At 46.6% G+C, this 72089-nt stretch overlaps 1 long non-coding RNA gene across 1 annotated transcript; it reads right to left on the minus strand.

The window, feature by feature from the left end:
* Window positions 1-27223: 27223 nt before the first annotated feature.
* Window positions 27224-56994, minus strand: LOC134927836 (uncharacterized). Its single transcript, XR_010177749.1, has 2 exons — window positions 56732-56994; window positions 27224-29822 (listed from the first exon to the last, which is right to left on the minus strand). It is a non-coding gene; the product is annotated as an uncharacterized LOC134927836 (long non-coding RNA).
* Between the last annotated feature and the right edge of the window lie 15095 nt (window positions 56995-72089).

Below are 72089 nucleotides of genomic sequence, written 5' to 3' on the forward strand. Positions count from 1 at the left end.
GGTGGGTAATGTGTATTTATGTGGTTGAGGTATGGTGGCAGGTAATGGTGGTGAGTAATGTGTTATTATGTGGGTGAGGTATGGTGGAAGGGAGTGGTGGTGAGTAATGTGTATTTTTGTGTGGTGATGTATGGTGACAGGGAGTGGTGGTGTGTTATGTGTATTTATGTGGTTGAGGTATGGTGGCAAGAAGTGGTGGTGAGTAATGTATTATTTTGTGGGTGAGGTATGATGGAAGGGAGTGGTGATGAGTAATGTGTATGTATGTGGGTAATATGTAGTGGCATGGAGAGGTGGTGAGTAATGTGTATTTATGTGGGGTGATGTATGGTGTCAGGGAGATGTGGTGAGTAATGTGTATTTATTGGGGGTGAGGTATGGTGGCAGGGTGTGGTGGTGAGTAATGTGTATTTATGTGGAGTGAAGTGTGGTGGCAGGGAGTGGTGGTGAGTAATGTGTATTTATGTGGTTGAGGTATGGTGTCAGGGAGTGGTCGTGAGTAATGTGTATTTATGTGGGTCAGGTATGGTGGCAGGAAGTGGAGGTGAGTAATGTGTATTTATATGGGTGAGGTATGGTGGAAAGTAGTGGTTGTGAGTAATGTGTATTTATGTGGGGTGATGTATGGTGACAGGGAGTGTGGTGAGTAATGTGTATTTATGTGGGTGAGGTATAGTGGCAGGCAGTGGAGGTGAGTAATGTGTATTTATGTGATTGAGGTATGGTGGCAGGGAGTAGTGGTGAGTAATGTATTATGTGGGTGAGGTATGGTGGAAGGGAGTTGTTGTGAGTAATGTGTATGTATGTGGGGTGATGTATGGTGGCAGGGAGAGGTGGTGAGTAATGTGTATTTATGTGGGGTGATGTATGGTGTCAGGGAGAGGTGGTGAGTAATGTGTATTTATGTGGGTGAGGTATGGCGGCAGGGAGTAGTGGTGGGCAGTGCCGTAACTAGGCATTTTAGCGCTGTGTGCAAGAAACGACATTGGCGGCCCCCCTCATGCAAGACAGGGGCAGTGTGCGCCGTAGGCGCGCGAATAATATATAGGGGCGTGGCTTCATGGGGAAGGGGCGTGACCACAAAATAATAGCAATTCATACTACGGTGCACAGTAGTCTCCATTATTCAAATTACGCTGCACAGTAGCGCCACTACACCAGGTAGAGCCCCTTTTATACATTACAGCAGACAGCCTCCCCCTTTTTACACATTACAGCAGACAGTCCCCCTTCTTACACATTGCGGCAGCCAGTCCCCTTTTTACACATTACAGCAGACAGGACCCCTTTTTACACATTGCGGCAGCCAGTCCCCCTTTTTACACATTGCGGCAGCCAGGCCCCCTTTTTACACATTGCGGCAGCCAGGCCCCCTTTTTACACATTGCGGCAGCCAGTCCCCCTTTTTACACATTGCGGCAGCCAGACCCCCTTTTTACACATTGCGGCAGCCAGTACCCCTTTTTACACATTATGGCAGACGGTGTACCCCAGTGAGAGATAGAGAGAGAGAGAGAGAGAGAGAGAGAGGGATATACTTACCTTCTCCCCGCTGACAGGCTCCTCGTGCTGGCATCTCCCTCGGTGCAGGCAGCTGAGAAGGAGGAGGAGGGAGTGGGACTGGAGCCGCAGCAGCGCTATGTCATTGGTAGTAAGCGCCGCTGCAGCATCCCCCTCTCCTTCCGTATAGGCTGCCTGGCGCTGCTGTGGATGCTGGGATGGAGGAACCGCATCCCAGCATCCACAGCAGCGCCGGGCAGCCTATACGGAAGGAGAGGGGGATGCTGCAGCGGCGCTTACTACCAATGAAATAGCGCTGCTGCGGCTCCAGTCCCCCTCCCTCCTCCTCCTTCTCAGCTGCCTCCGGCGCTTCTCTCTCCTCCAGCGCGGCTGCGGCGCACGGCGCAGACTTCAGAGGCGGCATGTAATGAGTCAATTTGACTCATTACATGCCGCTGGCCGTGCGCCCTCAGGGCAACTGCGCTGTGTGCCAAGCCCACTTGGCACACACGTAGTTACGGCCCTGGTGGTGGGTAATGTGTTATTATGTGGGTAATGTATGGTGGAAAGGAGTGGTGGTGAGTAATGTGTATTTATGTGGGGTGATGTATGGTGGCAGGGAGAAGTGGTGAGTAATGTGTATTTATCTGGGTGAGGCATGGTGGCAGGGAGTGGTGGTGAGTAATATGTATATAAGTGGGTGAGTTACCGTGGACGGGAGTGTTGGTGAGTAATGTGTGTTTATGTGGGGTGATGTATAGTGGCAGGGAGAGGTGGAGAGTAATGTGTATTTATCTGGGTGAGGTATGGTGGCAGAGAGTGGTGGTGGGTAATTTGTTATTATTTGGTTGAGGTATGGTGGAGGGGAGTGGTGGTGAGTAATGTGTATTTATGTGGGGTGATATGTGGTGGCAGGGAGTGGTTGTGAGTAATGTGTGTTTATGTGGGGTGATGTATGGTGGCATGGAGAGGTGATGAGTAATGTGTATTTATGTGGGTGAGGCATGTTGGAAGGGAGTGGTGGTGGGTAATGTGTATTTATGTGGTTGAGGTATGGTGGCAGGGAGTGGTGGTGAGTAATGTGTTATTATGTGGGTGAGATATGGTGGAAGGGAGTGGTGGTGAGTAATGTGTATTTATGTGGGGTGATGTATGGTGACAGGGAGTGGTGGTGTGTAATGTGTATTTATGTGGGTGAGGTATAGTGGTAGGGAGTGGTGGTGAGTAATGTGTATATAAGTGGGTGAGGTATGGTGGATAGGATTTGTGGTGAGTAATGTGTATTATTTATGTGGGTGACGTATGGTGGCAGGGAGTGGTGGTGGGTAATGTGTTATTATGTGGGTAAGGTATGGTGGAAGGGAGTGGTGGTGAGTAATGTGTATTTATGTGGGGTGATGTATGGTGGCAGAAAGTGGTGGTGAGTAATGTGTTTTTATGTTGGATGATATATGGTGGCAGGGAGTGGTTGTGAGTAATGTTTATTTATGTGGGTGAGGTATGGTGGAAGGGAGTTGTGGTAAGTAATGTGTGTTTATGTGGGGTAATGTATGCTGGCATGGAGAGGTGGTGAGTAATGTATATTTATTTGGGTGAGGCATGGTGGCAGGGAGTGGTGGTGGGTAATGTGTATTTATGTGGGTGAGGTATGGTGGAAGGGAGTGGTGGTGAGTAATGTGTATTTATGTTGGTTGATGTATGGTGACAGGGAGTGGTGGTGTGTAATGTGTATTTATGTGGGTGAGGTATAGTGGCAGGGAGTGGTGGTGAGTAATGTGTATTTATGTGGTTGAGGTATGGTTGCAGGAAGTGGTGGTGAGTAATGTATTATTATGTGGGTGAGGTATGATGGAAGGGAGTGGTGATGAGTAATGTGTATGTATGTAGGTAATATATAGTGGCATGGAGAGGTGGTGAGTAATGTGTATTTATGTGGTGTGATGTATGGTGTCAGGGAGATGTGGTGAGTAATGTGTATTTATTGGGGGTGAGGTATGGTGGCAGGGAGTGGTGGTGAGTAATGTGTATTTATGTGGAGTGAGGTATTGTATCAGGGAGTGGTGGTGAGTAATGTGTTATTATGTGGGTGAGGTATGGTGGCAGGGAGTGGTCGTGAGTAATGTGTATTTATGTGGGTCAGGTATGGTGGCAGGAAGTGGTAGTGAGTAATGTGTATTTATATGGATGAGGTATGGTGGAAAGTAGTGGTTGTGAGTAATGTGTATTTATGTGGGGTGATGTATGGTGACAGGGAGTGTGGTGAGTAATGTGTATTTATGTGGGTGAGGTATAGTGGCAGGCAGTGGAGGTGAGTAATGTGTATTTATGTGATTGAGGTATGGTGGCAGGGAGTAGTGGTGAGTAATGTATTATGTGGTTGAGGTATGGTGGAAGGGAGTTGTTGTGAGTAATGTGTATGTATGTGGGGTGATGTATGGTGGCAGGGAGAGGTGGTGAGTAATGTGTATTTATGTGGGGTGCTGTATGGTGGCAGGGAGAGGTGGTGAGTAATGTGTATTTATGTGGGTGAGGTATGGCGGCAGGGAGTGGTGGTGGGTAATGTGTTATTATGTGGGTAATGTATGGTGGAAAGGAGTGGTGGTGAGTAATGTGTATTTATGTGGGGTGATGTATGGTGGCAGGGAGAAGTGGTGAGTAATGTGTATTTATCTGGGTGAGGCATGGTGGCAGGGAGTGGTGGTGAGTAATATGTATATAAGTGGGTGAGTTATGGTGGACGGGAGTGTTGGTGAGTAATGTGTGTTTATGTGGGGTGATGTATAGTGGCAGGGAGAGGTGGAGAGTAATGTGTATTTATCTGGGTGAGGTATGGTGGCAGAGAGTGGTGGTGGGTAATTTGTTATTTGGTTGAGGTATGGTGGAGGGGAGTGGTGGTGAGTAATGTGTATTTATGTGGGATGATATATGGTGGCAGGGAGTGGTTGTGAGTAATGTGTATGTATGTGGGGTGATGTATGGTGGCATGGAGAGGTGGTGAGTAATGTGTATTTATGTGGGTGAGGCATGTTGGAAGGGAGTGGTGGTGGGTAATGTGTATGTATGTGGGTGAGATATGGTGGCAGGGAGTGGTGGTGAGTAATGTGTATATAAGTGGGTGACGTATGGTGGATAGGATTTGTGGTGAGTAATGTGTATTTATGTGGGGTGATGTATGGTGGCAGGGAGTGGTGGTGAGTAATGTGTATTTATGTTGGATGATATATGGTGGCAGGGAGTGGTTGTGAGTAATGTTTATTTATGTGGGTGAGGTATGGTGGCAGGGAGTGGTCGTGAGTAATGTGTATTTATGTGGGTCAGGTATGGTGGCAGGAAGTGGTAGTGAGTAATGTGTATTTATATGGATGAGGTATGGTGGAAAGTAGTGGTTGTGAGTAATGTGTATTTATGTGGGGTGATGTATGGTGACAGGGAGTGTGGTGAGTAATGTGTATTTATGTGGGTGAGGTATAGTGGCAGGCAGTGGAGGTGAGTAATGTGTATTTATGTGATTGAGGTATGGTGGCAGGGAGTGGTGGTGAGTAATGTGTATGTATGTGGGGTAATATATGGTGGCAGGGAGAAGTGCTGAGTAATGTGTATTTATGTGGGGTGAGGTATAGTGGCAGGGAGTGGTGGTGAGAAATGTGTATTTATGTGGGTGAGGTATGGTGGAAGGGAGTGGTGGTGAGTAATGTGTATGTATGTGGGGTAATATATGGTGGCAGGGAGAAGTGGTGAGTAATGTGTATTTATGTGGGGTGAGGTATAGTGGCAGGGAGTGGTGGTGAGTAATGTGTATTTATGTGGGTGAGGTATGGTGGCAGGGAGTGGTGGTGAGTAATGTGTATTTATGTGGAGTGAGGTATTGTAGCAGGGAGTGGTGGTGAGTAATGTGTTATTATGTGGGTGAGGTATGGTGGCAGGGAGTGGTGGTGAGTAATGTATTTATGTGGTTGAGGTATGGTGGCAGGGAGTGGTCGTGAGTAATGTGTATTTATGTGGGTCAGGTATGGTGGCAGGAAGTGGTAGTGAGTAATGTGTATTTATATGGATGAGGTATGGTGGAAAGTAGTGGTTGTGAGTAATGTGTATTTATGTGGGGTGATGTATGGTGACAGGGAGTGTGGTGAGTAATGTGTATTTATGTGGGTGAGGTATAGTGGCAGGCAGTGGAGGTGAGTAATGTGTATTTATGTGATTGAGGTATGGTGGCAGGGAGTAGTGGTGAGTAATGTATTATGTGGTTGAGGTATGGTGGAAGGGAGTTGTTGTGAGTAATGTGTATGTATGTGGGGTGATGTATGGTGGCAGGGAGAGGTGGTGAGTAATGTGTATTTATGTGGAGTGCTGTATGGTGGCAGGGAGAGGTGGTGAGTAATGTGTATTTATGTGGGTGAGGTATGGCGGAAGGAGTGGTGGTGGGTAATGTGTTATTATGTGGGTAATGTATGGTGGAAAGGAGTGGTGGTGAGTAATGTGTATTTATGTGGGGTGATGTATGGTGGCAGGGAGAAGTGGTGAGTAATGTGTATTTATCTGGGTGAGGCATGGTGGCAGGGAGTGGTGGTGAGTAATATGTATATAAGTGGGTGAGTTATGGTGGACGGGAGTGTTGGTGAGTAATGTGTGTTTATGTGGGGTGATGTATAGTGGCAGGGAGAGGTGGAGAGTAATGTGTATTTATCTGGGTGAGGTATGGTGGCAGAGAGTGGTGGTGGGTAATTTGTTATTTGGTTGAGGTATGGTGGAGGGGAGTGGTGGTGAGTAATGTGTATGTATGTGGGGTGATGTATGGTGGCATGGAGAGGTGGTGAGTAATGTGTATTTATGTGGGTGAGGCATGTTGGAAGGGAGTGGTGGTGGGTAATGTGTATTTATGTGGTTGAGGTATGGTGGCAGGGAGTGGTGGTGAGTAATGTGTATTTATGTGGGTGAGGTATAGTGGCAGGGAGTGGTGGTGAGTAATGTGTATATAAGTGGGTGAGGTATGGTGGATAGGATTTGTGGTGAGTAATGTGTATTTATGTGGGGTGATGTATGGTGGCAGGGAGTGGTGGTGAGTAATGTGTATTTATGTTGGATGATATATGGTGGCAGGGAGTGGTTGTGAGTAATGTTTATTTATGTGGGTGAGGTATGGTGGAAGGGAGTTGTGGTGAGTAATGTGTGTTTATGTGGGGTAATGTATGCTGGCATGGAGAGGTGGTGAGTAACGTGTATTTATTTGGGTGAGGCATGGTGGTAGGGAGTGGTGGTGGGTAATGTGTATTTATGTGGTTGAGGTATGGTGGCAGGGAGTGGTAGTGAGTAATGTGTATTTATGTGGGGTGATGTATGGTGACAGGGAGTGGTGGTGTGTAATGTGTATTTATGTGGGTGAGGTATAGTGGCAGGGAGTGGTGGTGAGTAATGTGTATTTATGTGGTTGAGGTATGGTGGCAGGGAGTGGTGGTGAGTAATGTATTATTATGTGGGTGAGGTATGATGGAAGGGAGTGGTGATGAGTAATGTGTATGTATGTGGGTAATATATAGTGGCATGGAGAGGTGGTGAGTAATGTGTATTTATGTGGGGTGATGTATGGTGTCAGGGAGATGTGGTGAGTAATGTGTATTTATGTGGGGTGAGGTATGGTGGCAGGGAGTGGTGGTGAGTAATGTGTATTTATGTTGAGTGAGGTATGGTGGCAGGGAGTGGTGGTGAGTAATGTAGTATTATGTGGGTGAGGTATAGTGGCAGGGAGTGGTGGTGAGTAATGTGTATTTATGTGGGTGAGGTATGGTGGAAGGGAGTGGTGGTGAGTAATGTGTATGTATGTGGGGTAATATATGGTGGCAGGGAGAAGTGGTGAATATTGTGTATTTATGTGGGGTAAGGTATAGTGGAAGGGAGTTGTGGTGAGTAATGTGTATGTATGTGGGGTGATGTATGGTGTCAGGAAGATGTGGTGAGTAATGTGTAGTTATGTGGGTGAGGTATAGTGGCAGGGAGTGGTGGTGAGGAATGTGTATTAATGTGGGTGAGGTATGGTGGAAGGGAGTGGTGGTGAGTAATGTGTATGTATGTGGGGTAATATATGGTGGCAGGGAGAAGTGCTGAGTAATGTGTATTTATGTGGGGTGAGGTATAGTGGCAGGGAGTGGTGGTGAGAAATGTGTATTTATGTGGGTAAGGTATGGTGGAAGGGAGTGGTGGTGAGTAATGTGTATTTATGTGGGTGAGGTATAGTGGCAGTGAGTCGTGGTGAGTAATGTGTATTTATGCGGGTGAGGTATGGTGGAAGGGAGTGGTGGTGAGTAATGTGTATGTATGTGGGGTAATATATGGTGGCAGGGAGAAGTGGTGAGTAATATGTATTTATGTGGGGTGAGGTATAGTGGCAGGGAGTGGTGGTGAGTAATGTGTATTTATGTGGGTGAGGTATGGTGGCAGGGAGTGGTGGTGAGTAATGTGTATTTATGTGGAGTGAGGTATTGTAGCAGGGAGTGGTGGTGAGTAATGTGTTATTATGTGGGTGAGGTATGGTGGCAGGGAGTGGTGGTGAGTAATGTATTTATGTGGTTGAGGTATGGTGGCAGGGAGTGGTCGTGAGTAATGTGTATTTATGTGGGTCAGGTATGGTGGCAGGAAGTGGTAGTGAGTAATGTGTATTTATATGGATGAGGTATGGTGGAAAGTAGTGGTTGTGAGTAATGTGTATTTATGTGGGGTGATGTATGGTGACAGGGAGTGTGGTGAGTAATGTGTATTTATGTGGGTGAGGTATAGTGGCAGGCAGTGGAGGTGAGTAATGTGTATTTATGTGATTGAGGTATGGTGGCAGGGAGTAGTGGTGAGTAATGTATTATGTGGGTGAGGTATGGTGGAAGGGAGTTGTTGTGAGTAATGTGTATGTATGTGGGGTGATGTATGGTGGCAGGGAGAGGTGGTGAGTAATGTGTATTTATGTGGGGTGCTGTATGGTGGCAGGGAGAGGTGGTGAGTAATGTGTATTTATGTGGGTGAGGTATGGCGGCAGGGAGTGGTGGTGGGTAATGTGTATTTATGTGGGATGATGTATGGTGGCAGGGAGAGGTGGTGAGTAATGTGTATTTATGTGTGTGAGGTAAGGTGGCAGGGATTGGTGGTGAATAATGTGTAATTATGTGTATTTAAGGTGGCAGGGAGTGGTGGTGAGTAATGTGTATATAAGTGGGTGAGGTATGGTGAAAGGGAGTTGTGGTGAGTAATGTGTATTTATGTGGGATGATGTATGGTGGCAGGGAGAGGTGGTGAGTAATATGTATTTATGTGGGTGAGGTATGGTGGCAGGTAGTGGTGGTGGGTATGGTGGTGGGTAATGTGTTATTATGTGGGTAAGGTATGCTGGAAGGGAGTGGTGGTGAGTAATGTGTATTTATGTGGGGTGATGTATGGTGGCAGGGAGTGGTGGTGAGTATATGTGTATTTATGTTGGATGATATATGGTGGCAGGGAGTGGTTGTGAGTAATGTTTATTTATGTGGGTGAGGTATGGTGGAAGGGAGTTGTGGTGAGTAATGTGTGTTCATGTGGGGTAATGTATGCTGGCATGGAGAGGTTGTGAGTAATGTGTATTTATTTGGGTGAGGCATGGTGGCAGGGAGAGGTGGTGAGTAATGTGTATTTATGTGGGTGAGGTATGGCGGCAGGGAGTGGTGGTGGGTAATGTGTTATTATGTGGGTAATGTATGGTGGAAAGGAGTGGTGGTGAGTAATGTGTATTTATGTGGGGTGATGTATGGTGGCAGGGAGAAGTGGTGAGTAATGTGTATTTAACTGGGTGAGGCATGGTGGCAGGGAGTGGTGGTGAGTAATATGTATATAAGTGGGTGAGTTATGGTGGACGGGAGTGTTGGTGAGTAATGTGTGTTTATGTGGGGTGATGTATAGTGGCAGGGAGAGGTGGAGAGTAATGTGTATTTATCTGGGTGAGGTATGGTGGCAGAGAGTGGTGGTGGGTAATTTGTTATTTGGTTGAGGTATGGTGGAGGGGAGTGGTGGTGAGTAATGTGTATTTATGTGGGATGATATATGGTGGCAGGGAGTGGTTGTGAGTAATGTGTATGTATGTGGGGTGATGTATGGTGGCATGGAGAGGTGGTGAGTAATGTGTATTTATGTGGGTGAGGCATGTTGGAAGGGAGTGGTGGTGGGTAATGTGTATTTATGTGGTTGAGGTATGGTGGCAGGGAGTGGTGGTGAGTAATGTGTATGTATGTGGGTGAGATATGGTGGCAGGGAGTGGTGGTGAGTAATGTGTATATAAGTGGGTGACGTATGGTGGATAGGATTTGTGGTGAGTAATGTGTATTTATGTGGGGTGATGTATGGTGGCAGGGAGTGGTGGTGAGTAATGTGTATTTATGTTGGATGATATATGGTGGCAGGGAGTGGTTGTGAGTAATGTTTATTTATGTGGGTGAGGTATGGTGGAAGGGAGTTGTGGTGAGTAATGTGTGTTTATGTGGGGTAATGTATGCTGGCATAGAGAGGTGGTGAGTAACGTGTATTTATTTGGGTGAGGCATGGTGGTAGGGAGTGGTGGTGGGTAATGTGTATTTATGTGGTTGAGGTATGGTGGCAGGGAGTGGTAGTGAGTAATGTGTATTTATGTGGGGTGATGTATGGTGACAGGGAGTGGTGGTGTGTAATGTGTATTTATGTGGGTGAGGTATAGTGGCAGGGAGTGGTGGTGAGTAATGTGTATTTATGTGGTTGAGGTATGGTGGCAGGGAGTGGTGGTGAGTAATGTATTATTATGTGGGTGAGGTATGATGGAAGGGAGTGGTGATGAGTAATGTGTATGTATGTAGGTAATATATAGTGGCATGGAGAGGTGGTGAGTAATGTGTATTTATGTGGTGTGATGTATGGTGTCAGGGAGATGTGGTGAGTAATGTGTATTTATTGGGGGTGAGGTATGGTGGCAGGGAGTGGTGGTGAGTAATGTGTATTTATGTGGAGTGAGGTATTGTAGCAGGGAGTGGTGGTGAGTAATGTGTTATTATTTGGGTGAGGTATGGTGGCAGGGAGTGGTGGTGAGTTATGTATTATTATGTGGGTGAGGTATGATGGAAGGGAGTGGTGATGAGTAATGTGTATGTATGTAGGTAATATATAGTGGCATGGAGAGGTGGTGAGTAATGTGTATTTATGTGGTGTGATGTATGGTGTCAGGGAGATGTGGTGAGTAATGTGTATTTATTGGGGGTGAGGTATGGTGGCAGGGAGTGGTGGTGAGTAATGTGTATTTATGTGGAGTGAGGTATTGTAGCAGGGAGTGGTGGTGAGTAATGTGTTATTATTTGGGTGAGGTATGGTGGCAGGGAGTGGTGGTGAGTAATGTATTTATGTGGTTGAGGTATGGTGGCAAGGAGTGGTCGTGAGTAATGTGTATTTATGTGGGTCAGGTATGGTGGCAGGAAGTGGTAGTGAGTAATGTGTATTTATATGGATGAGGTATGGTGGAAAGTAGTGGTTGTGAGTAATGTGTATTTATGTGGGGTGATGTATGGTGACAGGGAGTGTGGTGAGTAATGTGTATTTATGTGGGTGAGGTATAGTGGCAGGCAGTGGAGGTGAGTAATGTGTATTTATGTGATTGAGGTATGGTGGCAGGGAGTAGTGGTGAGTAATGTATTATGTGGTTGAGGTATGGTGGAAGGGAGTTGTTGTGAGTAATGTGTATGTATGTGGAGTGATGTATGGTGGCAGGGAGAGGTGGTGAGTAATGTGTATTTATGTGGGGTGCTGTATGGTGGCAGGGAGAGGTGGTGAGTAATGTGTATTTATGTGGGTGAGGTATGGCGGCAGGGAGTGGTGGTGGGTAATGTGTTATTATGTGGGTAATGTATGGTGGAAAGGAGTGGTGGTGAGTAATGTGTATTTATGTGGGGTGATGTATGGTGGCAGGGAGAAGTGGTGAGTAATGTGTATTTATCTGGGTGAGGCATGGTGGCAGGGAGTGGTGGTGAGTAATATGTATATAAGTGGGTGAGTTATGGTGGACGGGAGTGTTGGTGAGTAATGTGTGTTTATGTGGGGTGATGTATAGTGGCAGGGAGAGGTGGAGAGTAATGTGTATTTATCTGGGTGAGGTATGGTGGCAGAGAGTGGTGGTGGGTAATTTGTTATTTGGTTGAGGTATGGTGGAGGGGAGTGGTGGTGAGTAATGTGTATTTATGTGGGATGATATATGGTGGCAGGGAGTGGTTGTGAGTAATGTGTATGTATGTGGGGTGATGTATGGTGGCATGGAGAGGTGGTGAGTAATGTGTATTTATGTGGGTGAGGCATGTTGGAAGGGAGTGGTGGTGGGTAATGTGTATTTATGTGGTTGAGGTATGGTGGCAGGGAGTGGTGGTGAGTAATGTGTATGTATGTGGGTGAGATATGGTGGCAGGGAGTGGTGGTGAGCAATGTGTATATAAGTGGGTGACGTATGGTGGATAGGATTTGTGGTGAGTAATGTGTATTTATGTGGGGTGATGTATGGTGGCAGGGAGTGGTGGTGAGTAATGTGTATTTATGTTGGATGATATATGGTGGCAGGGAGTGGTTGTGAGTAATGTTTATTTATGTGGGTGAGGTATGGTGGAAGGGAGTTGTGGTGAGTAATGTGTGTTTATGTGGGGTAATGTATGCTGGCATGGAGAGGTGGTGAGTAACGTGTATTTATTTGGGTGAGGCATGGTGGTAGGGAGTGGTGGTGGGTAATGTGTATTTATGTGGTTGAGGTATGGTGGCAGGGAGTGGTAGTGAGTAATGTGTATTTATGTGGGGTGATGTATGGTGACAGGGAGTGGTGGTGTGTAATGTGTATTTATGTGGGTGAGGTATAGTGGCAGGGAGTGGTGGTGAGTAATGTGTATTTATGTGGTTGAGGTATGGTGGCAGGGAGTGGTGGTGAGTAATGTATTATTATGTGGGTGAGGTATGATGGAAGGGAGTGGTGATGAGTAATGTGTATGTATGTGGGTAATATATAGTGGCATGGAGAGGTGGTGAGTAATGTGTATTTATGTGGGGTGATGTATGGTGTCAGGGAGATGTGGTGAGTAATGTGTATTTATGTGGGGTGAGGTATGGTGGCAGGGAGTGGTGGTGAGTAATGTGTATTTATGTGGAGTGAGGTATGGTGGCAGGGAGTGGTGGTGAGTAATGTAGTATTATGTGGGTGAGGAATAGTGGCAGGGAGTGGTGGTGAGTAATGTGTATTTATGTGGGTGAGGTATGGTGGAAGGGAGTGGTGGTGAGTAATGTGTATGTATGTGGGGTAATATATGGTGGCAGGGAGAAGTGGTGAGTAATGTGTATTTATGTGGGGTAAGGTATAGTGGAAGGGAGTTGTGGTGAGTAATGTGTATGTATGTGGGGTGATGTATGGTGTCAGGGAGATGTGGTGAGTAATGTGTAGTTATGTGGGTGAGGTATAGTGGCAGGGAGTGGTGGTGAGGAATGTGTATTAATGTGGGTGAGGTATGGTGGAAGGGAGTGGTGGTGAGTAATGTGTATGTATGTGGGGTAATATATGGTGGCAGGGAGAAGTGCTGAGTAATGTGTATTTATGTGGGGTGAGGTATAGTGGCAGGGAGTGGTGGTGAGTAATGTGTATTTATGTGGGTGAGGTATGGTGGAAGGGAGTGGTGGTGAGTAATGTGTATTTATGTGGGTGAGGTATAGTGGCAGAGAGTCGTGGTGAGTAATGTGTATTTATGTGGGTGAGGTATGGTGGAAGGGAGTGGTGGTGAGTAATGTGTATGTATGTGGGGTAATATATGGTGGCAGGGAGAAGTGGTGAGTAATGTGTATTTATGTGGGGTGAGGTATAGTGGCAGGGAGTGGTGGTGAGTAATGTGTATTTATGTGGGTGAGGTATGGTGGCAGGGAGTGGTGGTGAGTAATGTGTATTTATGTGGAGTGAGGTATTGTAGCAGGGAGTGGTGGTGAGTAATGTGTTATTATGTGGGTGAGGTATGGTGGCAGGGAGTGGTGGTGAGTAATGTATTTATGTGGTTGAGGTATGGTGGCAGGGAGTGGTCGTGAGTAATGTGTATTTATGTGGGTCAGGTATGGTGGCAGGAAGTGGTAGTGAGTAATGTGTATTTATATGGATGAGGTATGGTGGAAAGTAGTGGTTGTGAGTAATGTGTATTTATGTGGGGTGATGTATGGTGACAGGGAGTGTGGTGAGTAATGTGTATTTATCTGGGTGAGGTATGGTGGCAGAGAGTGGTGGTGGGTAATTTGTTATTTGGTTGAGGTATGGTGGAGGGGAGTGGTGGTGAGTAATGTGTATTTATGTGGGATGATATATGGTGGCAGGGAGTGGTTGTGAGTAATGTGTATGTATGTGGGGTGATGTATGGTGGCATGGAGAGGTGGTGAGTAATGTGTATTTATGTGGGTGAGGCATGTTGGAAGGGAGTGGTGGTGGGTAATGTGTATTTATGTGGTTGAGGTATGGTGGCAGGGAGTGGTGGTGAGTAATGTGTATGTATGTGGGTGAGATATGGTGGCAGGGAGTGGTGGTGAGTAATGTGTATATAAGTGGGTGACGTATGGTGGATAGGATTTGTGGTGAGTAATGTGTATTTATGTGGGGTGATGTATGGTGGCAGGGAGTGGTGGTGAGTAATGTGTATTTATGTTGGATGATATATGGTGGCAGGGAGTGGTTGTGAGTAATGTTTATTTATGTGGGTGAGGTATGGTGGAAGGGAGTTGTGGTGAGTAATGTGTGTTTATGTGGGGTAATGTATGCTGGCATAGAGAGGTGGTGAGTAACGTGTATTTATTTGGGTGAGGCATGGTGGTAGGGAGTGGTGGTGGGTAATGTGTATTTATGTGGTTGAGGTATGGTGGCAGGGAGTGGTAGTGAGTAATGTGTATTTATGTGGGGTGATGTATGGTGACAGGGAGTGGTGGTGTGTAATGTGTATTTATGTGGGTGAGGTATAGTGGCAGGGAGTGGTGGTGAGTAATGTGTATTTATGTGGTTGAGGTATGGTGGCAGGGAGTGGTGGTGAGTAATGTATTATTATGTGGGTGAGGTATGATGGAAGGGAGTGGTGATGAGTAATGTGTATGTATGTAGGTAATATATAGTGGCATGGAGAGGTGGTGAGTAATGTGTATTTATGTGGTGTGATGTATGGTGTCAGGGAGATGTGGTGAGTAATGTGTATTTATTGGGGGTGAGGTATGGTGGCAGGGAGTGGTGGTGAGTAATGTGTATTTATGTGGAGTGAGGTATTGTAGCAGGGAGTGGTGGTGAGTAATGTGTTATTATTTGGGTGAGGTATGGTGGCAGGGAGTGGTGGTGAGTTATGTATTATTATGTGGGTGAGGTATGATGGAAGGGAGTGGTGATGAGTAATGTGTATGTATGTAGGTAATATATAGTGGCATGGAGAGGTGGTGAGTAATGTGTATTTATGTGGTGTGATGTATGGTGTCAGGGAGATGTGGTGAGTAATGTGTATTTATTGGGGGTGAGGTATGGTGGCAGGGAGTGGTGGTGAGTAATGTGTATTTATGTGGAGTGAGGTATTGTAGCAGGGAGTGGTGGTGAGTAATGTGTTATTATTTGGGTGAGGTATGGTGGCAGGGAGTGGTGGTGAGTAATGTATTTATGTGGTTGAGGTATGGTGGCAAGGAGTGGTCGTGAGTAATGTGTATTTATGTGGGTCAGGTATGGTGGCAGGAAGTGGTAGTGAGTAATGTGTATTTATATGGATGAGGTATGGTGGAAAGTAGTGGTTGTGAGTAATGTGTATTTATGTGGGGTGATGTATGGTGACAGGGAGTGTGGTGAGTAATGTGTATTTATGTGGGTGAGGTATAGTGGCAGGCAGTGGAGGTGAGTAATGTGTATTTATGTGATTGAGGTATGGTGGCAGGGAGTAGTGGTGAGTAATGTATTATGTGGTTGAGGTATGGTGGGAGTTGTTGTGAGTAATGTGTATGTATGTGGAGTGATGTATGGTGGCAGGGAGAGGTGGTGAGTAATGTGTATTTATGTGGGGTGCTGTATGGTGGCAGGGAGAGGTGGTGAGTAATGTGTATTTATGTGGGTGAGGTATGGCGGCAGGGAGTGGTGGTGGGTAATGTGTTATTATGTGGGTAATGTATGGTGGAAAGGAGTGGTGGTGAGTAATGTGTATTTATGTGGGGTGATGTATGGTGGCAGGGAGAAGTGGTGAGTAATGTGTATTTATCTGGGTGAGGCATGGTGGCAGGGAGTGGTGGTGAGTAATATGTATATAAGTGGGTGAGTTATGGTGGACGGGAGTGTTGGTGAGTAATGTGTGTTTATGTGGGGTGATGTATAGTGGCAGGGAGAGGTGGAGAGTAATGTGTATTTATCTGGGTGAGGTATGGTGGCAGAGAGTGGTGGTGGGTAATTTGTTATTTGGTTGAGGTATGGTGGAGGGGAGTGGTGGTGAGTAATGTGTATTTATGTGGGATGATATATGGTGGCAGGGAGTGGTTGTGAGTAATGTGTATGTATGTGGGGTGATGTATGGTGGCATGGAGAGGTGGTGAGTAATGTGTATTTATGTGGGTGAGGCATGTTGGAAGGGAGTGGTGGTGGGTAATGTGTATTTATGTGGTTGAGGTATGGTGGCAGGGAGTGGTGGTGAGTAATGTGTATGTATGTGGGTGAGATATGGTGGCAGGGAGTGGTGGTGAGCAATGTGTATATAAGTGGGTGACGTATGGTGGATAGGATTTGTGGTGAGTAATGTGTATTTATGTGGGGTGATGTATGGTGGCAGGGAGTGGTGGTGAGTAATGTGTATTTATGTTGGATGATATATGGTGGCAGGGAGTGGTTGTGAGTAATGTTTATTTATGTGGGTGAGGTATGGTGGAAGGGAGTTGTGGTGAGTAATGTGTGTTTATGTGGGGTAATGTATGCTGGCATGGAGAGGTGGTGAGTAACGTGTATTTATTTGGGTGAGGCATGGTGGTAGGGAGTGGTGGTGGGTAATGTGTATTTATGTGGTTGAGGTATGGTGGCAGGGAGTGGTAGTGAGTAATGTGTATTTATGTGGGGTGATGTATGGTGACAGGGAGTGGTGGTGTGTAATGTGTATTTATGTGGGTGAGGTATAGTGGCAGGGAGTGGTGGTGAGTAATGTGTATTTATGTGGTTGAGGTATGGTGGCAGGGAGTGGTGGTGAGTAATGTATTATTATGTGGGTGAGGTATGATGGAAGGGAGTGGTGATGAGTAATGTGTATGTATGTGGGTAATATATAGTGGCATGGAGAGGTGGTGAGTAATGTGTATTTATGTGGGGTGATGTATGGTGTCAGGGAGATGTGGTGAGTAATGTGTATTTATGTGGGGTGAGGTATGGTGGCAGGGAGTGGTGGTGAGTAATGTGTATTTATGTGGAGTGAGGTATGGTGGCAGGGAGTGGTGGTGAGTAATGTAGTATTATGTGGGTGAGGAATAGTGGCAGGGAGTGGTGGTGAGTAATGTGTATTTATGTGGGTGAGGTATGGTGGAAGGGAGTGGTGGTGAGTAATGTGTATGTATGTGGGGTAATATATGGTGGCAGGGAGAAGTGGTGAGTAATGTGTATTTATGTGGGGTAAGGTATAGTGGAAGGGAGTTGTGGTGAGTAATGTGTATGTATGTGGGGTGATGTATGGTGTCAGGGAGATGTGGTGAGTAATGTGTAGTTATGTGGGTGAGGTATAGTGGCAGGGAGTGGTGGTGAGGAATGTGTATTAATGTGGGTGAGGTATGGTGGAAGGGAGTGGTGGTGAGTAATGTGTATGTATGTGGGGTAATATATGGTGGCAGGGAGAAGTGCTGAGTAATGTGTATTTATGTGGGGTGAGGTATAGTGGCAGGGAGTGGTGGTGAGTAATGTGTATTTATGTGGGTGAGGTATGGTGGAAGGGAGTGGTGGTGAGTAATGTGTATTTATGTGGGTGAGGTATAGTGGCAGTGAGTCGTGGTGAGTAATGTGTATTTATGTGGGTGAGGTATGGTGGAAGGGAGTGGTGGTGAGTAATGTGTATGTATGTGGGGTAATATATGGTGGCAGGGAGAAGTGGTGAGTAATGTGTATTTATGTGGGGTGAGGTATAGTGGCAGGGAGTGGTGGTGAGTAATGTGTATTTATGTGGGTGAGGTATGGTGGCAGGGAGTGGTGGTGAGTAATGTGTATTTATGTGGAGTGAGGTATTGTAGCAGGGAGTGGTGGTGAGTAATGTGTTATTATGTGGGTGAGGTATGGTGGCAGGGAGTGGTGGTGAGTAATGTATTTATGTGGTTGAGGTATGGTGGCAGGGAGTGGTCGTGAGTAATGTGTATTTATGTGGGTCAGGTATGGTGGCAGGAAGTGGTAGTGAGTAATGTGTATTTATATGGATGAGGTATGGTGGAAAGTAGTGGTTGTGAGTAATGTGTATTTATGTGGGGTGATGTATGGTGACAGGGAGTGTGGTGAGTAATGTGTATTTATGTGGGTGAGGTATAGTGGCAGGCAGTGGAGGTGAGTAATGTGTATTTATGTGATTGTGGTATGGTGGCAGGGAGTAGTGGTGAGTAATGTATTATGTGGGTGAGGTATGGTGGAAGGGAGTTGTTGTGAGTAATGTGTATGTATGTGGGGTGATGTATGGTGGCAGGGAGAGGTGGTGAGTAATGTGTATTTATGTGGGGTGCTGTATGGTGGCAGGGAGAGGTGGTGAGTAATGTGTATTTATGTGGGTGAGGTATGGCGGCAGGGAGTGGTGGTGGGTAATGTGTTATTATGTGGGTAATGTATGGTGGAAAGGAGTGGTGGTGAGTAATGTGTATTTATGTGGGGTGATGTATGGTGGCAGGGAGAAGTGGTGAGCAATGTGTATTTATCTGGGTGAGGCATGGTGGCATGGAGTGGTGGTGAGTAATATGTATATAAGTGGGTGAGTTATGGTGGACGGGAGTGTTGGTGAGTAATGTGTGTTTATGTGGGGTGATGTATAGTGGCAGGGAGAGGTGGAGAGTAATGTGTATTTATCTGGGTGAGGTATGGTGGCAGAGAGTGGTGGTGGGTAATTTGTTATTTGGTTGAGGTATGGTGGAGGGGAGTGGTGGTGAGTAATGTGTATTTATGTGGGATGATATATGGTGGCAGGGAGTGGTTGTGAGTAATGTGTATGTATGTGGGGTGATGTATGGTGGCATGGAGAGGTGGTGAGTAATGTGTATTTATGTGGGTGAGGCATGTTGGAAGGGAGTGGTGGTGGGTAATGTGTATTTATGTGGTTGAGGTATGGTGGCAGGGAGTGGTGGTGAGTAATGTGTATGTATGTGGGTGAGATATGGTGGAAGGGAGTGGTGGTGAGTAATGTATATTTATGTGGGGTGATGTATAGTGACAGGGAGTGGTGGTGTGTAATGTGTATTTATGTGGGTGAGGTATAGTGGCAGGCAGTGGTGGTGAGTAATGTGTATATAAGTGGGTGAGGTATGGTGGATAGGATTTGTGGTGAGTAATGTGTATTTATGTGGGTAAGGTATGGTGGAAGGGAGTGGTGGTGAGTAATGTGTATTTATGTGGGGTGATGTATGGTGGCAGGGAGTGGTGGTGAGTAATGTGTATTTATGTTGGATGATATATGGTGGCAGGGAGTGGTTGTGAGTAATGTTTATTTATGTGGGTGAGGTATGGTGGAAGGGAGTTGTGGTGAGTAATGTGTGTTTATGTGGGGTAATGTATGCTGGCATGGAGAGGTGGTGAGTAACGTGTATTTATTTGGGTGAGGCATGGTGGTAGGGAGTGGTGGTGGGTAATGTGTATTTATGTTGTTGAGGTATGGTGTCAGGGAGTGGTAGTGAGTAATGTGTATTTATGTGGGGTGATGTATGGTGACAGGGAGTGGTGGTGTGTAATGTGTATTTATGTGGGTGAGGTATAGTGGCAGGGAGTGGTGGTGAGTAATGTGTATTTATGTGGTTGAGGTATGGTGGCAGGGAGTGGTGGTGAGTAATGTATTATTATGTGGGTGAGTTATGATGGAAGGGAGTGGTGATGAGTAATGTGTATGTATGTGGGGAATATATAGTGGCATGGAGAGGTGGTGAGTAATGTGTATTTATGTGGGGTGATGTATGGTGTCAGGGAGATGTGGTGAGTAATGTGTATTTATGTGGGGTGAGGTATGGTGGCAGGGAGTGGTGGTGAGTAATGTGTATTTATGTGGAGTGAGGTATGGTGGAAGGGAGTGGTTGTGAGTAATGTGTATTTATGTGGGTGAGGTATAGTGGCAGTGAGTGGTGGTGAGTAATGTGTATTTATGTGGGTGAGGTATGGTGGAAGGGAGTGGTGGTGAGTTATGTGTATGTATGTGGGGTAATATATGGTGGCAGGGAGAAGTGGTGAGTAATGTGTATTTATGTGGGGTGAGGTATAGTGGAAGGGACTGGTGGTGAGTAATGTGTATATATGTGGGGTAATGTATGGTGTCAGGGAGATGTGGTGAGTAATGTGTAGTTATGTGGGTGAGGTATAGTGGCAGGGAGTGGTGGTGAGGAATGTGTATTTATGTGGGTGAGGTATGGTGGAAGGGAGTGGTGGTGAGTAATGTGTATGTATGTGGGGTAATATATGGTGGCAGGGAGAAGTGGTGAGTAATGTGTATTTATGTGGGGTGAGGTATAGTGGCAGGGAGTGGTGGTGAGTAATGTGTATTTATGTGGGTGAGGTATGGTGGAAGGGAGTGGTGGTGAGTAATGTGTATGTATGTGGGGTGATGTATGGTGTCAGGGAGATGTGGTGAGTTATGTGTATTTATGTGGGTGAGCTACGGTGGAAGGGAGTGGTGGTGAGTAATGTGTATGTATGTGGGGTAATATATGGTGGCAGGGAGTGGTGGTGAGTAATGTGTTATTATGTGGGTGAGATATGGTGGAAGGGAGTGGTGGTGAGTAATGTGTATTTATGTGGGTGAGGTATGGTGGAAGGGAGTGGTGGTGAGTAATGTGTATGTATGTGGGGTAATATATGGTGGCAGGGAGTGGTGGTGAGTAATGTGTTATTATGTGGGTGAGATATGGTGGAAGGGAGTGGTGGTGAGTAATGTGTATTTATGTGGGTGAGGTATGGTGGAAGGGAGTGGTGGTGAGTAATGTGTATTTATGTGGGTGAGGTATAGTGGCAGGGAGTGGTGGTGAGTAATGTGTATTTATGTGGGTGAGGTATGGTGGAAGGGAGTGGTGGGGAGTAATGTGTATTTATGTGGGGTGAGGTATGGTGGCAGGGAGTGGTGGTGAGTAATGTGTTATTATGTGGGGTGATGTATGGTGGCAGGGAGTGGTGGTGAGTAATGTGTATTTATGTGGTTGAGGTATGGTGGCAGGGAATGGTGGTGAGCAATGTATATTTATGTGGGTGACGTATGGTGGCAGGGGTAAAAAAAATGTGTATTTATGTGGGTGACGTATGGTGGCAGGGGTAAAAAAATGTGTATTTATGTGGGTGACGTATGGTGGCAGGGGTAAATAAATGTGTATTTATGTGGGTGATGTATGGTACCAGGGAGTGACGGTAAGTGAGATTTCTGTGGATGATGTATTGCACCAGGGAGTAGTGGCGAGTAATGGGTATGTCTATGGGTAAGGTTTGATGAGTGAGGGGTATGTTTGAAAGATATTATCTGCGAGTAACAGTGGGTTAAGGGCAGGGGTGTTTTAAGAGAGGAGGGGACCCGCGTGCAACCTCTATCGTGGGCCCCCTCCACTCCGGCAGCAAGTAAACCCTGGCATACTGCCAGAGTCTACTGCGCATGCGCAGGACACCGGGAACATGGCGCCCGCGCCTTGTTCCTCTGGGACATCTCCAGTGTGCATGTGCAAATCACTCAGAAATGGCTACGGCGCCCATTTTCCGAGTGATTTATGCCTGCACTAGAGGGCAGTCACCGAGGGACACCGGAATGGTAAGTATATGAAATGGGTGCCGTGTGTGCGGTGGAGGCCCCCCTGGACCCAGGGGCCTGTGTTCACTGCACACACTGCACCCATTATAAAGCGCCAATGGTTAGAGGTACTGTATATTGCATTGATCACTGACAATTTAGGTATTATGAAGTTTGACACGCCTCCTGGAAGATATGAGTTTATAATGGATTGTCTGATATTCTTGAGACAATACACAATGTTCAATCTATTTATTTTCCCAAAGTTACTTTTAGAGAGTTGCTTATCTAATGTTTATTCCAATTTGTCAAATTACAGTGTGGTCTCTAATGAAATTGAAAAAAATATATATTAATTGTACACATTTAAACTTAAAAATTAAAACATATTTCTAAAGAAGCCAAAGAAGTGCAAATGTAAAAAGTACTTGATCCATTAAAGTGCAATCTATCTTTCCAGAAATGTTCAGTTTGTTGACTAAACTTCTGTAAGAGGGCTGGTTAGGCTTTGGGGAGGGGGGGGGAGACCCTAGGTCAGAGGTTCCCAAACTCGGTCCGCAAGGCACCCCAACGGTCCTGGTTTTAAATGTATCCATGCTTGGCCACAGGTGACTTAATTAGCACCTTAGTCAATTTGATTTAACCAACTGATACTGAGCCATGGATATACCTAAAACCTGAACTGTTGGGGTGCCTTCAGGACTGAGTTTGGGAACCTCTATCCTAGGTCATTTTATAAAAAATGTTAAACTAATTGTTGACTTTTACAAACAGAGGTATGCATGGATCTCACTGATCCGCATTACAAGGTATGGGTTTAAGCACTAACAAACTTGCACATACTGTACTCACACATTGTAATAGCCGTGAACTTAAAAATTCACAGGCTATTACATTGGACACATTTGGCACAAACTTGCACCTTTTAATGTGTGAGATTGTGTAAGTTTGCCCCACACAAAAAAACTCAGATCCTATTACATTTCCCCCAGTGTCTCTATTTACGCTGGGTATTACCACAAAAAGCAGCTAGGGAGTGTGCTGTTCTCCAAAAACAGATAAATAGGAAAAAATGTGCAGTGAAAGAGAGTGGCTATCCTCAGAGTGATCAATCATACACAAAGAGAAGGACCAGATGAAAGCGCAATTACACGGGAAGATCACGTCTGCCTGTCAGAACAGACATAAGCAGACCAACCAGTGGGGAAAAATCTATGGTACCCAACAGTAAGCGCACCAACTGTAACCTTGGAATTTAGAATGATTTTTTTATGGGCTAAATTTAATATCCTCCGAGTTGCCGGAGGTGCAAGTCTGCCCATTTTTTTAAAGCACCAATCACTTACAATGGCAGACTCGCACAAAGCCCTGCACTCCGGCAACCCGGAGGCTATTACATTTAGCCCTATATGTGAATTGAAAATACCCATCGGAACATCGGTTGGCACCATCGGAAACATCACAACTTCCGTTTTAACAGCTGGGACAACCAACAGGTACACAGTGGGGCTTGCAGCAACAGAGAGAAGTTTCTTTTCCCTCCAGCTGCTAACAATGTTTATCTGACTGGTCACATCCTGTGCGACTAGGTCAGATGAAGCACTTGCTGATGTGGTCGCATCTAATGTGACCATGCCAGGCAAGTGATTAAAGATACTGTCATGCTACGCCCACTGAGATAAGGCAGACACGTATGTATACAGGAAAAGAGTGGTAAAAAATATCTATATTTGACAACAATTTAACAGATACACAGGATTTTAATGAATTATTTGTATTATATTAAATATATATTTATTGTGTCAAATGCATATATCGATCTTTGTTTTAGTAATAAACTAAAATTGTTTTATTTATAAATAGTTTTGATCTCTATTTCTCACACATATTGGCCCTCATTCCGAGTTGATCGTTAGCTGCCGTAGTTCGCAGCGCAGCGATCAAACTAAAAATTGGCACTGCTGCGCATGCGTATGGTGCGCACTGCGCACGCGCAATGTACTTTCACAAAAGCCGATGCAGTTTTACACAAGCTCTACCGACGCTTTTCAGTCGCACTGCTGGCCGCAGAGTGATTGACAGGAAGTGGGTGTTTCTGGGTGGTAACTGACCGTTTTCGGGGAGTGTGTGTAAAAACGCAGGCGTGCCAGATAAAAACGCAGGAGTGGCTGGGGAAACGTAGACGTGGCTGGCCAAACGCAGGGCGTGTTTGTGACGTCAAAACAGGAACTAAACAGACTGAAGTGATCGCTAGCTAGGAGTAAGTCTCGAGCTACTCAGAAACTGCACAATCTTTTTTTGTAACAGTGCTGCGATCCTTTCGTTCGCACTTCTGCTAAGCTAAGATACACTCCCAGAGGGCGGCGACTTAGCGTTTCCGCGGCTGCTAAAAGCACTAGCGAGCGATCAACTTGGAATGAGGGCCATTGACACATATATGTTATTTCCTTGTGCGTCAAGGCTTGCAATTATTTAACCATTTCAAATATACAGGCAAAAAGTGGGTCGGCCACTCAGAGAGACCGGAGCTGGCTTAGCAACTCAACCTCTTGGCACTCAGCTCAGCTGCCTGGCTCACATAGATGGGGGCTGGACGAGCAGTTCTGCCTCCTGGTGCTCTGCCTGGCTGTCTGACATAGAGAGACAGGGGTGTGCTGTGAAGCCAGGCCCCCATGACTTGCAGCAAATCCTTGTGAATCGTGAGCACACTCCCTTGTCATGCGCAAATAAATTAAATAAAATGCCAGGGTTGTGCAACGGCCCCAGTCCATCCCTGATCCCCAGGCAGCACAGCAATTTTAGTAATAAATCATAAACTACACTAATGGCGCTATCAGACATGTGACCTGCGAATTTGCCAGGTCTAGCAGCTGGAAAATTCCAGGGTCTCAGCTCCATGACCCTGGTCCGGAGCAGGGTTGTGGACTTCGGACTTAGTCCTGGGTTATTTCCTTTCACACAGGCAGACATCCTGGGTGTATGCACATTCATGTGCAAAACCTGGGATATAGGGGGTAATTCCAAGTTGATCGCAGTCGCAGCAGGAAATTTTTTAGCAGTTGGGCAAAACCATGTGCACTGCAGGGTGGGCAGATATAACATGTGCAGAGAGAGTTAGATTTGGGTCGGTTATTTTGTTTCTGTGCAGGGTAAATACTGGCTGCTTTATTTTTACACTGCAATTTAGATTGCAGATTGAACTCACCACACCCAAATCTATCTCTCTCTGCACATGTTATATCTGCCTCCCCTGCAGTGCACATGGGCCCTCATTCCGAGTTGATCGCTCGCAAGGCGAATTTAGCAGAGTTGCTCACGCTAAGCCTACGCCTACTGGGAGTGTATCTTTGCTTCTTAAAATTGCGACCGATGTATTCGCAATATTGCGATTACAAACTACTTAGAAGTTTCAGAGTAGCTTCAGACTTACTCGGCATCTGCGATCAGTTCAGTGCTTGTCGTTCCTGGTTTGACGTCACAAACACACCCAGCGTTCGCCCAGACACTCCCCCGTTTCCCCGACCACTACTGCGTTTTTTCCGGAAACGGTAGCGTTTTTTCCCGCACGCCCATAAAACGGCCTGTTTCCGCCCAGTAACACCCATTTCCTGTCAATCACATTACGATCGCCGGAGCGATGAAAAAGCCGTGAGTAAAAATACTATCTCCATTGTAAAATTACTTGGCGCAGTCGCAGTGCGAATATTGCGCATGCGTACTAAGCGGAATTTCACTGCGATGCGATGAAAAATACCGAGCGAACGACTCGGAATGAGGGCCATGGTTTCCTGCTGCGATCAACTCAGAATTACCCCCATAGGGCCTAATTCAGACCTGATCGCACAGCGGACGATTATAGAATGACTATGCAAGCATATGCACAGCAATATGCAGGTGCGATGCCAAACAGCTACAGAATGGTGCAAAAATTTTGATCGCTTGGCGTATGCAAGATGATTGAAGTGGATGTTTGTGGGTGGGAAGTGGCCATTTTCTGGGAGTGTCAGGAAAAATGCAGGTGTTCCCAAGCGTTTTCTGGGAGGGTGTGTGACGTCAGCTCCAGCCTCAAACAGCCTGATTCTGTCGCACTGTAGGAGTCCTGGGCTACGAACAGACTGGAAAAATCTTTAGATGGTGACTGAGTTGTGAACAGATTTGCAGATGTCTGCTGTCTGGTAAAGTTTTTGCACAGCGTACGCATGCATCCGCACACTTGCACAGGGCAGGTTTTCACTCTCAATCTGATCGCAGCCCTCTGCAAATTTGCAGAGGATCGATCAAGTCTGAATTAGTCCCAGAGCTGCAACTGTGAAAGGGGTATTATTGAAAAAAGGCGCGACACCTTTATTTTTATGGAGTCATTCCAGACATTAATTATACAAATTTGTCCCGGAGGGCAAACACAACACTGAGGGGAAATATAATGGCCTGTGAACTGCAGACATCGGTGGGTTCCCGGTGAGTCTGTCCTAATTCTTTAAAGTAGCAATCATTCAAAAAGTCAGGTTGGTTTTCCCGGGATGTAGTTATGTGACCGCCGGTCACTATACCGACACTGGAATCCCGATCTCTGCTGCAAAGCCCGACAGTCGACATGCTGACTAACAGGGACTATTCCCACTTGTAAGTGTCCATGACACTCATAGAGAGGAAATAGAACCTGTGGTGAGCGCAGCGAGCCACAAAGCCCGCTCCATGGTGAGCGCAGCGAGCACGCAAGGGGCTTCCTAGCTGCCCCCCCCCCTACCCTGGCAATCTGGGGACCAGGATCCCAAGGCCGGTATAGTGACCTCCAGGATCCCAGGGTCGGTCACCCAATAACAACCTTTTTAAATAATTGCTGCAGTACTTTGAAACATCAGGCGGTCAGACCCTTTGAGATCCCAGCGATGTCTGCATCTCACAGGCTATTGCAAATTTTCCAAAATTTCACAAAAACTTTATTAAATCTCATGGTGCCCTGATGTGGAACATTGTGATTACATCTGATAAGAGTTGACTAAACTTAAGTGAATTTGATACTTTGTACACGCTACGGTACACATGACCTGTGTTGTTTTAATCAAATGAAAATGCAGTACTAGTAATTGAGACTTTTCTTCCAAAGATGTCATCTTCCAGTAATTTCCTGTCTCGTGGAGCTCTTGCAAATCTTCTTATCCTCATTAGGGCAAATTTATGTTGTATTAATGCTGGTTTATTATCTTCTTATAGACTTTATGGCATTTAACAAGCAGTTCAGTGCTAGAGTATAATGCATTTTATGAACAATGTAATATTATATGTCAAATTATAATGATTGTAGGAAGTTTGTTACTGAACAGTGCAATGCAAATAACATTTTTTTTAAGTTAACAATATTATAAGTATTGCTAATGGAAGGCAAAATCATGTGTATATATGATAGATAGATAGATAGATAGATAGACAGACATATACAGTATATAGCTAGCTTGACTACAATACACAATCCAATACTACAATAACTGCAACTGTTATCATACTTCTCCACCAATGGTCTCCTTTACAAAATAATACAGCAGTCCTATTTTTGGAGTTTCATGGCTTCAAATACAGTGTAATACAGAAGTTCCCAAACTGGGTGTGGCATACTGGGGTGCCTTGACCACTTGCAGGGGTGCCCTGGTTTGGTGGGCTAGGACCAATAAAAATTATTTATGAACAATTTAATAGGCAGAACCAGTGCCTGTTGATTCCAATCATAAAATATGTGGACAAATAGAAGTGAAACCTGTCCCGCACCACATAACTGAACCTAAGAGTGACATAAACACAACAATTCATTTACATTTTTTATTCTAAATTTCTCTGTAACAAACATTTGGCCTAGGGGTGCCAGGAAAAGGATTCTGATAATCTAGGGTATCATGATTCAAAAAAGTTTGGGATCCACTGATGTAATACAGAAAGTTTATTTGACAGGAATGTGAAATTTTATGCTGGCCAAACATCAGGACGACCCTCATCCGATGCGGTTCATAACACAATTTCCCTTCAACCTCCTGGCATCTCCTGGACAATACAATTTGGTGTTTTTTGGACACAAGATGCACATACGATGTCCAGCATAGGAAGAGAAGGGAGAGGTCCTGCTGGACCAAGGATTGGTTGCTGGAAAGTGAAAGTAATTTCTACATGCCCCTGCTACTGGAAATTATGGAGAATAACCCAGAGGACTACCGCAACTTCCTGCGATTGGATAAAGCCACCTTCCAGGAGTTGCTGCATCTGGTGACCCCCTATAGCCAGAGGCAGGACACCAAGTTCTGGAGGGCGATCCCTGCTGAGGAGAGGCTCATGGCTATGCTGCGTTACCTGGCTATGGGATTGTCATATGAAGACCTCAAGTTTGGGACCCGCATCTCCACTCAAGCTTTCAAGCTTTGGGGCGCATTATCCTTGAGACCTCCAAGGCTATTGTCAAGGTGCTGCAGTTCCGTTATTGTAAGGTAAGTTAAAAAAAAACATACCACACCATGTTTAACCACTTGCCTGGCATGGTCGCATCAGATCTGACCATACCAGCAAGTGTTTTATCTGACCTGGTCGCACAGGATGCGACCAGTCAGATAAAGAGTGTTAGCAGCTGCTGCTCTCTGATCTTCCCGACCGATGTTCCAATGTTTGAGAAAAATTATTATTATTATTATTATTATTATTATTATTTTTATTTTTTTACTGAAATCATTTTGGATACTGTTAAATTCATGTTCTTCACCTAATTCACTCATTTAAAAAAAATTATTTCTGAGCGTTTTGGGAGGAAAAAAATCGTCAGTTAAGTGGTTAAAGTGAAACATGACAAATGTTTTATTTAAAACTTTTTTTAAAACCTCAGTGCAAAACATTTTGGTAAATTTTATTTTTCTTAAGTTTGTGGGTAGCACGGCTGCCTAAAAGTGTGTATAAATATAAAGATATATATTGCTATATAAAATGCTAGCCAGTACTATTAAAATGTAAAAATAGGTTAAACTGCCAACATGGCACATATTTGGAATTCAAAAATGGTTTGTAAAAAAGTATGCACAAGTATCCCAATCCCTGATAAATATGCTGTGGTCGGCTGCTCTGTGTGTTGGCACAGATTTCAGGTGGACTATGATACGCATGCTTCAGGTGCCTTCTCAACGGCCTCGGCTCCACTGACCAGCACCTGCAGCATGCCCTTCCTGAATCAGTGCCAACAACACCAAGCAGCAGACAGCAGTATACCTTTCAGCGAATAGAATCCTTGTAGTTGACTAGGAGGACACAATGTCAGCCTGGCACATACTTGGTTTCGTTTGGTTTACAAAAGGCATGTACAAGTATCCCAATCCCTGATTAATATGGGACGGTAAGCTGTTCAGTGGTTTTTGGCACAGATTTCAGGGTAGACAACCAAAACACATGCTGCAGGTGCAACCGCAATGGTCCAGGCCCCATTGAGGTGCACTTGCAGCATGTGTTTGGCTTGAATCTGTGCCAAAAAGTACCATGCAGCAGACAGCCCTATACTTATAAAGGATTAGGATCCTTTCAGACGACTGGGGGGGAAGGGGACATATCACAGTGCAAACAATTACAGACTGTCCTCAGATTCCAGAAGACCAGAAAAAAACAGTGGGGTGTGAGGGTAGTGGAGCAGGTTGGTTGGTGGAGTTGGGCGGTGGAGTAGCAGGTTGGTTGGAGGAGGTGGGTGGTGCAGCAGGTTGGTTGGATGAGGTGGGTGGTACAGCAGGTTGGTTGGAGGAGGCTGGTTGGGGAGATGATTGGTAGGAGGCAGTTATTTGGAAACCAGGTTGGTAGGAGGATGTGGGCGTTTGAGCACGTTGTTATGAGGAGGTTGTTTGGAGACCAGGTTGGTAGGAATAGGTGGGTGTTGGAGCAGGTTGGTAGGAGGCAGTTGGTGGGGGAGCAGGTTGGTAAAAGGTGTGTGGGGGAGCGAGTTGGTAGGAGGGCACTGATTGGGGAGCTGGTTGGAGGGAGGGGGGTAGTCGGGTGTTTGTGTAAAGTATGTTTGGGGGGAATAGTAGGGGGTGGTGGGGTGGAGAGTGGAGCAGGAGGAGGAACAATGCGGCTGGATGTTATGTTCATCTCTATGGTTAGGAGACAGTTGCTCCCTTTAAAAATGAGCTCGGATGTTAATCGTTCAAAATAACAATCTGTTCAGTGTCAATGGCTCGATGCACATTTCCAAGTGTTCAAAATGAGTGACTGTCATCCAGTGGTTTCGATAAAGCATCCCTTGCCTGTTTTAATTGAGGGTCCTTGCCCTGGGCTTGCTGCTTTTTTGGGTGCTGTTTCTTCAGCTGGAAGGGTGGAGAGGCTTGTAGAGGGACTCAGTTCTAGGGTTCTGGGAATGATAGGTGTCTGTTAAAAGAGAAAAATACAAATGCATGCATTAATATATATATATATATATATATATATATATATATCCTTTTTTTTTATTTCTTTTTTACAGCTCCCTACAAGCACGGAAGATTAGATAGCCATAGGGGATGAATTTGAGAGATGTTGGCAGTTCCTTAAATGATGGCAAGCATATCCGTATTACCCCATCTGCCAGCAGCATGTCCTTCTACTACAACTACAAGGGGTACTTCAGCGTGGTTCTAATGGCGGTGGTGACTGCCAACTATGAGTTTCTGTTCGTAGGGGAAGAATGGCCGTGCCTATAATGGTGGCTCGTTTAAGAACACAACATTCTACGACCGGCTCACCATCAAGGCCCTGCATTTGCCATCTAGAGTGGCAATGAAGCATGACCTAAACTTTGTGTTTGTTGCTGATGATGCCTATGCCCTTCACGAGTATGTCATGAAGCCATTCCCGCAAAGGACCCTCAATAAAGAGAAGCAGGTCTTAAATTATCGGCTGTCTCGGGCAAGGAGCATTATAGAGAATGCCTTTGGGATCTTGAGCCACCGATTCTGGATCTTTCACACTGCAATTAATTTGAAGGTGGAGAAGATTGACTGGGTCGTCACTGCATGCTGTGTCCTGCACAACTTCCTACATAAGAAAGCCACCCATCAAAGGACAGTGGGCACAGCTGCGGTAGAAGATCCAGACCATCCGGAAGAGGTTGCTCAGTTCCCCTCAGTGGCGGAACCACCAGCGGCCAAAATCAGGACTGCTCTGGACAAAAAGGTCAGAGAGGAATAATATCCCACCCGCAACCTAACCCTAACTGCCCCCCGCAGTCTAGCTCTAACCATCCCACATGCAGCCTAACCATAACTGTAGCCCCCTCCCTGCATCCTAACTTTAACCATCCCCTCCCGCAGCCTAGCCATGACCTTCTCCCCCCGAAGCATAACCCTAACCGTCCCGCTTCCAGCAGCTTAACAACCCGGTGCACTGAATCCGCCCATCGCAGTATAAAGCGACTGTATGGTGGGGTCATGTTTAATGGTAATGAATCCTGTTCTATCAAAATTACAGATAGCATGTAATAGTGATTATAATGTTCAAGTTTCTTAGGTAGAATGGACTGGGGTAATTTTCAGACAGGGAACTCGAGTGTAATTTACAGGTTGCCCTTGAAATTACCCATGAAACAGCTACCTGAAATGTTCCCAAAAGTTTTGTTTTTGAAAATTACCCAGAATTATAACACATCTCTGTTATAGTGTATGCAATTGCTTTCATGGTGTTATATACTGTAGGGACCCCCAGCATGTGAGTAGATGTACGCAGATCTTGCTGCAGGAAGCAAGATCTGCATCCATCTCTGAACAACCCCCTATATCTGTAAGGTATGGGCAAGTCAGATAGATTGGGGTAATATATCTGGGAAATAAATCACAGTCTATGCGAAACAATAAATTGTGTTTGCTGGACTTCTGCTTCCAGCTGCATGCAGAGAGCAGGCTGAAGATGCCGCTCTACTCAATGACCTATTTATAGCCTCCACTCCCGGCCACCCACCTGCCCACCACCCTCTATGTCCTGATGGACAAGTTTCTGGCCCCAGGGACAGTGCAAAAGCCACAGCCGCCTCGGCAATAGAAGTGCCGCGCGGACCCCAATATGGCACTGGATGCAGATACAGCTTCCTCCACCCTGGCATCTAAGAAACCCGCTGCCCCCCAGGAAGACACAAGACTACCACAGGTACCACACAACCCAGACACCCCTGTCACCTATGGTGACATTGTGGATGCGATTAAATCCAGCATGTCCCCCCTGCTATCACATGTGGTCTCAGATATCTGTCAACAGCTGCAGCACCTGACTTTAAGGGTTGCTGACTCTAAAAACAGAATTGGCTCACTCTGCCTTGACATGTATCGTACCCAATGTGATGTGGCTAAATTGCAGAAGGAAAACTTCCAGGTTTTGCACAAAACAGATGATTTAGAAAACTATTCACGTTCGTAATAATAGGGTGGTCAGGCTCCCTGAAACAGTTAAAGGGCTAGCATTGGTTTCTTTTGTTTCTGAATCCCTGTCTAAATTGCTTGGGATTGAAGATGAGTGCATAGATTTAGTGGTGGAAAGGGTACACCGTGTTGGCCCGCCCCCCCAGGCCCAATGATTCATGTCCAATGGTCACCCTGTTTTACTGCCTGAACTACCTTCATAAAGTTGCTTTTGGGCAAGCAGCACGCAAACAGCCGAGGTAGGTAAGGTAAAAAAGTGTATTTTTTCAAGATTTCGCTGTCGAACTCTCTAGGGCTCGAAAACTATTCTCCCCTATCTGTTCATGACTGGTATCAGCAAATCACATGTTTGCGTTTATTTACCCTTCTCAACTATGCATTTTTACAGCAGAAGCCTACTTTGATTTTACTTATCCTAAGGATGCACAAGCCTATCTGAGTGATGAGCAGCAAGATTCCATATCTGACATCATGGATTACCCTGCATAAATGTTACCTTCTTTCATTGGATGTTCATGCCTTGTTTTCTCGCCTCCCATTCGGCTCCATTCCTGGGACAGCTCCTCAATAATTCTGTTGAAATACTTACCTTCTCTTATGGTTCTGCTGCGTCATTCATATTATTTGTCTCTGTTTCATAGTTGAAGCGACAGTTACAGTATGTTATTTGTTTAGATTGTATTGTTTTATGAACCTGTACTTTCCTGAACAAGTTTCAGTCACCATTCGGGTTAGGCCTGGTTTATATATTACTGGTTACTAGGGTTCTTGAGTATCTGTCATGATATGGTCATATGGTATGTTTACCTACTCCACCTTGTGAATTGTGCTCAATATAGCTTTTTTTTTCTTCAACAATATTTTATTGAAGAACTGCATACATAAATACAAATTTACTGTAGCATGGCAAGATAAATAAAAACTGTCCGAGAAAGCACATTGTATGAATCAGCATATCAAACAATTGAGGAAACATGGGGAACACGTATCTTGATGTTCAATAGGCAGGGAACAACATTCAACAGTAAATTAAACAGTATTCAGAAAGTGTCCAGGAAAAGACATAGTACAATTAGAACGGAGGGTGACCAGTCGTAAGCACTTCAAGGTTATACCACAAGGTTAAAGACACCACCTTCCGCAGTACATCTTGAAGGGAGGGGGATAAAGACTTAACATGGGGCAACCACAGGGCCGTTTCTAGACAATTTGGCTCCCAGTGCGAGATTTCAAAATGCGCCCCCCCCCCCCCCCTTTTGCCCCCCCCCCCAAAAAAGTGTGCCCCCCCCCTCCCCATATAGCCATAAAAAGAAAAAGCATGCGCGCGCCGTAGGCGCACGCGCTCTTGACAAGGGTGTGTGGCCTGATTAAAATGGGCGTAGTCTCATTAAAGTGGGCATGGCCTCATCTGATATCATCACACCCACCACAGTGGGGAAAAAATAAAAATAAAAAAGTCCCCTTTTTACACATTACAGCAGGCAAGTGTCCCCATATTACACAGCGCGGCAGGCAGGTGTCCCCATTTTACACAGCGCGGCAGGCAGGTGTCCCCATTTTACACAGCACGGAAGGCTGGTATCCCCATTTTACACAGTACGCAGGCAGGTATCCCCATTTTACACAGTACGCAGGCAGGTGCCCCCATTTTACACAGTACGCAGGCAGGTATCCCCATTTTATAAAGTGCAGCAGGCAGGTATCCCCATTTTACACAGCACGGCAGGCAGATATCCCCATTTTACACAGTACGCAGGCAGGTGCCCCCATATTACACAGTACGCAGGCAGGTGCCCCCATATTACACAGTACGCAGGCAGGTGCCCCCATATATTACACAGTGTGGCAGGCAGGTGCCCCCATATTACACAGTGTGGCAGGCAGGTGCCCCCATATTACACAGTACGCAGGCAGGTGCCCCCATATTACACAGTGTGGCAGGCAGGTGCCCCCATATTACACAGTACGCAGGCAGGTGCCCCCATATTACACAGTGTGGCAGGCAGGTGCCCCCATATTACACAGTACGCAGGCAGGTGCCCCCATATTACACAGTACGCAGGCAGATGCCCCCATATTACACAGTACGCAGGCAGGTGCCCCCATATTACACAGTGTGGCAGGCAGGTATCCCCATAGGCAGGTGCCCCCATTTTACACAGTGTGGCAGCGGCAGGCAGGTTTCAAGCTGAGGAGAAGGAAGGGGGAGAGGGGGGGGGGGAGAGAGAGAGAATACTTACGTCTTCCCGCTCTTCGGTCCCGCCGCCTCACGTCCCTCGCGCCGGCCGCCTCCTCCTTCTTCTTGCTTCTCCTTCTCGCCTCTCCCGAGCGCTCCTGCTCGGGGGGCGGGGCTTTGCAGAATGACGCGTTTGCGTCGTGACGTCACGACGCAACGCGTCATTCCGCGAAACTCCGCCCCCCGAGCAGGAGCGCTCGGGAGAGGCGAGAAGGAGTAACATAGTGCTGCGGCGGGCGCCCCGTGCGGTTGCACGGCTCGCCCGCCCCTAGAAACGGCACTGGGCAACCATATATCAAAAAAACATTTCTGCCTGTTTTTCTGTATTAAGGAACATTATCCAATCCATTTGGAATAGATAGGAAACTCTGGGCAGAAATAGAGACAACGCCAATGTATCAGAGGAGATCAATTGAAATAAGATAATTTCCTTACTACTGCTGCTAATTTAGCTTACAATACATGTTGTCCATCCCGCGGTCTGACCTGCACTGGGTCATATATATGTCCCAAAGGGCCTATTCCGGAGTAGGAGTGATAGTGGTATTCTAAGTGTCTTTTATGTACAGACACACAGTTGTCCAAAAGTTATTGACCTCAGGGCAGCTCCACATACAATGGTATAGTTCTGCATCTAGGGCAGTACACTTAAAACACTTTGAGTCTGAGGAAGTGCCCATCAGCATCCGTAATTTCAGGGTGTAATATGTAGCAGCTTGTACTGCATCTCTACATAGGAGGCAGACACTAATATTTTATTGAGACGGGTAAATGCAGTTAGAAGTGTAGAAGTGAAATGAGGGAAATGTTAGGTAAATCTGTGGTCCACTCCATCTTTCCCATTTGTAAATTATCTAAATTAATTTGTTTTCTCTTACGTCCTAGGGGATACTGGGAATCCATTTAGTACCATTGGGTATAGACGAGTCCACTAGGAGCCGTGGGCACTTTAAGAAATTGATATTGTACGCTGGCTCCTCCCTCTATGCCCCTCCTACCAGACTCAGTTAACAAAATGTGCCGGTCACGTCTCTGGAAGCTCCTGAAGAGTTTTCTGCATTTATTTTCTATGTTATTTTCAGGCAGGACTGGATGGCACCAGCCTGCCTGCTTCGTGGGACTTAGGGGAGGAGCGGCCCAACCTCTCTCAGGGTTAATGGTCCCGTTCCCCGCTGACAGGACACTAGCTCCTGAGAGAACTATTCGCAAGCCCCACCCTAGCGAGCGTACATTCCCGCAGCACGCCGCCACCCCTAAAAGAGCCAGAAGAGTGGTGAGTACTAAGCTGGCGTCCCGGTTAGCGGGTCTCCGGCCATTATGGTGGCATGAGGGTACGGAGACTCACGGCTTCTAAATGGGGTGGACTGTGTCTTCCGCTGTGTATGGACATAGACGCTGAACAGCGGACACAGTACCCAGACTGGCAACATAGCCATACAAGGAGTCTGTCTGCATTTTATGCACAAGACTCATACAGCCAGTATAAAAAAGTGCGGGAAGAATACGCGTCATTGAAGGGGTATGGCTTCACTATGAGCGGATCCAGCAGCTCACCAGCGCCATTTTCCCTCTACAGCTGAAACAGATGCTGACTGACAGGGATACACAGCTCCTCCGGAGATACTCCAGATTACCTCAGTGGTACCAGGGGGTCATATCATGGGGGGAGCGATTATTCGTGTACTAAGTCCCTAATATGGGTACTTAGTCTGCGACCTGGCTAAGCTTGGCATTAGTGATAAGGGCGCCATGTGCTGGTTCCATACTCTCTCTCTCTGTGTCTCCCTGGAAGGGCTCTTTGTGGGTTAATTGTGCATTTAACCTTCTCCTGTGTGTGTGTGCTGTCACTATTACAGTATGTCAGGCAAAGAGTGCGTTTCATGTAAGGCACAGTGTTTCTCTTCTCCAGGGGGTTCACTAGTGTGTACTTAGTGTAGTGCCCCTTCCCAGGCTAGTGGGGCAGAACCAGCATGTCTGGACTCCATTAGGGGAATGACTTCCTCCATTTCTACTAAGTTATCTCGAAATGAGAAAGAGACGCAATACTTAAGGCAGTTTATGGATGAGTTGATGAAAAAAGACTCAGTACTCAAACCAGCATCTCAGTCCCTTGCCATTTGTCCGCAAAAACATACTTTGGCCCATATCCTGCAAACTGAATCTGATGATGAGGGGTCAGACTTGGAGGAGGGTGAGGTGGACGCAGAGATGGGGGAGGGTACTCTGTTACAAGGAATAGAAGCTCTCATAGAAGCTATCAGAGAGGTTCTGCATCTCCCTGATAAAGTGACAGAGGAGAGTGAGGAATCTTATTTTAATATGAAGAAGAAATCCTCAGCTACTTTTCCTGTGTCAAAGGAACTAAGGCCCTCATTCCGAGTTGTTCGCTCGGTATTTTTCATCGCATCGCAGTGAAAATCCGCTTAGTACGCATGCGCAATGTTCGCACTGCGACTGCGCCAAGTAACTTTACTATGAAGAAAGTATTTTTACTCACGGCTTTTTCTTCGCTCCGGCGATCGTAATGTGATTGACAGGAAATGGGTGTTACTGGGCGGAAACACGGCGTTTCAGGGGCGTGTGGCTGAAAACGCTACCGTTTCCGGAAAAAACGCAGGAGTGGCCGGAGAAACGGTGGGAGTGCCTGGGCGAACGCTGGGTGTGTTTGTGACGTCAACCAGGAACGACAAGCACTGAAATGATCGCACAGGCAGAGTAAGTCTGGAGCTACTCTGAAACTGCTAAGTAGTTAGTAATCGCAATATTGCGAATACATCGGTCGCAATTTTAAGAAGCTAAGATTCACTCCCAGTAGGCGGCGGCTTAGCGTGTGTAACTCTGCTAAATTCGCCTTGCGACCGATCAACTCGGAATGAGGGCCTAAATACCATGTTTGAAGAACCGTGGGTTAATCCTGATAAAAACATTTAAAATCCCTAAACGGTTGGTATCATCTTTTCCTTTTCCTCCTGAGGATAGGAAAAAATGGGAAAATCCACAAATAGTGGATGCATCAGTATCCAAGCTCCCACAAAAAATTGTATTGCCTGTCCCGGGTGCAGCCTCCCTAAAAGACACGGCTGACTGTAAAATTGAGACTAGGCTCAAATCTTTGTATACAGCTGCTGGGGTGGCACAGAGACCCACTATAGCATGTGGGTGGATTACAAAAGCCATTGCTAAATGGTCGGGTAACCTTATTGAGGGGTTAGACACCTTACCTCAAGAGGAGGTTATATTGTTCCTGCAACATATACAGGACTCTGCGAACTTTATGATGGATGCTATAAAAGAACTAGGCTTGCTTAATGCATGCACTACGGCTATGGCAGTGTCGGCATGCAGGAACTTGTGGCTAAGCCAGTGGACTGCGGATGCATGGAAGGCCTACCCTTCACAGGCGAGGCCTTATTTGGAGATGAACTAGACAAATGGATCTCCAAAGCTACTGCAGGTAAGTCCACATACCTACCTTCTGCAGCTCCTCCAACTAGGAGGCCTTCTCAGGACCCAATTTACAGTCCTTTCAGACTGCCAAGGCCAGAGGTTTTTCTACGGCCACCAGAGGCACTAGAGGTAAACCACGCAAACAAGCAACTACCGGTTCACAGGAACAGGGCTCAAGTTCTGCTTCCTCAAAATCTTCTGCATGACGGTGGCCCGAGATGCCTGGAAGACTGGCAGGTGGGAGCCCGGTTAAAATTCTTCAGTCATTTCTGGACAACATCGTGCCAGGATTCCTGGGTCATAGATCTTATTTCCCAGGGCTACAGACTGGAGTTCCAGGAGCTCCCACCTCACAGATTCTTCAAATCAGGCTTACCAGTTTCATAAGAGGCAAGTATAACTTTACAGAACGCCATTCAAAAACTGGTACAGACCCAGGTCATTGTTTCAGTTCCACTTCATCTGCAAAACAAGGGGTACTATTCCAACTTGTTTGTAGTACCGAAACCGGACGGTTCGTGAGGCTGATTCTGAACCTCAAGTCGCTGAACCCATACTTACGAGTGTTCAAATTCAAGATGGAGTCTCTGAGAGCAGTGATCTCAGGTCTGGAAGTCGGGGAGTTCCTAGTGTCTCTGGATATCAAGGATGCGTACGTTCACATTCCGATCTGGCCGCCTCATCAGGCTTATCTACGGTTTGGTTTGCAGGACTGTCACTACCAGTTTCAGGCCCTGCCATTTGGTCTCTCCATGGCACTGAGGGTGCTCACCAAGGTGATGGCCAAGATGATGTTACTAGAGCAGTCATTTTGGAACAATCCTCAGTAAGAGAATGGAGAATTAAACGAAGACCTCCCCTATTCCACATGGTGTAGTTGGAGGAGCTCTGAGATAGAGAAAGAGGAGTGCGGGTAGGATGGTGGAGTGAAAGAAACACAGAGTTATGCGCTGATATACCTAATTGTGAAAGAGAGAGTCACCAGGCTGCGCAAGTAGTATGTATCAATAAATTATTACAGATAATGGCGGGGGAAGTCAGAGGGTTTCACATGCAATAAACTAGTTAAGGCCACACCAGGACTGAAGGCTTGTTCTAACTCAGCAAGTGCATAATTGTTTGTGGGGGTGTAGTACGGTATGCCGGCGCTCGGGCTCCCGGCGACCAGCATCCCGGCGCCGGGAGCCCGACCGGCGGCATACCGACAGCGTGGCGAGCACTAAGGAGCCCCTTGCGGGCTCACTGCGCTCGCCACGCTGCGGGCACACTATTTTATTCTCCCTCCAGGGGGGTAGTGGACCCCCACGAGGGAGAATAAGTGTCGGTATGCCGGCTGTCGGGATGCCGGCGCCGGTATACTGAGCGCCGGGATCCCGACAGCCGGCATACTGAAGACCACCCGTTTGTGGCGTTGATCCAGTCCACTGCACATCTGTAGTTTGCTGCCAAAGAGTAACACCTAATACAAGGTAGGTTAATATCACCAGAGGCAGGGAGTTGACACAATTTGAACATAAAAAACCTAGGCTTTGACCCCGCACAAATAAAATTGCTAATCGCCCTATTCAGCACCTTAAACTCCAATTCTTTAAAAAACAATTGGAGCATTTGTATGATATACAACAGGTGGGGTGATTAAATTATTTTAATGAGTAATCCTACTCTATGGGTGTTGTGGACACCCACGAGTGGGAATAGTCCCTGTTGGTTGGCATGCCGACCGTCAGGATTGTGAGGGGGCGGGATGTAGGGGGAGGTTATGTGACCATCGGTCTTCTGACCGCCGGTCACATAACTACATCCCCCTAATGAGGTGGCACCTGCCAATGTAAGACGGAGGCAGGTGATGTCAAGATTGGAAGTCTGATAAAGTATGAGTTATTACCCCTAGAAAATTAACTCTATATAAATCAGTTGGATGCGCTGGAATGTTGAGTTTATTAGACCAATTCTGTGAAGCACCCGCATGTAGAGCTAATGCTTTCGTTTTTGATTTGTTTATTAACCACTTAACTTATTATTTTTTCCCCAAACACCGCTCAGAAATTGTCAGTTTTTGTTATGAGTTAATTAGGTAAAGAACATGATTGTAACCCTATCCAAAATTATTTTAGTTAAAAAAAACAAAGATTTTTTTTGTGATTCCTCCCCCCCCAAAAAAGCATCGGAAACATTGCAACCATCGGAACATCGGTAACATTGTGACTTTTGTTTTTAGAGCCTGGACAGCTGCCAGGTACACAGGGGGGCTTGGGGGCTATGATTTACACTTACCAGCGGCTGCTATTGTCTGCAGCCGCTGGGGGTGGGGGATCTTTCCATGCTGACCAATCAGCAATGATCAGCAGCACAGCAACACTGGGGGCTGGGGGCTGGAAGGCAGAGGAACCTTCCGGTCCCTCTGACAGCTCCAGCGGAGAGAAGTTTCCCTTCCCTGCCACTGCTAACACAGTTTAACTGACTGGTCGCATCTTGTGCGACCAGGTCAGATAAAGCACTTGCAGGCATGTGTCAGGCAAGTGGTTAAGAATCCTGAAACACCCTTAAAGTCACACAATAATTGTAGCAAGCCCGGGAACGCTTCTTGGGGATTAGTAAAATATAATAATAAATTGTCCGCATATGCGGAGACCTTCAGAGTATTATTGCCCTCCGTTATGCCCTGCCATGGAGTATACAGATGGAAATTTCTGATTAGAGGATCCATGGCTAGGTTAAAAAGTAAAGGGGACAATGGGCAGCCTTGCCTAATGCCACAACGTAATGTGAAACTAGCCGTGTTTAAACCATTGATAGTAAGAAACGCCTTGGGTGAGTCGTATAGTCTGCAAAATAAGATAAGGAATCCTGTGCTAAAGTGGCGCATGTGAAATACCCAAAGCAAGTGTGCCCAGGACACCCTGTTGAACACCTTGTTGGCATCACAGCTAACTAGGACACATTAACAGAAGGTTAGATAAGGACTAGGTCAGGGCAGCCACTACCTGTCGAATATTGTGCACGGATGACTTGACTTTCACAAAGCCTGTTTGGGATAGGTGCAGAAATTTCAGCAAAATAACTTATAAATGTTGTGTAACAATAGTTGTCAGTAGTTTAAGATCCTGATTCAATAAGGATATTGTTCTGTACCATTCGAGCAAAGTAGGATCTTTGCCTGGTTTTGGCAGTACAATGATCCTGGCCTGATTAAAGTTGGGTGGAGGGCCTTTGCCAGAAAGTATAGAGTTAAATAATGACAAAAGATGTGGTAAAAAATGCAGAAATAAAAATGTATAATATTCTGCTCCCAATCCATCAGGAAACCAATTCCTGCTCAGAAATGGGTTCTACCAGGGTCTCCTGTTCATCTTCAGTCAACCAGAGGCATCTGCACGTCTTAGGAAATTCATGCCTAAAGATAGGTTATCAGGAGGGGCTATGTAAAGGATGCAGCAATGTCTGTGGGACTGTGTAAAGGATGCAGCAATGTCTGTGGGGCTATGTAAAGGATGCAGCAATGTCTGTGGGACTGTGTAAAGGATGCAGCAATGTCTGTGGGGCTATGTAAAGGATGCAGCAATGTCTGTGGGGCTGTGTAAAGGATGCAGCAATGTCTGTGGGGCTATGTAAAGGATGCAGCAATGTCTGTGGGGCTGTGTAAAGGATGCAGCAATGTCTGTGGGGCTATGTAAAGGATGCAGCAATGTCTGTGGGGCTGTGTAAAGGATGCAGCAATGTCTGTGGGGCTGTGTAAAGGATGCAGCAATGTCTGTGGGGCTGTGTAAAGGATGCAGCAATGTCTGTGGGGCTGTGTAAAGGATGCAGCAATGTCTGTGGGGCTGTGTAAAGGATGCAGCAATGTCTGTGGGGCTGTTTAAAGGATGCAGCAATGTCTGTGGGGCTATGTAAAGGATGCAGCAATGTCTGTGGGGCTGTGTAAAGGATGCAGCAATGTCTGTGGGGCTATGTAAAGGATGCAGCAATGTCTGTGGGGCTGTGTAAAGGATGCAGCAATGTCTGTGGGGCTATGTAAAGGATGCAGCAATGTCTGTGGGGCTATGTAAAGGATGCAGCAATGTCTGTGGGGCTGTGTAAAGGATGCAGCAATGTCTGTGGGGCTGTGTAAAGGATGCAGCAATGTCTGTGGGGCTGTGTAAAGGATGCAGCAATGTCTGTGGGGCTGTGTAAAGGATGCAGCAATGTCTGTGGGGCTGTGTAAAGGATGCAGCAATGTCTGTGGGGCTGTGTAAAGGATGCAGCAATGTCTGTGGGGCTGTGTAAAGGATGCAGCAATGTCTGTGGGGCTGTGTAAAGGATGCAGCAATGTCTGTGGGGCTGTGTAAAGGATGCAGCAATGTCTGTGGGGCTGTGTAAAGGATGCAGCAATGTCTGTGGGGCTGTGTAAAGGATGCAGCAATGTCTGTGGGGCTGTGTAAAGGATGCAGCAATGTCTGTGGGGCTATGTAAAGGATGCAGCAATGTCTGTGGGGCTCTGTAAAGGATGCAGCAATGTCTGTGGGGCTGTGTAAAGGATGCAGCAATGTCTGTGGGGCTATGTAAAGGATGCAGCAATGTCTGTGGGGCTGTGTAAAGGATGCAGCAATGTCTGTGGGGCTGTGTAAAGGATGCAGCAATGTCTGTGGGGCTGTGTAAAGGATGCAGCAATGTCTGTGGGGCTGTGTAAAGGATGCAGCAATGTCTGTGGGGCTATGTAAAGGATGCAGCAATGTCTGTGGGGCTGTGTAAAGGATGCAGCAATGTCTGTGGGGCTGTGTAAAGGATGCAGCAATGTCAGGGGCAGTTGTCAGTTGGCCGGTATCAAAGGTAAGTTTGCAAATAGTTGGAGACTACGAACCATGGAGGCTAACAATTTGCCAGATTTGTTGCCCCATCTGAAATACCTATTCCTTTGGTAATCCAGTGACTATTTATTTATTTTATTTATTAACAGTTTCTTATATAGAGCAGCAAATTCGGTACAAAAAGTGTCAGACGTGGCTTTAGTGTCGGTGTAAGCTTTACGGGTTTCTGGGGTGTTATTGCTAAGCATAATAGAGTAAGAATCAGAAACAGCTAGACTAATTCAATTAAAGTCGGATCCATTCCGACATGTATTTGTCGGAATGAATCCGACAACCCCTATTCAATCCCATCTAAAATTCGACTTTTTGAAGTCGAATTTAGATGGGACCCAGAGGAGGAGAGGGGGGCGAGCCACGCGGGGACAGCCGGCGGGCATACAGAGAGATCAGCGTTATGGAGTAGCGCTGCAGCAGGATGTCACTCAGCCGACCGACCTCACGCCAGCTTCCACCCGGCTCCAGCAGCGTGCTGGAGCCGGGTGGAAGCTTTCGTGAGGTCTGGCAGGTGAGTGACATCCAGCTGCAGCGCTACTGTAGCGCTGATCTCCCTGTATGTGTGGTATCCCACAGAACTTACAGGACTCATGCTCCCTTCAACTGACATGTAAATTGCCTTATTGTACCAGGTGCTCCATGTAGGACCCTATGAGAACCTGTGTAGCCCAGACTTTTTGCCAAAAAGGACAGCTGTATACTCTGGGCTGCCATATAAACAGACATAACCTGCAGCTTTACCCTTTCCCCCCTTTTTCTTGGAGCCTAGCAACAGTGGATGGTGTGATGGAGGACACTGCCCACACCTCTCATCTGATTGGCCAATCCCTAGAGAGAACCCAGAGGAAGGGTGGAGTGATGGAGAGATTGGTGTGAGGACTGAGGAGTGCTGTAAGCTGGGACAGAAGAGAGGACAGCAGACCAAGCAGTGGGATCCTGAGTGAGAATGGCAGTGAGTTGCAGAGGCTGAGTTCCTGTGTGTCAGTTCCAGAGTATCCTGTCAGCCCTAGTATCATTGTGCAAGTCCCAGCAGCAACAGCAAGGGACTCCTCTGGAGGAGAGAGGGAGTGAGATCAGTGAGGTTTCATCAGTAACAGCTCACTGCCCATATAAGAACAGAGGAAGTAGCAGCTACAGAGAATACCCTATCCATGCAGAGACAGTGCTGTGAATACAGCAGCCAGAGACAGCACTGAGAGGTAACTCCATCCTCAGGGAGGATTCTGTACAAGTAAACAGGGTCCCTGCTCACACACTGTCTACAAACATTGCAGCTGGCACTACGCTAGGAGTATAGAACACTTTTGTCTGTGGCACAGCATAACTTGTTGCCAGCAATAGCACAAACTGCATCCTCTTACATTAAATGCCCTAAGTCTTACTAGAAAGGACAGCACACACAGTGCTAGTGCCACCGATGCTTATCTGCCGGGCCTTACAGACCAGTGACATTGTACGTCAGAGGAACTGTGACAGCCAGGTTACAGTGCAAAGGAGGCCTGAACAGAACTACCCAGAGTGAATGGGAAAGGCAGTGGATCAGTTTTCCCTCAGTGTTGCCACAGAGAGGACAGGCCTTTATTTACACTACAGGGACATGTCTAAGAAAGACTAAATATATATATGCATATATATCCACTTGTGGACACATTCTAAAGGGGGCTACAGACCTGTGCACAGGCGGAAGAACATAAGTTGTACTAATACTTCTGAATACATGGGATACTCAGTAAGGGTAATCAGATAATTGTAACTGGTAACAAACTGTTTTTCTTATGCATGCATATTTTGATGGTAACAGCTTGAATATTTGAGTTAAGGTTTGAATAGTATAATAAGTCAATATAACCAATTCAGGTAAACATGTATAACTGCTGAGAAGGACGGTGATGGGATATGCAACACCTGAATAATTAAACAGTCTATGACAGTGTTGGCATAATCTACGGTGTGAAGACCAACTGTTTATTATCTGTACTTGATGATTTACTGTAACGTAGTACTATTGTTCAAGTTGTTTGATTTTCCTACTGCCTTTAATAAACCGAAGTTGAGTTGACTGCTCCCTGAACAACCCGCTTGTGCAGACGTATATCCCTTACCTCTCCGAAGTATCGTGAACGAACTTCCATCTTAAGTTGGTATCCCGGTACACAGATAGAGTAAAGCGGACATAATCACCAGGTAAAAGATCATCTACTCACCCAATAACATTGTCCTTTATTTGCCCGGGTATCACATTTGGCGTCACGAACAGGATCCGAGTGCAATCAGGAGAAACCTCACTAATTGAAAGATGGAACAACAACAGGCTGCAGGAGGAGGAGCACCACCGGTAGTACAGAACCAGGAACAAGAACAACAGGCAACCCCGGCAACGACACCGAATGCTCCAATAACCTTACCCTACTACTTTGGGGCGCCGTGGCTTCCAACCTATAGCGGAGATGCCAACAAGCCACAGTGTACCACATTTACAGAATTCAAAAATAAACTCAAATCTATGTTCCGGTTGTATACCTTGAACGAACAGCAGAAAGTCGAGATTCTGGTAGGTCAACTCACAGGGTCAGCTCTAAGAGAAGTCTTATCCTGGCCCACTGAAAACAAGAAAGAGGTAGACCAGATCTTAAAGAGATTGTCCACTACTTTTGAGACAAAAACCCTCCCCGAGTTAAAAATGAAGCTGTATGCGCGCAAACAGCAACCGGGCGAGACCCTCCGAGACTACGCCCTGAGTTTACAAGAAACACTAAGAGCGATCCAAGCAGTTGACAAAGATGAAGTCAGAAATGCAGACGAAGCGCTAACGATTCAGTTTATTGAAGGAGCCTCAAGGGAGAGTGTCAAAACCCAACTACGACTACTCAAAATGCAAATGCCGGGGAAAACCTTCCTAGACTTCAAGGAAGCCGCCATCACAATAACTGGCAACCAATCAGGAAGAGAAGAAGAGTACCCAGAACTGGTGGACTTCAGAGAATCCTCAGAGCTGATGGGAGCTACTGCTTCCAGTCCCGAAAGACCAAAACGAGTCAGAGATCCAGTGGTGCAGAGTAGTCAGCACCCCTCAGGAGATCAGATACAAACCCTACGCAAGCAGATGGAAGAGTTAACGGTAGGGATGGCAGAGATCCAGAGAGAAATGCGACTCCTAGCGAGACCACCGACACCCAATTCTGGAGAACCTAGATGGAGGTCCGAGCGACAGAGGTCGGCCAGAAGACGCTGGGAACCACCTCGAGAGTACGGGCGGCGGCCTTCAGACCAGTTCGACAGCCAGGGTCGTCCCGTTTGTCATCAATGCCAGGCAATAGGGCATATTGAGAGGAACTGCGACCAGATCGAACATTTAAACTCCAATGCCCCGAGGACGGAGACCGAGCCTCGGGGGACACAATAAGGTTAAAACCAACCTCTGAAGAAGGATGGCCACACTATGGCAGGCAATACCATATAAATGCAGATGAGTTAACCGACATATTAAATACCGACACTCCTGTCCACACAAGGAAAATTTCAGGAAAGGTCATCTGGTTTCATGTGCGACGTGGGTATGGATTCATCAATCGTGATGACACCAAGCAAGATACATTCATTCATTATACGGCCATACAGAGGAACAACCCCAGAAAATACTATCGCAGCCTGGGAGAGGGAGAGATGGTGGAATTTGACATAATCAGAGGAGAGAAAGGTCTACGGGCAATCAACGTCACGGGTCCAGGTGGTGCTCCAGTAAAGGGCAGCAGGTATGCAGCAGATCGCAGGCCTTATTGGTGCCATCCACACCGTGGAGGTCATCCACGTCACTACCGATGCCATGAAGATGGAATGTATTCCACAGAAAACGTGACAGAAAGTATAAACCAGAGGCCATCTGTATGCAGTCAACAGGATCCTAATGCCGAATCGCAGAGTGCATTATTGGGAAGAACAGCTAACCTTGTGAAACCAAGTGGATATACGCAACAGAACCTGCAAGAAACTGTTCGGTCGTTTCAGTGTGGACCTACGATGATGGAAGACACCAATTCCAATATGGCCTACCTCAATCCGGCTCATTCAAACGCTACTGATCAGGACCGGGAAGCAGAAGTAGTGACCCACAAGGCCACAGAGGAAGACTTAGAATCCTCTAAACCCAATGCATCAGATTCAGTTATGCTCATCCCTAAACCTCACCATCCTGCAAAAACCCAGGGGGAAGCTAAAGAGGCCGTGAAATGGCTCTTTCCAGCGTTGCATCGTCCTGACTATGAGTACACCTCAATAAGTGGTGAAGAATTTATCTCACTGTTGCAGCAGGCATCGAGAAAGCCAGGGAAGAGGCGCACAGGGGTTCTTGCCCATTAGTTATAGACCCTTCTCATGTCTGATCTGTATTGATTATACTAATGTGATTTTCAAACTTGTTTGCTCTTAAGTTACTAAATGCATTGAGGTTTAAAACATAATTGTTTCAGTACCTGCAACCTAATGTATTTCATGTCAGTAAATTGTCAATGTTGTGAAAAAAATTGACTTTATGACTATGTGGAGAGACAAATGCGTGAGGACACGCATCATTCAAGCGGGGTTGAGTGTGGTATCCCACAGAACTTACAGGACTCATGCTCCCTTCAACTGACATGTAAATTGCCTTATTGTACCAGGTGCTCCATGTAGGACCCTATGAGAACCTGTGTAGCCCAGACTTTTTGCCAAAAAGGACAGCTGTATACTCTGGGCTGCCATATAAACAGACATAACCTGCAGCTTTACCCTTTCCCCCCTTTTTCTTGGAGCCTAGCAACAGTGGATGGTGTGATGGAGGACACTGCCCACACCTCTCATCTGATTGGCCAATCCCTAGAGAGAACCCAGAGGAAGGGTGGAGTGATGGAGAGATTGGTGTGAGGACTGAGGAGTGCTGTAAGCTGGGACAGAAGAGAGGACAGCAGACCAAGCAGTGGGATCCTGAGTGAGAATGGCAGTGAGTTGCAGAGGCTGAGTTCCTGTGTGTCAGTTCCAGAGTATCCTGTCAGCCCTAGTATCATTGTGCAAGTCCCAGCAGCAACAGCAAGGGACTCCTCTGGAGGAGAGAGGGAGTGAGATCAGTGAGGTTTCATCAGTAACAGCTCACTGCCCATATAAGAACAGAGGAAGTAGCAGCTACAGAGAATACCCTATCCATGCAGAGACAGTGCTGTGAATACAGCAGCCAGAGACAGCACTGAGAGGTAACTCCATCCTCAGGGAGGATTCTGTACAAGTAAACAGGGTCCCTGCTCACACACTGTCTACAAACATTGCAGCTGGCACTACGCTAGGAGTATAGAACACTTTTGTCTGTGGCACAGCATAACTTGTTGCCAGCAATAGCACAAACTGCATCCTCTTACATTAAATGCCCTAAGTCTTACTAGAAAGGACAGCACACACAGTGCTAGTGCCACCGATGCTTATCTGCCGGGCCTTACAGACCAGTGACATTGTACGTCAGAGGAACTGTGACAGCCAGGTTACAGTGCAAAGGAGGCCTGAACAGAACTACCCAGAGTGAATGGGAAAGGCAGTGGATCAGTTTTCCCTCAGTGTTGCCACAGAGAGGACAGGCCTTTATTTACACTACAGGGACATGTCTAAGAAAGACTAAATATATATATGCATATATATCCACTTGTGGACACATTCTAAAGGGGGCTACAGACCTGTGCACAGGCGGAAGAACATAAGTTGTACTAATACTTCTGAATACATGGGATACTCAGTAAGGGTAATCAGATAATTGTAACTGGTAACAAACTGTTTTTCTTATGCATGCATATTTTGATGGTAACAGCTTGAATATTTGAGTTAAGGTTTGAATAGTATAATAAGTCAATATAACCAATTCAGGTAAACATGTATAACTGCTGAGAAGGACGGTGATGGGATATGCAACACCTGAATAATTAAACAGTCTATGACAGTGTTGGCATAATCTACGGTGTGAAGACCAACTGTTTATTATCTGTACTTGATGATTTACTGTAACGTAGTACTATTGTTCAAGTTGTTTGATTTTCCTACTGCCTTTAATAAACCGAAGTTGAGTTGACTGCTCCCTGAACAACCCGCTTGTGCAGACGTATATCCCTTACCTCTCCGAAGTATCGTGAACGAACTTCCATCTTAAGTTGGTATCCCGGTACACAGATAGAGTAAAGCGGACATAATCACCAGGTAAAAGATCATCTACTCACCCAATAACATTGTCCTTTATTTGCCCGGGTATCACATTTGGCGTCACGAACAGGATCCGAGTGCAATCAGGAGAAACCTCACTAATTGAAAGATGGAACAACAACAGGCTGCAGGAGGAGGAGCACCACCGGTAGTACAGAACCAGGAACAAGAACAACAGGCAACCCCGGCAACGACACCGAATGCTCCAATAACCTTACCCTACTACTTTGGGGCGCCGTGGCTTCCAACCTATAGCGGAGATGCCAACAAGCCACAGTGTACCACATTTACAGAATTCAAAAATAAACTCAAATCTATGTTCCGGTTGTATACCTTGAACGAACAGCAGAAAGTCGAGATTCTGGTAGGTCAACTCACAGGGTCAGCTCTAAGAGAAGTCTTATCCTGGCCCACTGAAAACAAGAAAGAGGTAGACCAGATCTTAAAGAGATTGTCCACTACTTTTGAGACAAAAACCCTCCCCGAGTTAAAAATGAAGCTGTATGCGCGCAAACAGCAACCGGGCGAGACCCTCCGAGACTACGCCCTGAGTTTACAAGAAACACTAAGAGCGATCCAAGCAGTTGACAAAGATGAAGTCAGAAATGCAGACGAAGCGCTAACGATTCAGTTTATTGAAGGAGCCTCAAGGGAGAGTGTCAAAACCCAACTACGACTACTCAAAATGCAAATGCCGGGGAAAACCTTCCTAGACTTCAAGGAAGCCGCCATCACAATAACTGGCAACCAATCAGGAAGAGAAGAAGAGTACCCAGAACTGGTGGACTTCAGAGAATCCTCAGAGCTGATGGGAGCTACTGCTTCCAGTCCCGAAAGACCAAAACGAGTCAGAGATCCAGTGGTGCAGAGTAGTCAGCACCCCTCAGGAGATCAGATACAAACCCTACGCAAGCAGATGGAAGAGTTAACGGTAGGGATGGCAGAGATCCAGAGAGAAATGCGACTCCTAGCGAGACCACCGACACCCAATTCTGGAGAACCTAGATGGAGGTCCGAGCGACAGAGGTCGGCCAGAAGACGCTGGGAACCACCTCGAGAGTACGGGCGGCGGCCTTCAGACCAGTTCGACAGCCAGGGTCGTCCCGTTTGTCATCAATGCCAGGCAATAGGGCATATTGAGAGGAACTGCGACCAGATCGAACATTTAAACTCCAATGCCCCGAGGACGGAGACCGAGCCTCGGGGGACACAATAAGGTTAAAACCAACCTCTGAAGAAGGATGGCCACACTATGGCAGGCAATACCATATAAATGCAGATGAGTTAACCGACATATTAAATACCGACACTCCTGTCCACACAAGGAAAATTTCAGGAAAGGTCATCTGGTTTCATGTGCGACGTGGGTATGGATTCATCAATCGTGATGACACCAAGCAAGATACATTCATTCATTATACGGCCATACAGAGGAACAACCCCAGAAAATACTATCGCAGCCTGGGAGAGGGAGAGATGGTGGAATTTGACATAATCAGAGGAGAGAAAGGTCTACGGGCAATCAACGTCACGGGTCCAGGTGGTGCTCCAGTAAAGGGCAGCAGGTATGCAGCAGATCGCAGGCCTTATTGGTGCCATCCACACCGTGGAGGTCATCCACGTCACTACCGATGCCATGAAGATGGAATGTATTCCACAGAAAACGTGACAGAAAGTATAAACCAGAGGCCATCTGTATGCAGTCAACAGGATCCTAATGCCGAATCGCAGAGTGCATTATTGGGAAGAACAGCTAACCTTGTGAAACCAAGTGGATATACGCAACAGAACCTGCAAGAAACTGTTCGGTCGTTTCAGTGTGGACCTACGATGATGGAAGACACCAATTCCAATATGGCCTACCTCAATCCGGCTCATTCAAACGCTACTGATCAGGACCGGGAAGCAGAAGTAGTGACCCACAAGGCCACAGAGGAAGACTTAGAATCCTCTAAACCCAATGCATCAGATTCAGTTATGCTCATCCCTAAACCTCACCATCCTGCAAAAACCCAGGGGGAAGCTAAAGAGGCCGTGAAATGGCTCTTTCCAGCGTTGCATCGTCCTGACTATGAGTACACCTCAATAAGTGGTGAAGAATTTATCTCACTGTTGCAGCAGGCATCGAGAAAGCCAGGGAAGAGGCGCACAGGGGTTCTTGCCCATTAGTTATAGACCCTTCTCATGTCTGATCTGTATTGATTATACTAATGTGATTTTCAAACTTGTTTGCTCTTAAGTTACTAAATGCATTGAGGTTTAAAACATAATTGTTTCAGTACCTGCAACCTAATGTATTTCATGTCAGTAAATTGTCAATGTTGTGAAAAAAATTGACTTTATGACTATGTGGAGAGACAAATGCGTGAGGACACGCATCATTCAAGCGGGGTTGAGTGTGGTATCCCACAGAACTTACAGGACTCATGCTCCCTTCAACTGACATGTAAATTGCCTTATTGTACCAGGTGCTCCATGTAGGACCCTATGAGAACCTGTGTAGCCCAGACTTTTTGCCAAAAAGGACAGCTGTATACTCTGGGCTGCCATATAAACAGACATAACCTGCAGCTTTACCCTTTCCCCCCTTTTTCTTGGAGCCTAGCAACAGTGGATGGTGTGATGGAGGACACTGCCCACACCTCTCATCTGATTGGCCAATCCCTAGAGAGAACCCAGAGGAAGGGTGGAGTGATGGAGAGATTGGTGTGAGGACTGAGGAGTGCTGTAAGCTGGGACAGAAGAGAGGACAGCAGACCAAGCAGTGGGATCCTGAGTGAGAATGGCAGTGAGTTGCAGAGGCTGAGTTCCTGTGTGTCAGTTCCAGAGTATCCTGTCAGCCCTAGTATCATTGTGCAAGTCCCAGCAGCAACAGCAAGGGACTCCTCTGGAGGAGAGAGGGAGTGAGATCAGTGAGGTTTCATCAGTAACAGCTCACTGCCCATATAAGAACAGAGGAAGTAGCAGCTACAGAGAATACCCTATCCATGCAGAGACAGTGCTGTGAATACAGCAGCCAGAGACAGCACTGAGAGGTAACTCCATCCTCAGGGAGGATTCTGTACAAGTAAACAGGGTCCCTGCTCACACACTGTCTACAAACATTGCAGCTGGCACTACGCTAGGAGTATAGAACACTTTTGTCTGTGGCACAGCATAACTTGTTGCCAGCAATAGCACAAACTGCATCCTCTTACATTAAATGCCCTAAGTCTTACTAGAAAGGACAGCACACACAGTGCTAGTGCCACCGATGCTTATCTGCCGGGCCTTACAGACCAGTGACATTGTACGTCAGAGGAACTGTGACAGCCAGGTTACAGTGCAAAGGAGGCCTGAACAGAACTACCCAGAGTGAATGGGAAAGGCAGTGGATCAGTTTTCCCTCAGTGTTGCCACAGAGAGGACAGGCCTTTATTTACACTACAGGGACATGTCTAAGAAAGACTAAATATATATATGCATATATATCCACTTGTGGACACATTCTAAAGGGGGCTACAGACCTGTGCACAGGCGGAAGAACATAAGTTGTACTAATACTTCTGAATACATGGGATACTCAGTAAGGGTAATCAGATAATTGTAACTGGTAACAAACTGTTTTTCTTATGCATGCATATTTTGATGGTAACAGCTTGAATATTTGAGTTAAGGTTTGAATAGTATAATAAGTCAATATAACCAATTCAGGTAAACATGTATAACTGCTGAGAAGGACGGTGATGGGATATGCAACACCTGAATAATTAAACAGTCTATGACAGTGTTGGCATAATCTACGGTGTGAAGACCAACTGTTTATTATCTGTACTTGATGATTTACTGTAACGTAGTACTATTGTTCAAGTTGTTTGATTTTCCTACTGCCTTTAATAAACCGAAGTTGAGTTGACTGCTCCCTGAACAACCCGCTTGTGCAGACGTATATCCCTTACCTCTCCGAAGTATCGTGAACGAACTTCCATCTTAAGTTGGTATCCCGGTACACAGATAGAGTAAAGCGGACATAATCACCAGGTAAAAGATCATCTACTCACCCAATAACATTGTCCTTTATTTGCCCGGGTATCACATATGCCCGCCGGCTGTCCCCCCGTCTCCCTGCGGCTCCCCACCCTCGCCTCCTCTGGGTCCGCATCTCAGTCCGACATCATTTTGATGTCAGACTGAGATGGTCGAAAAGGGGGCCAAAACCTGTCGGATTTGGCCCCATTTTCGACATCAACACGTGGATCGGCAGCTATTCCGCCGATCCACGTGCTTTTCGACAAGTCGAAAAATATCGCAAAATATTGAATAGGTCGAATCAGGAGTCGACCTTAAAAAGTCAAAAACTGCCGTCTTTTCGACAGACGGCAGTTTTCTACTTCAATTGAATATACTCCTAAGTCTGATTCAGCTTTTTGCGTTTAGCAGCAACATATGCAATAACATAGCTACGAAGCACCGCTTTCGACGCCGCCCAAAATAGATTTATATCATCTAATATAAGTTTTGCTCTAGGGACAACTTGAAATCAGGTGAGTCCACAGGGTAAGACGGGAACCTCTAATTAAAGGAGAGTGGTCTAGGGGAGGAGAGTAACAGCGTGAACCAGGTGGGGGCATGGTCCGATATAGCAATATTTTCAATCTTAGATTTGTACACTCTGGAAAGAAGGGAGGTAGGGATGAGCCATTAGTCAATTCTAGTGGACGTATAATGGGGAAGGGAATAAAGAGTGTAATCCCTATCCACTGGGTGTTGAAACCTCCAGGGTTCAGATAGACACAATGACGATAATAGTAGGGCAAGGCGGTGCGAGTGATTGTACCAGATTTATCTAGTAAGGGGTTTAGGATTGCATTAAAATCCCCTCCCAGAATTACGTGTCCAACAGCCCAATCTTGCAAGTGAACATATAGCTCAGTATAGAATTCATTGTTGGGGCCCGTGGGGGCATATATAGTGGCAATCGTGTACATTTCCCCTTCCAAGTGCAACTCTATGAACAAAAATCTAACCTCAGGGTCACAAAATGTATCAATAACTGAGTAGTGGAGAGATTTGTTAATGAGCAGAAGCACACCCGTTTATTTAGCACGATGAGGCGGGAATATAATCAGTGAACCATGTATCTCTCAAGGTGTTGGGATCTCCCTTCCACCAGTGCGTCTCCTGTAATACAGCTATGTCTGGCTTAAGTCTCTTTAAATGTTGCAGCACTTTCCTATGTTCAGGGTCAGAGACAGGGGTGGTCATAAGGGGACACCTGTACCGGGCCCCAAGGCTCAGAGGAATATGCCACTTAGTGCACGACAGGCTTGTGAGCCGTCTTGTCCAAATAGGACAGCGAGCTGTAGGCGGTGTGGGCGCAGCCTCAGAGTGACTGGATCCTCTCACACACAGCGACTGAGGGGGCCCCAGAGATATCACTGTACTGGGCCCCAATATTTCTCTTGCTAGCCCTGCCTATGTTTCAGTGGGGAATTAAATCCCTCAACATTCCAAGTTAAGAATTTGATGTGCTCCCGGGGTGAGGAGGATCTGGTTTGAAAGTGGGTCATTTCAACCTACACCCAACCTCGGAAACACACAAATTTAGAGAAACATAAAAGTAATGGGCCCTCTTGTCCCAGCCAGCAGGAGTACCATTGGGAGACACAATGAGCATTCTTTTAACAATACCTGGAACAGTACAGGGAGAAATGAATGGAAAAACACTGGCACCTGTTCCATATGATGTTGCTAATGCTGAGTGAAATAGTGTTCTATCCTTATAGCCATTTGAATAACCATGAATGAAGTAATTCAAGAAATATGGGCCCTCATTCCGAGTTGTTTGCTCGTTATTTTCCTTCGCATCGGTGCGATTTTCCGCTAACTGCGCATGCGCAATGTTCGCACTGCGGCTGCTCCAAGTAAATTTGCTAAGAAGTTTGGTATTTTACTCACGGCATTACAAGGTTTTTTCTTCGTTCTGGTGATCGGAGTGTGATTGACAGGAAGTGGGTGTTTCTGGGCGGAAACTGGCCGTTTTATGGGAGTGTGTGAAAAAATGCTGCCGTTTCTGGGAAAAACGCGGGAGTGGCTGGAGAAACGGGGGAGTGTCTGGGCGAACGCTGGGTGTGTTTGTGACGTCAAACCAGGAACGACAAGCACTGAACTGATCGCACTGGAAGAGTAAAGGTGCATACACACGGAGAGATTTTGGCTATGAGAGATTTTGACTAACTTTTCCCTTGAACTGGCAGTAGGAGATTTTGACTAACTTTACCAGAGATTTTGTCTAACTATGCAAGAGATTTTGGCTATGGGAGATTTTGACTATCTCATTTAAATAAGGGGATGAGTGTCATATATAGGATGAATTTACAGGGTGGCTGGTATTTAAATAGCTAAAAGTTAAAAAAAAAAATTGCGTGGGGTCCCCCCTCCTATGTAAAACCAGCCTCGGGCTCTTTGAGCCAGTCCTGGTTGTTAAAATACAGAGGAAAAAATGAGTAGGGTTCCCCCATATTTAGACAACCAGCACCGGGCTCTGCGTCCGGTCCTGGTTTAAAAAATACGGGGGACAAAAGACATAGGGGTCCCCCGTATTTTTAAAACCAGCACCGGGCTCCACTAGCCAGGGAGATAATGCCACAGCCGGGGGACACTTTTATATTGGTCCCTGCGGCCGTGCCATTACCCCCCCCAACTAGTCACCCCTGGCCGGGGTACACTGGAGGAGTGAGGACCCCTTAAATCAAGGGGTCCCCCCCTCCAGCCACCCAAGGGCCAGGGGTGAAGCCCGAGGCTGTCCCCCCCATCCGTGGGCCGGTGGATGGGAGGCTGATAGCCTTTCAATAGTAATATTGTTCTTTACAGGAGGCCTATAGGTCCCAGCAAGCCTGCCCCAGCATGCTGGCACTTGGAGAACCACAAGTGCCAGCATGCCCGGACATAAAGGGCCCGCTGGCACCTGTAGTCCACCTGTAAAGAAAATATAAAAAAAAAAACACAACACATTCTTTTAAAAATCCTTTATTAAACTGGGTCTTCACCTGGGGGCGGCGGCCTTTAAGCTCTTTTGCATGGCCGCCGCCTTCCCAGGGCTTCCGGCGTCTTCACCTGGGGGGGCGCCACCTCCCCAGGGCTTCTGGGGTCTTGCTCCGGCGTCTTCACCTGGTGGGCGGCGGCTGCTAAGCTCTTTTGCATAGCCGCCGCCCATCCAGGACTTCCACGGCGTCTTCAGGAGCTCTTCTCCGCTCCTCCTCCGCCGTCGGACTGAAAGCCGCTGCCTCGCGCTGATTTATATAAGTCAGCGGGAGGGGGCGGGGCGATGACGCGGCGAGCCGTGATTGGCTCGCGGCGGCCATCTTGAATTTCAAAAATGACGCTGAGGCGCCATTTTTGAAACTGGTACCGCTCCGCTGCCAAACTCTGCAAGAGAAAGGTAAATTTCCGCCGCCCGCACCGCTGCCGCAACCCGCCGCCGCCCGCACCGCCGCCGCCCACACCGCCACCCACACCGCCACCCGCCGCCGCCCGCACCGCCGCCGCAACCCGCCGCCGCCCACACCGCCACCGCAACCCGCCGCCGCCCGCACCGCCGCCACAACCCGCCGCCGCCCGCACCACCGCCGCCTGCAACATCGCTATCGCTGGGAAAAATCGCTGGCCTCTAGAGATTTTAACTAACTTTACTAGCGACATAGCCAAAATTGACTTGCCGGCACTGACTATTTTTCCCAGCGATAGCGACTTAGCAGGGACGCGCATCGCTATCGCTGCCTGTATACACACGGAGCGATCTGCACTAACTTTCTGAGCGATTTTGACTATATAGTCAAAATCGCTCAGTTATATCGCTCCGTGTGTATGCACCTTAAGTCTCGAGCTACTCAGAAACTGCAAAGAAAAATCTTTTCGCAATATTGCGAATACTTCGTTTGCAATTCTGCTAAGCTAAGATTCACTCCCAGAGGGCGGCGGCTTAGCGTGTGCACTGCTGCGAAAAGCGGCTAGCGAGCGAACAACTCGGAATGAGAGCCCTGGTTTAAGCAAATATAAAGACACTTTAATACACTCAAATGCTTTTAAAATACATATTAAAATCATAAACAAACATACAGATACTTTTTGCACTGCAAGCATAAAAGTGACCAGTGCTTTGACAAAAAAAGATATTCTCACCCAATATGGGAGGTGTGGTGGGCTTTGCTCAATAAGCAGATGTTGGTTCCAGGCTGAAAAGCCTGGCACCACTGCACAGAGTGGTATTCAGCACGTGGTCACTGGAAATTGGTAAGTCCTCACAGCTGGTCATCCAATCAGCTACGCGTTTTGGTCACACCATAGACCTTTTTCAAGCAATGGATAACAGGCTGTCACGGTCCTGGGCCTTTTATACCCGTCTTAATTGAAAAATGAACTGCTGTGCGGATCTTTCTTCCGGGTTCACACCCCCGGAAGTCGTGCGTACGTGTCACGCTGCGTTCCATAGCATAATTTAGCTCTATTCACTTCCGAGTACTCTCCTCCGGAAGTTACGTTTGCGGTGCACCTTGCGTTCTATAATACCCGGAAGCTTTGTCTAACTGAGCTACATTGTGCTCCAGGTGACGCGATGCGTCACTTCCGCATCGGCGCTATCTACTTTAAATAGAGCTACATAAATTAATATACATGACTCCAAAACATTCTTATTTTACATAATACATTAAAACGGCCAATCCCTCCTGTCAATACACATCTTCCAAATCATTCCCCACTCTTTTCCTCGATTTGAGACTTGATCGGCCATCTTGAGTAAGGGAAATACGTTCCTTTTGCACATATACAAATTTTTCTTTCCAAAGGGAATGCTTGGATAAGAACTGAAGCTCTCCTTAACTTTCTTTATGGGATAGTACTCCACCACAACACCCACCAAGCTATGTGGTACTTTGTATTCCCACAAAGTCCATCCCTGTTACCCGTGTGTGGTTTTTCCTACCCCAACTAATTCATATTCCTCCAATATCCTTAAAAATGAAATATAAATAAAAAAACAACAAAGATATGATTAGTAACCAAAACCCAATGGATCAATAAGAAATCACCCATTTCTAACATATATCCACAGAATATCAGTCCAAAAACCACCGGAGTTCAAAGTCTACATTACACATCATAAGCTTCCGGGTATTATGGAACGCAAGGTGCACCGCAAACGTAACTTCCAGAGGGGAGTACTCGGAAGTGAATAAAGCTAGATTATGCTATGGAATGCAGCGTGACCCGCACGCACGACTTCCGGGGGTGTGAACCGGAAGAAAGGTCCACACAGCAGTCAATTTTTCAATTAAGATGGGTATAAAAGGCCCAGGACCGTGACAGTCTGTCATCCATTGCTGGAAAAAGGTCTATGGTGAGACCGAAATGCGTAGCTGATTGGATGACCAGCTGTGAGGACTTACCAATTTCCAGTGACCACGTGCTGAATACCACTCTGTGCGGTGGTGCCAGGCTTTTCAGCCCGGGACCAACATCTGCTTATTGAGCAAAGCCCACCGCACCTCCCATATTGGGTGAGAATATCTTTTTTGTCTAAGCACTGGTCACTTTTTTGCTTGCAGTGCAAAAAGTATCTGTATGTTTGTTTATGATTTTAATATGTATTTTAAAAGCATTTGAGTGTATTAAAGTGTCTTTATATTTGCCTAAACCATATTTCTTGAATTACTTCATTCATGGTTATTCAAATGGCTATAAGGATAGAACTCTATTTCACTCAGCATTAGCAACATCATATGGAACAGACGCCAGTGTTTTTCCATTCATTTCTCCCTGTATTGTTCAATTGGAGGGATTAGTGTGTATCCCTCATTTATGGTTAAATAAGGCTGCCTGATTCATTTTATTGTGCAAAATCTGGTGTATATCTATTTATAGAGATTTTCAATACCTGGAACAGTATCAACAATTTTGAAAAACAGTGACATAAATCAGTTCTACCTTGTTTTCCAGTTTTTGTTTTTTTATTTAAACTGTTTTTGATTAAAGCAGCAGACAAATCATCACAACAGTACATTTCCAAAAGAAGGGGACAAGATCATCGCATATCATATATATCAATTTAAAACATTTAAAGCACCCAAAGCATGGGGAAAAAAAATGTCTGCTTATTTTTCAACATCAAAACATGTAAAAGGGGAACATTCTAACAAAACTGCTTAGGAAAATAGAAAAGGAGAGAAAGAGAGGGAAGAAGAGGAAGAAAGAGAAAGGGAAAGTTATGAAATGTAGGGACAGGTGAGAGTGTCTGTATAGAGAGGACGAGTCCTTTGGGAGATAAGGGGGGGGGGGAACCTTTTCAATTAGAGATCTGAAACATGCTAGAAAGACACAGTATACGTAATGGGAGAAGAACTATGTAGTTATATAAGACCGATACACAGGTGACTCCTTAACATCATACCAGGGAAACCAGATGGCTGTGAAGTTAATGGTTTTCCCAGATGAGAAGGAGATAAGGTCTTCCATATCTAAAAAGTAATCAATCTTTGTAAACCATAATTTAATTGAGGGCGGTGAGGTGGATCTCCAAAGAGTTGGAATAACCGCTTTTGCAGCATTGCGAAGATGTCTTAATAGGGAGCATTTGTAGGAATGCGCGCCCGCGGAGGTGTGATTGAGAAGCCAAAATCCCGGGTCTTTTGGGACTACATCCCCCACTATCCGTTCGGAACATTTAAATACCTCTGTCCAAAATGGAGTTATAAGAGGGAAGTTCCACCATATGTGCACGAAGCTCCCTGGGGCGTTTCTACATCTCCAGAAAAGATTCGAGAGAGAGGGAAACATTTTATTAAGAACAAGAGGAGTCCTATACCACCTATATATGAGTTTATAGAGAGTCTCTAATGTTGATAAACATAAAGAGCTCGCCTGGGCGTTACTAAATACGGAATCCCAATTGATCTGTGTAGGTAGCCCTGGCAGTTCCCTCTCCCAGGAAGCCATAAATGTAGGAGGTTGCGGAAACAAGTCTTCCATGATAAGCGCATAAATTTGTGATATAGTATGTGTAGGAGAACTAGGAGAGACGCACAGTTTTTCGAACACGGTGAGAGCCCTAGTTATATCAGAAAAGTTCTTGGAAGATGTTATGAAATGATGAACCTGCAGGAACTTCCAAAAATCAGAACTATGTATATTCCAATGAGACTGAATATCTGAAAATGAGCGCACCCTACCCGAGCTCACCAGCTGACCGACCCTGAAAATCCCGGCTTCCGCCCATGGAGCAAAAGCTGTCCCTTGAAGACCTGGAAAAAATTCGGGATTATGAAGAAAGGAGGTTAAAGGGGAACATTTGGAGGCTCTTAGACCTCAGCGTGGCCCATAATTTAAGCGTGGGGGAGAGACCGTGGGGTGGGTAATCTTCGGAAGGACAGGAAGCCAAGGTACAATTTCAATATAATGTTGGAGGCAACCTTCCTCCAGAAGAACCCATTGTTTGCGATCTTTAGCCCGTGACCATTCCAGAATCCTATTCAAATGTACTGCATGATAGTAGCTAGAAATATGTGGAAGTTGTTGCCCACCTTGATGCTTTCTCCTTAATAAAATGTTGTGTTTAAATCTAGGTGTTTTGCATCCCCAAACAAATGCACGAATAAGAGTCTGGACGTCTCGGAACCAAAGTAGAGGGATGTGTACAGGAAGGGTTTGGAGAAAGAATAATATCCTAGGTAGGACATTCATTTTGACAACACTGATCCTGCCAAACCACGATAATCGTAATTTCCTCCATTTCTGGAAGTCTAGGCGAAGCTTCGCCAACAGGGAGCTAAAATTCAAGGAGAATAATTTGGATAAGTTGCTGGACAGTAGCACCCCCAAATATTTTAATTTGTGGTTGTACCAAGTAAAAGGGAAGGAGCGTTTCAGACCCTCTACTACGTCAGGAGAGGTAGTTAAGTTCATGGCAATAGATTTGGAATAATTTATCTTAAAGTTAGAGAGGGCTCCGAACTTCTCAAATTCTACCATCAGGTTTGGTAATGAGGTGACCGTTTTTGAAATTACAGCGAGTAAGTCGTCGGCATATAAAGCCAATTTGTATTCAGTCCCCTTTATCAGCAAACCCGAAATATTTGGATTGGCCCTGATGCTTCGAGCTAATGATTCCATGCAAAGGACAAAAAGCAACGGGGATAGTGGGCAACCTTGTCGTGTGCCGTTGGTAATAGAAAAGGAATCAGAAAGGGAGCCATTAATCCTAATTTTGGCGGACGGGGAAGTATATAGAGAGATAGGATTCTTTGAAGACAGGTATTGCAGAGCCCAAGATGTTTCAGTATGTCAGACAGAAAGTCCTAGTCCACCCTGTCAAACGCTTTTTCAGCATCGGTCGACAGCATGATTGAGGGGGACGTAAGCTGGCCAGCATAGTGAACCATATTAAGCACTTTAGAGGTGTTATCTCTGGCTTCACGGCCTAAAACAAATCCAGCCTGATCTCCATGAATCAAACCGGGCAATAATAGTTTAAGGCGATTTGCAATCAGTTTGGCAAAAAGTTTTATGTCTATGTTCAATAGTGAAATTGGCCGATAACTGGAGCAAAGACTGGGATCTTTGCCCTCCTTAGGTAAAACTGCAATATGGGCTTCGAGAGATTGCGGGGAAAAGGGTGAGTGTTCTGATACAGTGTTAAAGGCTCTCGTGAGAAGAGGGACCAATTTCTCCTTGAAAGCTTTATAATATGCAATGGTATACCCATCAGGGCCTGGACTCTTGCCATTGGGAGAAGAGTCAATGACTTTCATAACCTCCTCAGTAGAGAAAGGGGCGTTTAGATCTTCTACCTCTTTTGTGGACAGCGTAGGGAAGTCTAAGGCCTGTAAGTAGTCAGCTATGGCTGTTCGGTGGGACAGCTTATCCGCTCTTCCAGTCGGACCGGAAAGGTTGTACAAGGTGGAATAATATGCCTGAAAGGCCCTAGCAATGTGAGGTGTCTCATGTTGGGGCTGACCTTGACTATTTTTAATTGTATGAATAAAAGTGAGTGCACGTTGTTCTCTAAGGGCTTTGGCCAGCAATTTCCCGGGTTTGTTACCCCATTGATAGTATCTGCTACGGCACCTCCGATATGAAAATTTGTAGTTTATTCAGATCGGCCCTGGCAGCTTCAAGATCAGCATAATGTTGCGGGGTTTGGGATTTTTTGTGTAAAAGCTCGAGAGATTGTATCCTAGACAATAAGTCACCCCTGAGTTTCTCCCTCTGCCTTTTATGGAAAGAGCCTATCTGGACACAAACCCCTCTAATGACACATTTATGTGCCTCCCAGACCGAGACCTTAGAAATGTCACCTAGGTCATTAGTACAGATATAGGAGTCTAAGGCATTGTCAATTCGAGACAGACAGTCCGTGTCCTGCAAAAAAGTGTCGTTAAAACGCCAGGACCATTGGTGACGTGTACAGGGTGGAAGGTGTAGTGTGAGGTTAACAGGGGCATGGTCTGACCACACAATTTGTCCTATAGAGGCATCAGAAAGAAGATGTAGGTGTCGGTGGCTCAAAAACAAGTAATCAGTTCTGGAGTATGTCTGATGTAGGGGTGAGAAAAAGGAATAATCTACCTCGGCAGGATGTGTCAGTCTCCATGTGTCAATCAGCTGGTGGTCGAGCAAGGTGCGTCTCACCCCCCTATGCTCCCTCTCCGGCCTGCAAGAAATCTTTTTAGAATTGTCAAGAGTCCAATTTAAGTTGCCTCCCATAACCACTACCCCCTCTAGGAGAGACTCAGCAATTTCCAAAACCAAGGACAAAAAGGAAGGTTGTTTAGCATTGGGAGCATATACGTTCAAAAAAGAAAAGTGTTGGCCGTATATATCGCATTTTACCAGCAACCCCCTACCTTCAGCTAGTCTATGGGAAGTAACATTAAGGATAGGCAGGTGGCGAGCCAATAAAACAGCCACACCTAATGTCTTACCGGAAGAATTATTAGACAGGAAAACATGAGGATAGTAGTGACATTTCAGAGACGGCACATGTCCCATCTTAAAATGCGTTTCCTGAATAAAAGCAACGTCATCTCTCTCATCTCTAAGCCATTTGAAGAGTTTAGACCTTTTCTCAGGAACATTCAACCCTTTAACATTAAGGGTAGTGACATGTAAATCATTCAACCCCATTGTTACAGCAGACCTAAGAGATTCACAATGGTCATCCCTACAACAGACACTAGAGGGGGGAAAGGAAGAACAGCAAGGAAAGGAAATAGAAAGAGAAGGAAATCAGAGAAAGGAGGAAAAGAAGATGCAGTGTGGAAAGCCACGCCACAAAGTACCACAATATTTAACAAAGATGATAACAATATTAGAAGAAGGACAGCTGCAAAAAGGACAGGAGCGGAATCCTGCCTACTCCCAGCCCAAAGGAACAAGGGATGCAGCATAATGGGGGTCCTATGGGGGGCCAAGGACAGCGACCACCCACAATATAGAAGCTAAACAAATATGAAGTATTACCAAGGAGTGCGCATAGGCACAGAGTGAAACGTATAGAAAAACAAAATACAATCTATAAACCTTCTAGCAAAGTTTCATAAAAGCTGAGCAATTATGTAAATGAGTATCGTCACGGAAATAAAGAACGCAGCTTAAACAAAATCAAAATAACATACCAACGATACCCCATCACTTATCTATGAAACCATTACATTACAATATTACAAAAAACAATCTCATGTGTGAGCAACACATAGCAACATTTAACAAAAAAAAAGGGAAGAAAAATTCAAGTGTGTGACAAGAGTAAAAGGAGAATTCACGTCAGCACGGGACGAAACCTCCTCTTCATGGAGGCTCAGAAGAACGTGAACTAGCAGGAGTAGTCCCCCACGTCCTTGGGGAGCGCACTTGTTGCCACGCATCGTCTGGAGGAAGCACAACAGGCAAATCCGGCAGGTGGTGAAAAGCTTCCCAGTCAGGCAGCGGCATTGGAGGTATTCCCAAGGTCGTGAAGAAGGCCTGTAAGTCCGAAGGTCTGGAGAGACTCGCAACCTTGCCACCTAGAGAAACCTGAAGGGTTTCTGTATATCTGTATTTCAGTTCAAGGTTCCTAAGAGAATCAGTGAGAGGCTTCAAGGCTCGACGCTGCTGCAAGGTCGACCAGGCAAGATGAGGAAATAACTGAATCTTGTCTCCTTGAAAGTCAATACTGTCCAGCTGACGGGCCGACCTCATTATTTCCTCTTTTTGGACATAATAGTGGAGCCTGCAAATCACATCGCGTGGCCTGTCAGACGACAAGCCGCGAGGGCGGAGGGCTCGGTGTGCTCTATCAAATATAATGTCCTTGTTCGGTGTCATGACTGAGGTTTTGTGAACCCGGTGTTAGTGAAGTCTGTGCGGGCAACTGGAGGACTATCTGAATACTTTCACTGACCTGGTTTGGGGGTGTTGTGGGCTCAGGGTTTCTTCCGGTGACCGGGAAGAGGAACCGCAGCAGAGATGACCAAATCTGGTTTCCCTCATGCAGGATTTGGTCGGCAGACAGGAAGCAGGTATGGATGCTGGAGGTCTCCTGAAAGACAGAACTTAAAAAGGTGCTGAGGAAAGAATTAAGGAGTAACGGATGCTGGAGACACCAACTACGCTTGTGAGCACTGGGTTTTTGGAGGCACTGAGGTGCTAGGAGGCACTGAGGTGCTAGGAGGTACTGAGGTGCTAGGAGGCACTGAGGTGCAGAAGTGCCTGGAGGCACTGAGGTGCTTGGAGGCACCGAGGTGCTTGGAGACACTGAGGTGCAGAAGTGCCTGGAGGCACTGAGGTGCTTGGAGGCATGGAGATACTTGAAGGCACGGAGGTGCTTGGAAGCACGGAGATACTTGAAGGCACGGAGGTACTTGGAGGCACGGAGGTACTTGGAGGCACGGAGGTACTTGGAGGCATGGAGGTGCTGAGGCACGGAGATGCTGAGGCACGGAGATGCTGAGGCACGGAGGTGCTGAGGCACGGAGATGCTGAGGCACCAAGGTGCTGAGACACAGAGGTGCTGAGACACGGAGGTGCTGAGGCACAGAGGTTCTTGGAGGCACGGAAGCCACAGGGATACAGGAGCTCTGGAGATCACAACTACAACAGCAGCAAAAATGAAACACGGCAGCTGTGGTTTTCAGTTTAGACTATGGAATACAGTACTGTGCCTTTAAGATGAACCACTGCAGCTGTGCCTTTACATTGAGACTCATGGAAATAGTGAATATCAGTAGCAACACAAAAGTAAACCAAACAGGGTAACACGGGAACAGAGTTTCCACAGGAACTTAAGTACAAAGGTTACCTTTAGGGAGCTCAGCTTTAAGACTCATACAGAGCTGTGTGTGACACGGGGAACTGGCCCAGTTTCTAACTCAGCCTCCCGACTTATACTTCCTGGTCCTTGGTGATTGGTGAGCAGGATTAGGTGATGCAGAGAGTCTCAGGCTGGCAGAGGATTGGACAACTCTGGGTCAGGTAAACAGTCACTGTCATGTGACTACTCTAGACTAGGCTGTGATGTAGAATGAGGCCTAGCAGGCCGAGAGAACCCTGAAGCCTGAACTTCTGCAAAACATAAGATGCTGGCTTTTAGGCCTAAACTTCAGATTACTGAATTCAGCCTCACACAGGAGCTCACCACAGGAGGAGCTGATTAACTATTACCTTTCAGGCAGAGAACTCAGGAAAACTCATAGTGCTGACAAGCTGTTTAACTCAGTGAGTAAAAGACACAGGATCCGGGACAGATGGCAGGGGTAAGTCACCAAATATGAAACCTACAGTCAGGATTGTGACATTCGGGTCCAGGTCAATAAGTTCTCCAAATATTGTAGTTAAAGCATTCGTCAGGTCAGCCTGTTGAACGCTCTTCGGCAGTCCCCTGACCCTGATATTATTTCGCCGGCCGCGATTATCCATATCTTCAATACGTGATTTGAGAAAAGAGATATCGCCCCTCTGATGAGAAAGCACCTCCCGGAATTTAGTTAGAGAATCCAAGCTAGACGACTCATGGCGTTCCAGTATATCTACACGCCCGCAATTTGAGACATGTCTTGTCGAAGCGCTGCCACTTCCTGAGTGATGGTGGAAAGCAAGCGAGTCTCCAAGGCCGAAAAATCTTGTTTCGTGGGAAGTGATTTAACATGAGATAGGATCTCGCTAATCTCTGCAGACAAAGAGGAGGCCTGTGGAGGCTGCGGATTCCCGGGGGACGACATGTCGTCTACCAGACCGTACAGAAGCGGGGAGGCTGGGACAGTAGAGGAAGCAGCAGGGTTTGAGGTCGGAGTAGTTAAGAACTGACGTAGGTCCGACGAATGTCGGGTCGCAGGGGATGGGATCGCGTCCAGCTTGATCTTGGCCTTTTTTTTCTTTATCCCTCTCACCATGAGATCGGTCTTCAAATAAGGCAGTGCAGTATTACACTTTCACATATCCTCGGCAATATAAAAACATGTGGATCGTCGTCGTGCAAAAGCCCCCACGCGGCCTTAGGGCGACATCAGGCAGGCAGACACATAGCTAGGGAGCTATACGGCTAATCATAGCGACATAACATCAGGGCTCGATCCAGTCTAGGTGTAGATACGGGATACCGTGCGCCAAAAAGTATGCGGCCGTAACACCACTCCCCAGGCTCCGTAGCACTCCCCGGCCAGAAGGGTTAAGCTGTATATGGATAGCAGCAGCGGGTGATAAATCTGTTATAACTCCAGTAAGAGCAGGGAGCTAGCTAAAGCAAGTGGGGAACGCACCAGGGCTGCAGGCCGTTTGTGGGTGGCAGTGAGGTCACCACCTCTAATGCATTGCACAGCTCTATGGTCACCCTCCCCTCGCTGGAGCACCACAGACTGCAAGCCCGAGGATCGTACTCACGTCTGGGGCCCAGCGGGAGAGAGACAGCAAGGAGCAGGCGTGCAAAGATGGCCGCCGGGTGTCTGTCGGCCCCATCTCGTGCGGCGAGTCTCGGGATCCCCGGGCAGCGGAGGTGAGCAGCGGGCAGCGTCTCTTAGCCGTGGCTGGCGGCAGTATGAAGAACGGAGCTCCTGGAGAGGTCCGCGGCCCGATCCGGAACGCACTGGAGCTGCCGCCGGTCCGGGGAAGAAATTGAGGCCCCGGCTTGTGTGAGCCCTGTAGGACGCAACCCGCAGGAGCAGTGAAAACCACTCCCCGATTCCGCGCCACTAACAGGGGCACTGTAGAGGGAACAGGCGGGACAGGGGGGCTGCTGAGGGTACTAAGGAAGCTCAGAGAGGGGGTTTGTAGAGATAAAGGAGCCCCGGGTCGCAGGAGCTCTTTCGGTACGTGACTGCCTACTTCAGCCGTTTTCTAGTTTTTTAATCCAAGCAAAAGGCCGGAAAGACCAGTCATGAACATTAGAAACATTTGTGAATATGGTAAGGGAGGGGGGGAACAAATAAAGGAGCACAAAGCAGTTAGACTTGAGATGGAAAGGGAGAGAAGAAAGTTAATTATACCAAACGAGCGGCATCAAGCACAGGAGAGAATGGAGGTAATTCAGACCTGATTGCTGGGCAGCGACTTTTGCAGCCCTGCGAACGGATAGTCGCCATTTACGGGGGGGGGGGGGGGGGAATATATTTTGCTGTGCAAGTGTACAAACGCATGTGTAGCAGAGCTGTACAAACAGATTTTGTGCCGTCTCTGCACAGCCCAGGACTTACTCAGCCGCTGCGATCACATCAACCTGTCCGGGACCGGAATTGACATCAGGAAGCCTCCCTGCAAACGCTTGGACATGCCTGTGTTTTGCGGTCAGTTGCCACCCACAAACGCCTACCTCCTGTCAATCTCCTTGCGATCGCCCATGCGAATGGATCCTTCACACAAACCCATTGCTGATCATCTATCCGCATTGTACCCGTGCGACACACCTAACTGATCGCCCACTGTGCGAAAATGCACAGCAGCGATCAGGTCTGAATTACCCCCAATATACAATAATGAGAGTCAGGGCAGCCATCGGAGGGGGGGGGGGGGAGGGGGGGGGGACACTGTGGGTACTGGTGTCCCGGGCCCTTACAGAGATGGGGGCCCACTCCTTGCTCCTACTGCCAATACTTATTGAGCTGTACCAGTCTGTGAATCAAGAGCAGGCTGGTGTGCAGAGAGAACTTCTTAAAACAAGTTTTCCCTGCGCATCAGCTCTCTGTTTACCGTTCCAGTAGGTCCGTCACACTCCACCTATATGTAACATCACAATGTATGATATCACATGGGGTGGAGCTATTTCAGCTGCTATATGGGACACATATATGGAATTCCTATCCAGTGTAGTTGACAGTAACGCACACATATCACTGAATCATGGGCCCCAAAGTTAGCTTATCATGGAGCCCCTCCCCCTCTGACATTCGGCTATTGAAATGGATTGATGTTTTCAGGGTTTTTCTGGTCCTAACAGTTCTATACTTATAATATGATGGTCTGATGTCACCGTTGTATAATTTTGTGATATTCTGCTGTTTAATGCTGCACTTCCCTCTGTTCCCCTCCATCCCTTTTCCCTTCTGTCTAGCCCTCCCTCCCACTGTTTATATTGTAATTTGCAAAAACTCTTCAATAAAGAGTCTTAAAAAATAAATAAATAAGATTTTAAACCTACCGGTAAATCTTTTTCTCCTAGTCCGTAGAGGATGCTGGGAACTCCGTAAGGACCATGGGGTATAGACGGGCTCCGCAGGAGACATGTGCACTATAAAGAACTTTAGAATGGGTGTGCACTGGCTCCTCCCTCTATGCCCCTCCTCCAGACCTCAGTTAGAGAAACTGTGCCCAGAGGAGACGGACAGTACGAGGAAAGGATTTTGGTAACCTAAGGGCAAGATTCATACCAGCCCACACCATCCACACCGTATAACCTGGAATATACGCAACCAGTTAACAGTATGAACAAACAGTATCAGTCAGCGACTGATCTTAACTGTAACATAACCCTTATGTAAGCAAGAACTATATACAAGTCATGCAGAAATATGTCCGCATTGTGACGGGCGCCCAGCATCCTCTACGGACTAGGAGAAAAAGATTTACCGGTAGAGGATGCTGGGGACTCTGTAAGGACCATGGGGATTATACCAAAGCTCCAAACCGGGCGGGAGAGTGCGGATGACTCTGCAGCACCAATTGAGCAAACATGAGGTCCTCATCAGCCAGGGTATCAAACTTGTAGAATTTTGCAAAAGTGTTTGAACCCGACCAAGTAGCTGCTCGGCAAAGCTGTAAAGCCGAGACGCCTCGGGCAGCCGCCCAAGAAGAGCCCACCTTCCTAGTGGAATGGGCCTTTACCGAATTTGGTACCGGCAATCCAGCCGTAGAATGAGCCTGCTGAATCGTGTTGCAGATCCAGCGAGCAATAGTCTGCTTAGAAGCAGGAGCGCCAACCTTGTTGGCTGCATACAGGACAAACAGAGCTTCTGTTTTCCTAATTCGAACCGTCCTGGCTACGTAAATTTTTAAGGCCCTGACTACATCAAGGGATTTGGAATCCTCCAAATCTCCATTAGCCACAGGCACCACAATAGGTTGGTTCATATGAAACGATGACACCACCTTAGGCAAAAATTGAGGACGAGTCCTCAACTCTGCTCTATCCACATAGAAAATGAGATAGGGGCTCTTATGAGACAAGGCCGCCAATTCGGACACCCGCCTTGCAGATGCCAAGGCCAACAACATGACCACCTTCCAAGTGAGAAATTTTAACTCAACAGTTTGAAGAGGCTCAAACCAGTGAGATTTTAAGAATTGTAACACCACGTTAAGGTCCCATGGTGCCACTGGGCGCACAAAAGGAGGCTGAATGTGCAGCACTCCCTTTACAAAAGTCTGGACTTCAGGGAGAGAAGCCAATTCTTTCTGGAAGAATATAGAAAGGCCCGAAATCTGTACCTTAATGGAGCCCAACTTTAGGCCCACATCCACTCCAGTCTGTAGAAAGTGGAGAAACCGGCCCAAGTGGAAGTCTTCCGTAGGAGCATTCTTGGCTTTACACCAAGAAACATACTTCCTCCAGATACGGTGATAATGTTTCGCCGTCACCTCCCTCCTTCCTAGCTTTTATCAGAGTAGGGATGACTTCCTCTGGAATACCCTTCCCAGCTAGGATTTGGCGTTCAACCGCCATGCCGTCAAACGTAACCACGGTAAGTCTTGGAACACGCAGGGCCCCTGCTGTAACAGGTCCTCCCTGAGAGGAAGAGGCCATGGATCTTCTGTGAGCAGCTCCTGAAGATCTGAATACCAGGCCCTTCGAGGCCAATCTGGAACAATGAGTATTGTCTGCACTCTTCTTCACCTTATGATTCTCAGTATCTTTGAGATGAGAGGAAGAGGAGGGAACACATAGACCGACTGAAACACCTATGGTGTCACGAGGGCGTCCATTGCTACTGCCTGAGGGTCCCTTGACCTGGCACAATACCTCCGAAGCTTCTTGTTGAGGCGTGATGCCATCATGTCTATCTGAGGAAGTCCCCAAAGACTTGTTATCTCTGCAAAAACTTCTTGATGAAGTCCCCACTCTCTTGGATGGACATCGTGTCTGCTGAGGAAGTCTGCTTCCCAGTTGTCCACTCCCGGAATGAATACCGCTGACAGAGCGCTTACGTGATTTTCTGCCCAGCGCAGAATCCTGGTGGCTTCCGCCATTGCCACTCTGCTCCTTGTCCCGCCTTGGCGGTTTACATGAGCCACGGCTGTGATGTTGTCTGATTGAATCAGAACCGGTAGGTCGCGAAGAATATTCTCCGCTTGTCGTAGGCCGTTGTATATGGCCCTCAATTCCAGTATGTTGATGTGCAGACAAGCCTCCTGGCTTGACCACAGTCCCTGAAAATTCCTTCCTTGTGTGACTGCTCCCCAACCTTGGAGGCTCGCGTCCATGGTCATCAGAACCCAGTCCTGAATGCCGAACCTGCGACCCTCTAGAACAGTGATTTTCAACCTTTTTCAACTCGCGGCACAACAAACAATATTTTTAAATTGCTGAGGCACACCACCAGTCCTCCACGGGGAAAAAACACACATAGTGGCCCCCACGGTAATAAAAGAAACACACGGGCACTCACAGTAATAAAATAAATACATTTGCCACCAGAGAAAACTCCCACACACATTTGTCTCCTCACAAATAAAAACAAACATTTGCCCCCTCAGAATAAAAAAAACAAACATTTGTCCCCTCACAAATAAAAGCAAACATTTGCCTCCTCAAGAACAAAAAACACACACACTAGACCCCATAGTATTAAAACACACATTTGCTCCCAAAATAAAAATAAATAAAATACATTGATCACTACCTGCTGGTAGAAGAGAAAGGAGCTCAGGTCCCTCATCGGCAGGAGTGAAACTCACAGTGCAGATCTGTGAGCGATAGACAAGCATGCAGGCAGACTAGCTGCCTGGCTGGTTAGCTGGCGAGTGGGGCCGGTATGCGGGCTGGATGGCAGACGGTCGTACGGGATGGCTGGTGGGCGGGCATGCTGCCAACCATGCTATGCAGTGCGTGTGACCTGTGATGCCATGCCGCCGCGTCACTATAGGTCACGGCTCAGGCACTCCCAGAAGAGCCCAGCGCTGCCGCGTGTCCGCTGTCCAGGTCCACAGTTAGTGAAGGGGACTCTGACTCTGCGGCACACTTGGCAACTAGCCGCGGCGCACATGGGTTGAAAAACGCTGCTCTAGAAGGTGAGCACTTTTGAGTAATTTTCTGATGTATTTGAAGGTGTGACCCGGACCACTTGTCCAGAAGGTCCCACTGAAAAGTCCTCGCATGAAACCTGCCGAAGGGGATGGCCTCGTAGGTCGCCACCATTTTCCCCAGTACTCGAGTGCACTGATGGACTGACACTCTTTTCGGTTTCAACAAGTTTCTTACAATGTTCTGGAGTTCCTGGGCTTTTTCCATCGGGAGAAAAACCCTCTTTTGTTCTGTGTCCAGAATCATGCCTAAGAAAGACAGCCAAGTCGTTGGGACCAACTGCGACTTTGGTAGATTTAGAATCCATCCATGTTGCTGTAGCACTCCCAGGGAGAGCGACACGCTTTTCTGCAACTGTTCCTTTGATCTCGCTTTTATCAGGAGATCGTCCAAGTACGGGATAATTGTGACTCCTTGCCTGCGTAGGAGCACCATCATTTCCGCCATTACCTTGGTGAACACCCTCGGGGCAGTGGAAAGCCCAAACGGCAACGTCTGAAACTGGTAATGACAGTCCTGTACAGCAAATCTCAGGTATGCCTGATGAGGAGGATATATGGGGACATGAAGGTATGCATCCTTTATGTCCAATGACACCATAAAATCCCCTCCTTCCAGGCTGGAGATGACTGCCCTGAGCGATTCCATCTTGAACTTGAACCTTTTTAAGAACAGGTTCAGGGATTTTAGATTTAGAATGGGTCTGACCGAGCCATCCGGTTTCGGGACCACAAATAGGGTTGAATAGTACCCTTTCCCCTGTTGTGTTAGGGGAACCTTGAT

The sequence above is a fragment of the Pseudophryne corroboree genome, chromosome 5, assembly GCF_028390025.1.
Source record: "Pseudophryne corroboree isolate aPseCor3 chromosome 5, aPseCor3.hap2, whole genome shotgun sequence".
NCBI classification, from domain to species: domain Eukaryota; kingdom Metazoa; phylum Chordata; class Amphibia; order Anura; family Myobatrachidae; genus Pseudophryne; species Pseudophryne corroboree.